Raw genomic sequence first — 57,950 nt, 5'->3', positions numbered from 1 at the left:
AGATTGATATCTGCAGCTCGGAATAAGCTGAGTTGAAAAGTGGCTGACTTGAAGCCTCATGATGAGTCTGTACAGGAGAACAGATTAAAGACATTACTGCTGCCTAAACCCATGATTAGCCCTTTAAGCTGTGCCTCCTGCTTGCAGGCATCCCGCGTGTGCAGCTCTTGAGCTGTCTGTGCCAGTGAACTGGGCAGGAACGGGGCCACAGCCTGAGCACCACTGGCCTCTGGTCGTGTCCCGGTCACGGCAGGTGCTCGGGGGTTAAGGCTGCTCCCATCAGGCAGCACTGACACAGCTACTTGGGTGGTTCGGGGCAGATTAACTGTGTCAGTCTCTTTGGTCTCTTGGTACTGATGAAGCTTAGTCCATATCCACGTAGCCTGCTTCACATGGGATGGAGCCTAGCAGCCTGAACCTTGAGACCCTAAGTCTATTACACATGGGGAATAGAAATAGGTGCATTTAGAGGTTGGTTCTTCCCACTGCTCTTAAACGTTTATTTTATGCCTTTATGATGGGAACATAGATATCAGCATGGATTTCACACCTACCATGCAGATAGCAGTGGTTGGTACATGGAGAATCATGTGGTGGATCATACACCGCGTGCATTGTGCTCAGAATTCAGCTTACTTCCATTGCCATCCAGACTTAGGATCTTTATGTGGAATCTATATTTTTCTTGCAAATGCAGCATGAACTCTGCTAGATCTCTCTGCTATTTCATTTGAGAAATCTGGCTCAAGATCTTCAGAAGTAGCTGATTTGCTGCTTCCCCACACTTGTACTTACTTGATCATAGCCTTTTTCTGAGAGGCATGCCCAGTAACCAAACTGCCAGAAACACTCATCCCCTGCAAGGCAAAAGAAAATGAAAATAGCAACACTGAAACAGTTCTGAAAGGATCTGAAATTCTCCCAGGCAAAGGAAGATTTACTGTGCAAGCCCATTTAAATGCAACAATGTGGACATATGACCAAAGCACTTCAAGTGCTTTGGCTAAGCTCCATAAACTGCTCCATAAAAGGCGGTTAGTCATTCACTGCACGACCTTCCAAGGTGTTCAAAGGGATTTTTTTCCTCCAGCAAAACAGGCCTTGACAGCAGAACTGCACATTCTGCTGTCGTGTGTATTGTTATACACCAGGGATAATCACAGTGATCATTAAAGTGTGTCCTGACCTGGAGGGTGAGCCAGAACACCTAGGAGGAAGATGGCACACCTTGGAGGAGATGAAATCTTTTAAGTATTCACTAGAAACCCTATTTAAGGCATATTTTGACATCAAAAGATTCAGGTGAGCCGCTAGCAGAGTTTTTACAAGTGCTGAAGTACCAAATTGCAACTGAAATCTGTGTATTTGCATGACTGACTACCAACTACAAGAAAGGTTTTAAATTCAAGGAATCAGACACAGCTTGGCTACAGAGGTCCAGGCTTCTCATTTTTGCTCTCTATTTATCCTGATTGGAGAGAAATGCGACAGGTTTCATCTTGGGCATCAGGGTCACCTCAAACGTTGGCAAAAAAAATGCACTAACTTACAAAAAAAAAAAAAAATTGTGCAGGTCATCTTCTGTGGGCTTTTCTGTTTCTTTCCTTCTGCTGGCATCTCAAGTTGCAGAACGTGCCTGTCCGGCTGCTCTGGATGCTTTTTGAAGGTGCTCTTTTGAAAGGGGTTTCTTTTGTGGAGAGTTGGGTAGCACAGACCGCATACTTCAACAAGAAGGATCCTGGTTCAGCCAAGATCTGTAAGTGCAACAACCTTTCTGCAACACTGCTACAAGCAGCCTGTGCTGCTCTTAATTTGGATCAGACGCAAGTGACACCATCAGTTAACATCAGCTGCTTCTGTGCTGCTGGCGATGAGAGCACCTCAATTGTCCCTCGCACATGTCCTGAGGCTGCATCAGGTGGAGTCCTTGTGCCAGCCCCTTCCCTTCATGAACCCAGCCGTCCAGGCAAGCAGCTGGTTACAGCCTCCACCTCTACCTGAAGACGTCCCACAGGAGTATCAGGATTTGGGGAGAAATGTGCTGATCGCGAGGTGTTTTGCTCACATGCTGTAGCGCCAGCCATGGAGAGAGAGGTGGCGTGACAGTCCTGGGCTGGATGTGGCTGGGAAGAAACGCAGCCTGGATAATCTCCTACTGTAAAGAGCAAGGGTAGGCTTTAATTCTCTTTTTCAAATCCTTTGGTTTTTATTATCTTTTTAGTGAACTGGGAGATTATGTGCTTGTTTTCCCAACTGCTCATCTAAGTAAGTGCTGCATGTTCCCCAACTTCTAACCCTATCAAATGCTTTCAGCCTAATTAAAAGCTGTTCTACTTGTTCAGAGCATTGATTCAGGTGATAAAACTCTCAGTAAGCCAGTCTCTTTTGTTCTGCCTTTTTTATTATTATTATTATTTTTCTTAAATTAAAAACAATATTGATCTGTCTCTGGTCTTTGCTCTTAAAAAACAAAACCTAAAGAAACCTTTATGATCTATTTTTCCTTATGGCTATTACCTCTCTGTCTCCCACAAGCAGATTATCCTCCCAATTAGGGTAACTTGCCCTTTTTCTGGTCCTTTTTCTTTACGCTCTTCTATTTTGGTGTATTATATGCATGTAATAATACACTGAGGTAGATCAGCTTGAGTCATCAAACCTACTGTTCTCTGAATACAATATAGCCTGTGCAACATGGCTACAGCATGTATACTTTTCGTATTCCAGATATACAGGATTTATTTTAGTCATCTTTGGCTGCTCAGCAGAAATATAACGAGCTGTTGCCCTGTGCCAGCAGTAACAACCAAACCAATGCTTGAGGCCTCCGTGTTGTAGTACCAAGAAGCATTTCACATGGGAGTCTTCAGCTGTCAAACACAGGATGAGCAAAAGGAGTCGTGTTTTCTGTTTGTTTGGTTTGCTTACATTTTGGCTTCTGGCCATGAACTGGATCTCTGGATACTGCAGGGACTGCTGGTCCCAGCTACTGCCACTACCTGTTGGGTACTTGCTGCAGTATGCGCAGGTGCAATGCTGCTGGGTTTTACCCATGCCAGCTCCAGAATTCTGGTGTTGCTGCATTTATTTCCCCAAGAGGTTCTTGGAAAAAGCTAGTCTGCATATGCCTCCATGGGCTATACTCTGAGCCCTATATCTAGGAAGGTTTAAAGCCTCTTGTTCCATAGGATATGCATTGAGTATTTTATCCGGGTGAAATAACGATTTTGTTAAATGATTCCTAACCTCCTTAAATGAGAATGTCAGGAGCTTCATTGGCTAGAAATCAAAGCCCCTGAAAATGAGATGATAAATTTTGTATGTGAACTGCTTGCTAATTTTACCAAAGAAGAGTGCTTTTGCCCATCTACCCAGGTAGCCCAGTGCTGCACAACGGAGTTGGGAATCAGAGAAGTTCAGCTACTGTTGCAGCCAGTGGGAAAATGAGAATTATGCTACCTCCTCAGGATGAGCAGAGCCCTTGGAACATGTAAAACAGAGATAAGGGTGTATATTTTGTCCCCAGCTTTATGAGCATAAGATGAAGAAATCTCCCTATTCCTATTTCTGCATTTGAATTTTCTTTCTTTTCTTTCTTTCTTTTATTTTATTTTATTTTTTTTTAACCAGACAAGCATCTGTAGCAAACAATTCCCTTTTTTACTGAGAACTGTTGCTGGTATATGAGACAGAGAGGAGGGGCTGTATGTCCAGAAGATATAACTGGGCAACAACTAGCTAAGGTTTCTGGGTCAGAGCATAGCTAAGACCCAGCTCTTCCCTTTCTACCTTCACTCACCTCACTGTCTTCACCACTTTCCAGGTGTTGCTCCAGGCTAATCGTCCCTTGCACAACATAAGTTTCTCCTCAAGACCTGCTGTCCAGTAGCAGCAGTAACAAGCTGTCAGCACCCCCGAATATTTGCTGTGTTGGCTGGGCTACAGAAATGCATGACAGGCACCAAATGATATACCAGAAGAGCTGTGTGATACCTGGTTGCCTTTAGGACAGAGCCTTCTCTGCCCTGGGACAATGATTCACATTGTAATCCCGGTGTTTAAAATGAATTGTCTACTACTACACCAGTGTGACTTTACAGCTAATGGAGAGAAACAGGCAACACCAAAGGATGATTCACCTCATCCTAAAATACGTCTAAGCTAGGTGAGAAATATTGCCTTGCAGACATGTTTATTGCTGTATGTTAATTATAAATCAGGCCTCAGTGAATTCAAGTTGCAAGGAAATGAGAGAACCAGAACCGGAGGGTGGACATTAGACTGATGTTCAGGAAGTTTGGGAACTGCAAACAAGGGCAAGTATGACCCATAAATACATGTAAATACATTACTTCCTAGCCACTGATTCTCAATTGTGAAATTCCCAAACCATAGCTCAGACACCTCTGTAAACCCAGCCTGGAGTGTGATGTGACAGTAAAACCTGAAGAGGAGCTAAACAAATTCAGCAGTGCTTAAAATCACCACATAGACAGAACGCGTGAGTCAGAACGATCTTATACGATCTTGGATATGATACTGTTGGCACAGTCACACAGCTCTCATTAATGTAAACAGAAGTCAGGCATCTCAGGGAGATATAATAGTCCACATAGGAGCAGAACAACAGGGATTCTGAAAGTAATTTCCCAGAGCTGTATTAGTTGTCTAGTTTCAGTGTCATCTTGAAATATACAGTATGTAAAGTAACACAAAATAGCAGGAAGATTAGTTCCTGATGCAGGAGAGATGAGTTATTTCTGGCAGGCTTTAATGGATCTCCTTGTATCACATGGAAACTTCTTCCAGCTAGCCAGGAACAGGACCGTGTACAGAAACCAACACTGCAGTAATGTAATTGATCCAAATGAGGGAATAGCAGGAAATTCACAATTTTGCTGAAGACACGTGTTGCAGTCACCAATTATTCTAAGACCCCTACAACACTGTATTATTGTGGCCCCAGAAAGCATGCTGGCCTCTCTCAGCAGAGATGAGACATGACCTCAGCTTGAAAACTAGCATTCCAGTTAAGCACTCCACTTAAGTAAGCGTGTAACATGAGTGGAGCCAATGATTTCAAGTGGTTACACTTATCCAGCAATGCAGGCAAGTGCTGTAGTGTATTAAGGACTAATTCAACACATAATGCAGTAAGACTTTTTGCAAACCAGAAGGCTTCAGAAGTAGGGCAATAGGACGAAACGGCTGAGAAGACACCCAGCCATGCTTAACCATCCTTACTGTGAAGCTGGAAGAACATACAGCTGCAATGGTCACACCACCACCAGAAGAAATGAGTCAGGTTCACTGTGGGTGAGGAGAAGGGAGAGGCTTTGCCCATCTGCCTGGAGTGTCCCCGAGGGCCAGGAGATGGGCTGCTGCTGAAGAACCAGCCTGACAGGACACTGGAGTGAGTGGAAAGAGGGGGAAAAAGAGAAAAGCTACAGAAGAACAATGTTTTAAGGAAGTGTTGCAGGAAAACTATACATTGTGATGGCTGTATGGAATATCTATGCACTAGTCATGGGATGTAAAGGTTTGGAAAACATGGTATCGGTGTTTGGGAGGTCTTGGTGGAAGCCTGGCTGGAGCTTGCAGTGGGATAATGAGGCATGGAGGGCTGCCTTCACCAGGAGCAGACCCATAAAGTAAAGGCTGGACGTGGTGCTTAGGGACATGGTTTAGTGGGTGACATTGGTAGTAAGGGGATGGTTGGACCAGATGATCATGGAGGTCTTTGCCAACCTGAATGATTCTGTGACTCTAAGTAACAATACAGCCAAGGAGGTGCTTGCTGTGGGGACACCTCTCCATGGAGGGGCCGAGGGAGCAGCCGGGGGGCTGCGGCCACGGAGCCCCCGGTTACCTCAGACCGCGCTGAGGCGAGGCCCCGGCGCCTCCCAGAGGGGAGCCTCCCCTCAGCGCTCCCCGTCGCCCGCCCGGCTCAGCAACAGGTCTGTGCCGGGGGAGGAGAAGGGGGCTGTGTGTGTGGGGGGGGACCCCGCTTCTCCCCGCGGCGTGCCAGGCCACCAAGCGGCGTGCCAGGCGAACAAAGGGGCCGAGCGCGGAGCGGGCTCCCGCGTTCAGCCATTTGCAGCGCCCCGCCGCTCCCCACCCCCTTCCTCCCCCTTCCCCGCTGGCGCAGGCTCCGGCTCGCCTCGGAGCCGCCACCACCACCACCGCCAGCACCGCCACCGCCACCACGCCGGGCCCGAGGTGGGGCCGGGCCGGCTGCGGGCTGTGCGCTGCGGGGCGGGGCGGGAGGCGGGCGGGCAGCCCTGCGGGAGCCCTGACGGGAGCGCCGCGCTGCTCGCCGCCCGTCTCCGCGCTGCCGCAAGGTAAGCCCGGGGCCGACGGGGAGACGGGAGGATGACGAGGAGAAGGAGGAGGAGGAGGGCTCGGAGCCCCGGAGAGGCGCTGGGGAAGGGGCCGGGGAGCAGAACCCCGGGGGTGCTGTGGTGGCGGAGGGCAGAGCCGCGGCTGCGGCACGGCGGCGTCCTGGCGCCCCGTCGGGTCCCATCGGCAGCGGCCCCCCTGCCGCCGGGGCTGCGAGCGTGCCCCCGGGCACCTTCCGACCCTCCTGCCTCTCACAGCCGAGCCAAATCACACCTACGCCTTTGCTTTTTATGTATATGATCTTTTCTTCCTCCTAACTCCCGCCGACCCATTGCAAATCCGAATGACCCAACCTCCCCGCACGGCTGTGCGGCAGCAGCACCACAGCTGCTCCCCAGTATATATATATTTTATGTCACTCTCCCCAGGCTTACCGAGAGCACACGGATGGGGCGAGCCCCAGGTGTGCACACACACAGGGCTTGGCAGCGTGGAAGGTGGCGATGCCCCAGGAAACGTCCTACAGCGTTTTGTTCTTCTGAAATCAGGAGGTTTTTATGCCTGGTCCTTCAAAAAGAGGCCGCCCCCCAAACCCAAACTTACACACAGCACAGCACATGACGATGTTAAATCCTACAGCTAATTTTTTTTCACTCATCAAGGAGAAAAGCCCTCTAGAAATAATGTTCTGTAAAGCTTTTTAAAGCAATTAAAGCGAACAATAGAAACTAGAACAAAAAGCTGGGAAATGTAGGACAATAAAAATTAGAAAAGCAATAAACTAGAACAATCCTTTTACAGGATCCGAGATGCTAAAGAGCTCCTCCATTTTTCACAGGTTTAACCGTCTGTCTCCCAAGAAGGTATTAGATGAAATGTTTATAGAAAATAATAATCTGTCAGTAGTATTGGTAAAACAATATGTTTCCAAAAAATATTGCTCCAGCTTATCGCCTCTCCTGCCTGTTCTGTACGTTCCTCTTCCCGGGGCCCATCACCCACCATCCATCCCCTCTTTAATTAGGACATCTGATGCATGCCAGTGGGATCCGCCAGCCATCCCATACTAATGGTGTTGTCTGATCAGGATCTGTCGAGGTGCCAAGGACCAGTCCCCGGTCTGCCCCAGCTCCTCTTGCTCCACAGGGTCTCACTCCTGGCAGAAGTGGCACTTTTAGGGGTCAACTTTTCAATTTAGAAAGTCTGAAATCTTTAATTGCTTCCTTTCTTTTACAAACTCTTTCCTCGCATCGCTTTTCCATGTAACAAATAGTCCAAATAGGTAGGCAAAATGATGGCTGGAAACATCAATAAATATTAGATCACCGTTGTTTGGCAGGCACATTCAATGAAAGCCATTAAGTGGCTTTACTGTAGTAAAGTGGGATTATAGTATTTAGGGCTGGCCTAGGTTACTTGAGAGACAGGGATGTGGTTAGATGACTGGATCCAGATCCTACTTACTGGGGGTTTCAGCATCCTGTAGTATCCTGTTGCAAGAGGATATTAGGGGCAGCTGGCTGCTGAAGATGGGTATAATAAAACATGAAAGGAAATTGTGCCATTTCTTTTAGAGGAGAATTAAACTTTAGGGGGGTTGTCTTGTTTTTGATCTTATAAGATCCTGTATGGATTTTGCAGGGATTTTGCTGTTGATGCTTGCTGAGATTCTGCAGCACTGCAGTTAGAAGGCCATTTCTTTCCCATCAGCAGAAGCTGATAAGTCATTTTCTACCACTTTAGGTCCTTGTAAATACCTATTTTTTAAAAAAGAGCACATTTTCATTGCGTTTGATCTGATTACTGTTCTGGGGACAGTAGTTAAGTCTGCTGTTTTACTTTTTAATGGATTGTCATAATCTATTCTTTCTGTTTTGTTTTTGGTCTTGGTGCTGTTTTGTCAGAGAAAAGCATGATTTACTACCTTTTATTGACAAAGAATTACTTTACAGCAGTTCAGGATTTGGCAACCAGTTTAACCTGATCCATGACTGAGCGTTCATTGAACGAGAAGAGACCTTGTTCCTTAAACTAGCCTGTATCAAATATTGCTGCCCTCTGCCTTGTGCCAGCGCCAGTAAGCACGTGATGATACAGTAAATGGGTAGAGATTTTGCCTTCCTCCTGCAATTACTTAAGCAAACAGTTTACGTGTACATTTTCATGTTAGTGTTATGAGTGGGGCTAGTCCTGCGACTAGCATTTAAATCTGCGTTTAAATCTCTGCAGGACTGGGACCATAAATGCTGCTGTGCTTTTTTTTTTTTTTCTTATTAAGCAGTGTTGGCAATCCTGTAGCCTATTCTCTGTCCTCCTTGGATGCTAAGTGGCAGTTTTAGCTTTGAAAGAATGACAAGATTGGGTCAGTATGGTATATGTTAATACAGCTGTGTGGTAATATAAAAAGTGTTGGCTGGATGCTTTGTTCTACAAAGCACATTTGGTATTTTCCAGTTTCTTATACCTCATCAGTGAGGACAGCAGGAATTCACCATCAGTTTAGTCAGTTTATTTTATGCAAAACAAGCTGAAAAAACTCCAGTAGTTCTACAGATCTTGCAGCGTGCGTCAGAAGGAGAAGAAAGATGTGTCACGTAAATGCTTATCAGGTGCAGTGTTTCACGAGCTGCCATTGCTGTGCCTCTGGCTAAAACAGCCCAGTTGACAGTCTTTCTTAATTCACTTGGAAACGGGCCAGAAACCACAACCTTTCCATACAACTCCACATAAGTTGGACAAGCAGCTTCCATGCTGTTATGTTGTCTGTCACAACACGATTTGCATTAATTAATAGCATTGAAATTCTTTTGCACGTACACCTTCACAGATTAGCAAAAGCTGTTTGCTGTTTCTCTGGACGCTGATTCCCCCAGGAGTATTTAAGGAGCAGGGCAAGCTTTGCCTGTGGATCCCTAACTGCTGAAAGGCTCCCGGACTCTTGAATCATTTCAGACTATCAATGTGTTAACAGATCTGCAATGTTTTTTGGTTTTTATTTTTATTTTTTCCCTTGGAAACAGTTCTGCTTTTCTCTCTCCCTCTCTTGTAAGTGGACTGCAAGAACAGAGCCTGAGCACTGGAGATAAGCTATGGTTTCTGCGACGCGTTTTTATTAAAAAGTGTTAGATGCTAAGAACCTAAACCCAGCCCTTTGCTATGGGAATGGCGTGCTAACAATAAATGTTCCGATTCAGTCAATCAAAGACAAATCTCGTCATGGGAGAGCTTTCCTCTTATCCTGTAGTTTTCTTTCATCTCCTTCACTGCAGCTCCCTCAGTGGCCTCAGTTCAAAAAAAAGCTACTGTACACATTAGTACGTACAGTGTGGGAAATCCTGATGCTTGTGAAGTTAATGTGTCTGTAGCAGGGATGGGATTTAAAGCAAAGTGAGACCCTGCCCTTACCAAAAAGCACCGTGAAACATAGATAAAGCGGGCAGTGCTGAGACAACATGTTTCTTGTTTAACAACAACTGATAATAGAGTGCTGAAGGCTTTTGGTTTCCACAGCAAATGCCGAAGCAGTAAAGTAAATGTCACTTGAGTGTGTTGTTTTGTCAGCTTTGGAGTTAGTTGCTTCAAAGTGTTGCAAGATGTTTTACACTGTGGTACAGGAAAAGGAAGGCAAAGACTGGTCGTGTGTGTTTAAATGTTGACATTCACTGGTGTTCCTTCTCCTTGCTCAGGATGAGGTAGGTTGTTCCTCTGCTCTTCTGCTTCTGTGGCAGAGAACCAGAAGGCCTTTAGGATGGGCAGCAGAGGTGCAAACATCTATTAGACTGTTGTGTCAGCACAAAGCCAAGACAACATCATTACAGCCCTACAGGGAAGGAAATAAGTACTTTTATTACACCCCCAATATCAGGCAGCTTTTCAGAGTACAGTGGCTGAATCTTAATATCTGCTTTGAGAAGATGTCAGTGGTATGTATCTAACATCTCTGCCTAGTCAGAGACAGCAAAACTTTAGACATAAGAGCCAATGATCGAAATCTCAAAATGGTCAAGCACCAGAAATCAGGCCCCCTGAATCTGTGCTTTTTCTCACGCCTCCCAAATCCTAGCCATAAAACCAAATACTTCTCATAACATCCTGATCTGATGGTCTTGGTTCTTACTTCACGTCCTGGCTGTCTTCAGCTCTGCCCAGATTGCTGCTTAGCAAATGCAAGAGTAACACCATGACTGCTGCTCCGTTGCAAGCCTAACCGCATCCATCAACGAGCCTTCATCCTGTAGCAGACGTAAGAGACACGCTTGTAATACAGGTTACTCAGCCATGCTACAGCCTTTACATTTCTTCTATGTAAGGAACTCAAAAAGCAGACGGGACAATCCTGAGATAGCTGTGATCATCATCGTCCTTCATCATGCTGCTGCCAGTCTGCGTGTCTGTTCAGAAAGAGCATGGATCATTTGGGAAAAACAGAGTGCTGGCAAGTCAGCAGGTACAAAAGTACAGAAGATGAAAAAGCACAGTCTAAAATAAAGCATGGCATGTGTATTTCTTATCCACAGCGATCCATTTGACACCTGATTTTCCAGCAAGGTCATTAGCTGAAACAGAGAAGCTGTATAGCCGTGAGACGGATGATTTGAACAGAAGAATGTTTTGACCTAATTCAACCAGAAGTTATTGGCTGGGTACAGGAGTAAAATTCTTTGGCCTGTACTTGCAGAAATAAAATTAGATAACCAGGCAGTCTTTTCAGACCTTTAAATTCAGGCGTCTTAAATGTTAGTGATTTGCCATGCTAAATGAAGAAAATGTATTTATCATGAGAAATACTGACTCGCACTAAATTGTAAATGTCAAAGTTGAGTATAGTCAGAGAAACCAGTGCAGCCAGAAAGCTTTTTCCTCAACACCCAGGCTCAGCTTATGGAGTTCACATTAAAAAGAAAGTTATGCATCAAATGCAGAAAGTGTCAGGCTGTGGAAATACAAATGTTTTAATGGAACCTATTTTATTTCTGTGTCAGACTGCCCTGCGACTGTTCCCTGCTAGTAACGTTAGCAGCATGCATTTCACTCACTTTTTGTTCTTCCTTTGTTCAGCTCTGATGACGACGTGGGGTCACCTCATACTTTGCTAAGCCCTCAGTTACATCACTGCAGCTAAAAACATCCCCAGTGCCTGGTGAAGTTGGTGCTGACAGCTTGCAGGTACTTCTGACAGGAGAGTCATGCCGCAGAAGTACCTCTGACTCTAGCATGTGTTTCTGCTTCCAGATCAGCAGAAGTCTGAAGCCTAGCAGGAGCCAGGAAGGACTGTACCCCAGGCAGCTGTTAAGTTAAGTGAGCCCTGCCCCGCAGGACGCAATAGGAAGAAATAGGGAAAGTTCCTGTTCATCAGGGAACAGAACCCCACATTCTTTTTTCTCTCCCTTGGTAACATTTTGATAGTTTCTGTGGAAGTACTGCAGCTTTAGACTGAGGAAGAGTAACCTTCCTCTCACAGTCCATAGCTTGATGTTTGGGCAGCCCTCAGTTGGCATTTGGGGGGTTTAAGCTTGTTAGAGAAAGGAACGAGCAGCAGCAAGATTCCTCTGGGGCTAGGATGGTGCTCTACTCACTGTAGAGAAAGGGGAAGTAGCAGCAAGTATCAGTATTGGTATCTTTTAAAACACTTTAGGTTTATTTTGGAAATGATTCTGGGCTAAGGCACCTAAAGCAAGAATTAACACCTCCTGGTCATCCGTATCAAGCATTTCATCACCATAATCTTCATTATTTCTCCACTGGCTAGCCCTTGGTAGCTCTCATATGCAGGTTCTTAAGGATCCCAATCAACTGGCATGCAGCTGTGCCTACACATGGCGTGCAAACGTGTCCGTATGCCCCAGATTCCAGCACAGGAGCTGGCTGCAGACAGATCAGCATGCAGTGCAGCTCAGACACACTAAATCCATTTGCCTCTGCCTCTGTGGGAGAACTGGGAGGTGCATCCCACCCACAGATCGGTTCTGTGTGGAAATATGGCCCCAGGCCTGCACCATCTCCCTCTACCTTGGCCTGGTTTCCATGAAACAATAAATGAAAAATGTCAGACTCCCATGAGTCACCTAAAAATTCACAGTTATAGGTCCAACAGCATATTCTACCAGCAGCACAGCGATGGCAGACGGGAGTCTCTGCAGGCTATTTCTTTGCTTCCTTTCTGATTAGGGAGTATGAGCTCTGTGCTGTCGTGCTGGGCTTTCTTTGCTATCTGATCTGGCTGTCCTAGGTATATCTCTGCTGCATTGTCTCCTGCCATCTGTAACTGCCCTCAAAGTCACCCTTTGCTGAGACAAAGACGTCTCTCCATCTTTGAATCCGGTCCAAAGTCTTTATTAGAGATAATGTCTAGAGAAATCTGAAACTATTTGGTAAATTTAACTAGATGTCCTGCAATTTTTGGCTGTGGCTAGAGTGATTGTAAGCCTTCAGTTGGAAAAAGTATCTGGGTAAAAATAGCAAAGAAACAATGTATGTTCTCCAAAAATGAGAAGGATGCCTTTCACTGCGTATCCGAAGGATGTCTGCTTTTCAAAGCATCACTTAGATAATTTGCCAAGAAATCAATGAGCCAGTTCAGTCTGGAAAAAGAAGTAGTTTTATTATTCCCTTCTCTAGAAGTTTTCCTTTTACTTTCTTTTTCTAGGCATAAGTCTCAGACAAATGGTATTTTGTTGGCTTTCCTTTGAAGTATATTGTTACTTCTCAAGCTCTTTCTTCCTCAAGCACACTGGTGACAGACTTTGACAGACTTCTGTCGCTTTCAGCTCTTTAATCTGTGTGTCCGTTCTGTAATTAAATTAAAAACAAAATCCAGTTTTATCTTAACCAAGGAATTTCATTTTGCCCATTTTCTGTAGACACACGTGCAATACATAGCAGGTGTGTTGCAAGCATGCAGTACGTTCTTTGAGATCAAATGTTCTTCTGTAATGCGCACCAAAATCTGAATCTTCTTTTATGTTACAAAATCTATTTGTAGAAATCTTCAGTCTTTACTTGACTTGGCTTTTTAGTGGATATTCTCCCCCTCCTTTGTATCATCATTACCAAAGTGACTTTGAACGTTTGCAATTATTTATTTGTTCACACCACTTTTTAATGGTGAAAAGTGTTTCTGCCACCAGCATTAGGGCAGTTAACCACACCAACACCCCAGCTGGGCCTTCAGTCATCACAAGCTGCTGCCTTGCTTGATGCCAGTACTCCTGGTGTGTGGCAACATCCAGAATTTAAAGTTGGAAAGGATCACGAGATCAGCTGACTGATCCTGTCGTATTTCATTCCCCCTGATCCCCAAAGAGCCTTCCAGCAAGGCTCTTGATTGGAGATCACCTAGAGATAAAGAAACTAGCTCTTCCCTTTGGCATTTGTGTCAGAGATTAATCTCATCAGAATAAGGGTCATATCAGATGTCCAGCATCCTGCCTCCCTCATGGACCACAATCCAGTATTAAAAGAAGTGTGCAGCAGGGTAAAAATGTGTGTTTCCTCCTGGGATACTGATTTATCTTTGCATATTAATACTCTGACCATTTCCCAGCTCAGTATCCTCCTAAACTGGGTAGATACAGTTTTAGTGTTCAGTGTGTTTTCAGCCAGCTTCAGTAGATTTCCCTTCTATGAGCTTGTTCTTCCCTCTCCCCATTGAAACATCTGAACTTTCAGCATTCACAATATGCTGTGGTAGTCTCTTGTTGTTGTTTTTTGTTTGTTTGTTTATTTTTCCCAGTGGTGGAAATATTTTGCTTCGTTTAAGCTTCCACCCACTGGCTTCTTTAGGCCCTTCTCCACGAGCTGCAGAAGGCCATCAGTATGCAGGCCGTTCATGTGTCTACACTTGTTCACAGTCACCCAGTCACAAAATAAACATACCAAGCCCTGGAGAAGTGTCTGCACGGCGTTTCTCGGGCTTGCACTACCAGTTCTCCAAGCTGCTAGCACAAGCCACCTTCTCCAAAGGCTCGGAAGCGTGGCTGCCAGCTGGTGCCGAAGCTTGTATCACCTTTTTGCTTGGGGGTTGGCTCGAGTCTGGCGTATGCTGTGGGGAGCCAGAGCAAGCCCCTGTCTGTCTGCAGAGCCTTAGTCTCTCCCTGAAGTGTTTTACTATAGCTCTTAAGGTGTTTTGTACTTTTTATCCTCACAGATTTTTCACTGCTGCTTCCAAAACGTAGAGCACGCACGTGTTTACCCATCCATGCATGCATACACGTGCCATGCATGTTCACACACCCCATAAGCCTACCGATGCTATAGATGAGGAGATACCTTTACCCTACTGCTGCTCCTTACTTCCCTGTTCAAGGACTGCCTTCATCCCTTTAGCTGTAGCACTCCGCTGGGTGTTACGTACAGCTTAACCCAGTCGTGGCCACATGCTCTCACCTCGTGTCTCAACAGTAATTCCAAGGCCATAGCTAGAAGGAGCAGCAATTCTCCATAAAAACTAACTAACTAAATAAATAAAAATAAAAGTATTGTTGCAGTCAGTGTGGTGCCCTGGAGTTTCCCCCACAGGTATTGCAGTCATTCAAAACCTTGTTTCTAACACTTCTATTTTTCTTAGAATTTCTTTCTTCTAGGCGATATTAGAGGTGGCTTGCACTTAACCTTTGCTAACTGTTGCTTTTGTGGGAGTGTTGTTTCCTTCTCAGTGTGAGAACTCCTGAGAGACACTGCTCCTTCTTAACTACTTCTGAAGAGTCCAACCTGGAAGGAACTCAAAAAGATATTTTCCTTTCTAGAGAATGTTATTCCCTACAGATAGCACTGATAGGAAGCCTTTTCTCTGGTTGTGATGACTCTTCAAAACTTCTGTTTATTTTTAGTTTTGATTTGCTAGCTAGAATATCTATTCCATCAAGATTTTGATAACGCTTTTATTATGACCGATTTCCTCTCCCCCCGACCCTGCCCGATATGCACATATCCTTTTATTCCTCTGAGCTCATGATGAGGAACTGCTACCCACATGTTTCTTGTGTGGTCTGTAATCATAAGCTGCGCTTCTTAAATGGTTGTTTTTCATCCTGGTTGTATGAAAATGTTGCATTTAAGAGATAAAAGAACTCATACCTCCGCTACATGTTGTGAGAAAATCACAGCACCTTACGAGGTCACAAGGAAGCTGTGCAGGCGGCTCGAGTGTGGGTACGATACAAAGCATACATCCAGGTAGGCACTGGCAGTGTATTGTAACCTCAGTTTTGAGCACTGCTAATTTTAACAGAGGAAAAGAAAAAGAATCTACAATTTTCTTGGGGTGGGCTATTGAAAGACAATCTTTTTTTTTTTTTTCTTAACAAGTAGGAGGTTACTCAAGTGGTTAAGATCTAGAGCTTACATCTGTAGCAGGGTGCAGGTTTTCAGGTGCTGCAAGCAGCTGCTTTCAGAGAATTGGCATCTCTATTTTCCAGATGCCTTCTCTGGTAAGGCAGAGAGCAATTTTGTCCTGAATTTCACAGATCTGCTCGCTGAGCAGGAGTGCAACAGACCATTTTTGTAAGTAAGCAAACCTCTTCACACTTGACTCAGCCCTCCAGAAGATTTTGCCTTCTCCCAGACTGAGATGGGTATCTTCAGTCTGCATGATAGTACTGGCCAGCTCTACTTTTAACAGCCTTCTTTACTTTTTTTTTTTTTGTTTGTTTGTTTAATAAATACAAGGGATGTTTCTCTCTTTTGATGATCCTGCCTCTTTGGACTCCTTAATCGTCTCCATCAGATGACTCCTCTCTCCTGAGGGAATTCTCCGCCGGAGTGAAATTTGGCAGAACAAGTTTTTGCAAAAGCATTTCCTGGACTAAGGTGGAGCAGCATGGCACTCTGTCAGTTCTATGGTCTCGCGGGAAGGATCGCCTGTTAATGTAAATTAGAGCTGCTTACGATAAGGAAAGCACAGCTTTAAATTAACCACGAGACTGAGTCAGAGCAGCTTCCACTTGTGAACTGGAGAGCAAGAATCCAATTCCTCCCACGTGTGCATATTCCCCAGAGAAAATGGGTCTTGCTAGAGGACAGGGTTTAGGTCAGAGGTTATTTGCACTGCACTCATAAAAAGAAATAAATAGAGAGAGAACAATGCAAAACAAGCATTTAATTGGATTTTATCAGAAGAACTGCCAAATGAATGCCGTGCCAGGAAACTTTACCTGCAGGTCTTCCTTACGGTTCCTCTGTCAGAAAAAGCTTTACCTCCTTATCTGTTCTCTTCCTAGGGCAACGTCTCACAGCATCTGAGGCTGGGGGCACATATCCAGGACATTGTGAGCGTGTCACTGCCAAGCCCGTAAATGCAGTTCGTGTTTGTTGGCAGTTCCTCTAGCCATTAACATTACATCATCCCCAGACCAAACCCATGATAATGAAAACAGCTCTGGCTCATGTAACTTAGCTTCTGGCTTAAAAGTCCCTGATATAAAAGGTGACATCAGTCCGTGGATGCTATGTACTCTTGCTTCGTTTTCCAGCACTTATCCTGTTTGTGAGTTTTGAAGAAAAGTAGTAAAGCCACGTTTGTGTTAAGCCAAGCTGTATCACTCAACTACAAGCTCTGATCTTTTCAAATCAGCCAAGTTACCAAGTGTCTTCTGTGGTTCCGTAACTTTTGAATGCTCTGTGTCAACAATACAACTCTGATTGCTGTAGATAGGGAAAAAAAATGAAGAAGGATTTCAGTATTGTATTTCCATCTGTCCCTTCCAGCTTCTTCCTGTTTTACAATAAATCCATGACCTTTTCACTGAGAATTGGTTGCGTTGCTCAATAATGGAAAAGTTCCACAGCTTCTGTGAATTGTTTTTTCAGTGTTATCTCTGTGTAATCCCTGCAGCTAGACAAAGGTGCTGAGACTAGAAGAGCAGTCATTGGTCTGTAATTTACAAAGTCCTCCAAACCCTCTTTTAGCTTTCCCAGCTCTTCGGCTTCCCCATAGGGTTCTTTGTTGACTAAATTGCATGTGATACTTTGATTCCAATCCTCTTTATGCTCAGCATGAATTTCAACATATTCGTGGTACTTAGCTATACATATAACAGGTGGTTTTTATTTCAGGAGTTTTTTTTCAGGATTCTGCTGCTTCCATTAGCAAGCCGTACTATCAGCCCTCCTTCCTCACTGTGACTGCTCAAGGGGATGGTAACGCAGCTGTTTGGTAGGACTGGAGGGGGTGGTTTCAGTGGCAGGTCAGAATTCTCGGCCCAGCAGATATCTGTGTATGGGAAAAGGGTTGATTGCTGTGCTTGACGAGGACCTCATCCTTTTTCTTTTCATCACTTGAAAAAGTTTAAAAGCTCGCTTTTCCTGGATGCCATTCTTAAAAACTTCAAATATTATAATTGGTGATTTTCCACGGAGACATGATGCCAGAAATACATTTCATTATACATAGATGATACTGGTGTTAGAGATAACTGGTTTTGACTTCTCACTTTTATTCACGCTTTGTTTTGGGGAGCATTCTCTTTCAGTCCTCCTTTATTGTTTCATTTGCAAAATCAAGTAGCAGACGGAGAGCTTGAAGCTGCCTAAAGCCACTCATTCCTTCCTGTAGAGGGGGAATGTGAAGCCCGAGGAGATTTTGGGAGAAGTGGCCAAAGAAATGAGCTGTCTGGATCTACAAAAGATCATAATGTTGACAGCACTGGGAGAAAGCATATTAGCACCCTTTAAATGTTAATGACTGAGGAGGTCAGGCTGTCCGTAACTGTAGCAAGGTACAGGCAGAATATCAGGGTGCTCAGCCCCTGGAGGAGCAGAGCAGACACAAAATGTTTCATGTACTTACTTATGTGACATTGATAGCAATGTGACTGGTAGCAATTTTCTTAATATAACAGTACATCACTCACCAAGCACATGTAGAGGGCACTGCATTTCTACTCATCCAAATAAAGCTGCAGAAAATAAGCCAGTAAAGCCTAGCATACAGAGTTAGGGGCTGGACCTTGGAAACTCGATGCTGAGGCTATATCAAAAGTTCATAAAACTTCATAGAAAGTTCCTAATTGCCAAATTGTAAAATAGCTAAATGAGAAATAAAAAGGTTGTGAAATCTGATCTCTTTAGTAAGGAGTTTTCAAATGCTGCTGAAGCCTTGTTATGGTCTCAAAGGCTCAAATATCCAGAAATCAGACCTCAGAATTGATTTGTCATCTAATTAAATGTACTCAAATGTAATAAAAAGTTCTTTGCAGGGCAAATGCACAGAACAGAAACCTGTAGAAGACCAATGCTACCATTGAAGTGAAGTTTGCTTGTGCAAGTTAAGTTTGGGTTTCTTACTTTTACATCCATATCAGGATGTAAATCAGGATGTCATCTACAAGTTAAGTTTGGGTTTCTTACTTTTACATCCATATCAGGATGTAAATCAGGATGTCATCTACCTATTATGTTTTCATGAAAAAAGCTTCAGAAGTTAGACTCTTCAAACAGTAAATCAATAAGGTAAATAACTCACCTCTACTGAAAGGAAATCACAAACTGTATCTTACACAGAATGGAGCGTTCCTTCAGGACTCTGAAAAATATGCCAACAGGGATTGTAATGGAAATTACTAACCTTAAAACTAGAGTCAGACCTGCAGGTCCTCATTATGTGAAGATAAGTACATTTGGGCCACTTTTATATATGATTCATCAAAACTTAAACCACATCTAGGAAATTTATAAAGAAGTAAGTCAAAAAGCATTTTGTTCTGAACAGTACATTTGTGAAATGAAGATAAAACTCGGTAGTGATTGTGCTGATAGGGACTAACCTGCTTACAGCTGTGTCCTGTAGCCTGACGTTTTCACAGAAAAAAACCTTTCATGTTTGAATTATCTGCTGTGATTTTTGCTCTCTTCTGCTTTATATTAGCAGAAATCTTAAACCTTGAATCAGTTCCTGTGACGTTTGATTTACATCGTCATTCTAGCTACATATGCTGTTACATACATGTCAGATTGCTTTGTCATAACAAAAAAAATCCTTTGCTAAGTTTTGTAAGCAATTAGAGTTCTATTAGCATAACTCTGGTAACATTAGCATACTACTGATGTGCTGTTAATGGAAACATAACGTTAGCGTTCCTGAACTTCTGAGTGAACTGAGAATATATCTATTTTAAAGCTGACTGATTTTTTACACTTTGTTTTTCAACAGGGGGAATGCATATAAGGAGCAGTGAGATGAAGAAACCTCTGTGACGTTCGTGCCAAGGAGACTTTGGCTAGTGGGGAATCTCCTTCCAGAACAGACTGCAACCACTCTCTTCCCCTGAAATAGCTGCACAGGGTGAACAAGCTATGATAGTATTCCTAACTCTCTGACTGAATTCGAAGGGCGTTTTTTCCTCATTGCCCAGCGCAGTGTGGGACTGGTTGTCACAAAATGATGCCGTGCATAAAAACTGCTTAGAATTTTCATACAATAACAGGAAAACCAGAACAGCTTTTCAGGCTGTCGAGGTGCGATATCCATACCAGGAAGAGGTTTAGGTTCTCACCGACAGCATCTGCCAGGGGAGAAGGAAGCAGGTGCAGGCTGGCCTGCGGAGGCTCAGTGCTCTGCGCTGCTCCCCGCAGGTGATGGGCGTAGTGGTGTGGCCGAGAGCCGTCCCCTGCGGCGCTGTGCAGGGCCGGAGCAGCTAGCCTGGCCGTGGCGGAGGGCGGCTCCATGGAGGGCAGCGGCGCAGTGGAGGAGGAGGAGAGCGGGGTTGGGCCCAGCACCCCACCTCTCACCCTGGCCTCCCCCTGCAGCTTCAGCTCCTCCCTGTGCTTCAGCGCTGCTGCCACCGAGTGCGGGGCCCCACCACCAGCCTCTACTGATGGCCGCGTGGTGGAGAGCCAGTGGGAGATCAACAGCGCGGCCTCTGAGTCGGAGGAGGAGGAGGCCACCAATGCACAGGGGACACCGTCGGGCACGCAGCCCATAGGGCGGCCGGTGGAGGAGCCCGACCTGGTGATCGAGGTGTCAGGGCAGCGCATCCGGGCTCACAAGTCGGTGCTGGCAGCCAAGAGCGACTATTTCCGTGCTCGCGCCTCGCGGGACATCCTGCGGGTGAAGGGGGTGAGCTACGGGGCGCTGCGGCTCCTCATTGACTATGTCTACACCGCCCGCATGGGCGAGGTGCGCCACGACAACCTGGCCGAGGTGGTGAGCGGGGCCCGCGTCCTCCAGATGCCCTGCGCCCTGCACTGCGCCGCCGAGGCCATGCGTGCCCAGCTCCGCCTCGACAACTGCTACCAGCTGCTGTGCCTGGCAAAGAAGCAGCGGCTGGCGGAGCTGCGGGAGGCTGCCTACCGCTTCATGAGCGACCACTACCTGGAGGTGCTGCGAGAGCCGGGTGTCTACGGCCGCCTCAGCGGTGCTGAGAGGGACCTCATTCTGCAGCGGCGGCTGGAGGCCGGCCGGCGCTGCCTCTTGGTGGCTGAGGTCAGCGATGCCTTCGAGCGGCCAGGTGGCAGCAGCCGGCCCCAGAGCCGCGAGAGCAGCCGCCCGCAGAGCCCCTCCTCTGTGGTGTCGCTGGAGGAGAGCGGCTCCCTCATCCACTGCTACCACGAGGCCAGCCGCGAGTGGAGGGTGCTGACGCACCTGCCCGAGGAGGCCAACGCCAAGGGCTGCGCCATGTGCGTCCTCCACAACTACCTCTTCCTGGCGGGGGGCATTGCGGCAGGGCCGGCGGGCAGCGAGCCCCGGGCCCGCCTCTCCGACAAGGTCTTCTGCTACAACCCCCTCACCAACACGTGGAGCCAGGTGCGCCCGCTGGCGCAGCCCCGCTCACAGCTCAAGCTGCTGGCTCTGGACGGCTACCTCTATGCTGTGGGGGGCGAGTGCCTCTTCACCGTGGAGAAGTACGACCCGCGGGCTGACCGCTGGAGCCCCGTGGCGCCTCTGCCCAAGGGTGCCTTCGCCGTGGCTCACGAGGCCACCACCTGCAATGGGGAGATCTACGTCTCGGGGGGGTCCCTCTTCTACCGCCTGCTCAAATACGACCCCAAGCGCGACGAGTGGCAGGAGTGCCCTTACAACAGCAGCCGCCGGCGCTCTGCTGACATGGTGGCCTTCAAGAACTTCATCTACCGCTTCGATGTCAGCAGTGGCCGCGGTGGAGAGCAGGGCCCAGGCGGTGGGACCAGCGGTGGCGTGGAAGTTTTTCGGTACAACACGGTGGCCAAACGCTGGAGCCAGTGTGCCAGCCTGCGGCCTAGTGGTGGCCCCGTCCAGCCCTTCCGCTGCGCTGCCTTGGGCAACACCATCTACTGCGTCAACCGGACCGGCACCCTCCGCTTCTGCTTAGCCCAGGATGGCGAGGTGGAGGCGGATGGCGGGCTCAAGGGCACCTTCGATGGGGAGCTTCTCAAAGCTCCATTTGATGCCAAGGGCGTCCTCCTACCCTTCGTGCTTACCCTGCCAGAGAAGCTGGAGAAAGCAGGGGACCAAGAGGGCTCTCTCCCACTGTGAGGTGGCCAGCCTATCTCTGGGCTGCTAAACAGGGCGCTGGATTGCAGCTTCTGCGGGACCCACAAACTCCCTCCCGCAGAGGGGACCCCCCTCCTGCATGTCTGCAGAGAGAAGGGGCTCCCCCTGTCCTCCTCTCCCCTCCCAAGGTGTTGGTCTGGAACCGTTTGGTTGTTACTTGGTCCTAACTCTTTAACGTTTGCTGTGCTTTGTGCGAAAAGCCGAGCAAACAAAAGGAAAAGCTGCTATAAAGGATAATCTCTGGATTACATTTGTGCCAATTCCTGACGTCAGAAAACTTCTGTACACCTGGATTTCTAAAAATTCCTGACAACAGTGTCATAACAAGATGTTAGTGTTGGCTATGTGTGTGCACATAGTTGTAATCGGGGCTGGAGCCTTTTCTGCCTTTTGTTTTCTTTTCTCCCCTGGATGATACCAAGGGACAAACACTGCTGGCAGCATAGCTTAGCTGTATTCATTTTTACGTTAAACCAACTATTTCCGGTGTTAGGGAAGTACAGGAAGATCGTCTCAATGGCAGCCTTTTGTTGGTGGTGCAATAGATTGTTTGAGGAAGACATGGCACTGTGTGGTCCCTGGAATTTCAACCACAGATATTTAACAGATACCAGACTGAAAGGTTTTAAGCAACACAAATGTGTGCCACATGTTCATATTTGGAATATACAAAGAAAAAAAAAAGTAAGGGGGCAAGCTACCTTTTTAAAATGTGGCATGTTATAGCAGATATGAAATGTCGATATGTTCTTTATTTGAAAAAGGCAATGGTTTCTATATAAAAATACATTGTTTTATTACTTTTTTATCAGAGATTTTAAATTATAGCAAAGATGGACTGAAGCTGTTCGGACTGTAACAGATTGACATGAGCATGTATACCACTAGAGCTGGGGGAAATATTTTGTACTTCAACTGCTCTTTAATTAACTGCAGGTCGAGGAAAATTAACCCAAACCAAATGTAAATGCTTTGAAACCATCTGTAGACAGCTTAAATGTTTTGCTCTATGTTCAGTACCTGGTGACAAGAGGCTTTTCCAACTTGGTGCAAGACCATCAAAGGGGGACACGGAAAACAGGAATGTCCTACACATGTTGATTTTATTGTGCACTGGCATGGTGTTATTTCCCTGTCTTTTGATTGAGAGACTGCTTTATTTATTCTGATTGATTGCTGTAATCAATAAGCCCTTGTCGACTGCAGAACATGCTGATGGCACATGCTGTCATGGGATTATGCTGTTTGTGGAGCAGCGTCCTAAGGAGACACAACCCAAGAGGGGTTCTTCCTGCCTGTGGAAAGTTGGAGCATACTTTTTTTGTCATGTAACTTGGAACTGGAAAAGTGTAAACTGTCTCCACAGACAAACTATATTGAAAGGGCACTTGCATTTATTTTATACACTTTATATATATAAAAAAAATCGATAGGAAGACAAAGCAAATGTTTTAGCTTTACAGTAAACCACTGAGAAACCTTTTCTGAAAAACAGAACCAATGTTTTTCCTATTAGTGATTCCGCCTGGAATTGGCATGGACTATGGAAGGGAATTGTTTATATTCAAAGTTCTAGTAGAGATGCATATTTTAGAGAGACATAGGGACCTTACATCAAAGAGCAGCAGATCTTTTTATGTTTTATTAAGATGTTTCCATTACCAGAACATTAACATTCTTATATGTTATTGCTAGTTCCAAAGGAAGGCAGCAGGCTCTGTCCTAAGAGACACTTTCACAGAGGACAATAGTGAAGCTTATACATACTTCTTTCTTCCCCTTCCCTTCTCTCCCCTTCCCTTTCTATTTTTTTTTTTTTTTCCCCATCTGTCCTGCACGGAGGTTTTAATACAGCTGATCCGATTAGCCATCCTTTAGCAAACAGTGATTCGGTCCTAAAAGTTCTTAGCCAAGCAAGCCTGTTCCCTAGTGAGCTAATTTAAGCATCGCCCAGGTGGGAGCTGCAGGCCTGCCGTGTGATGTTTATCCTGGCCTTAGTACAGGTTGGTGCAGTGGAATTCAATGCCACAGATGGCATATTCATCAGCAATTCACAAATAAACTTTTTTTTTTTTTTTTTTTCATTGAATGATGGACTTAATTCTCAGACAAGAATCCTTGGAACTATTGACTCAACGAAATTACAGCATTGTAGCTTGAGCAGGAGAGAAAAATGATGTATTTGCCTTCAGCATCATTTTTTATGTTAGCTGTAGAAAGTATTTCAAGCCATGTAGTGAAACACTTAGGTGGATTCTTAAAGGCATAAGCACTAGGCCAAATTTTGAATTAGTGGAGTCACCAGAAACACACATGGAAATGTCAGTTTTATCTTAGAGTACAATAAAATTTACTAGTCCAAAATAATTTGTAGTATAGTTTTTATACTACAGCATAGTAAGGAATCAAGCCAGCTTTTTCACTCCTATTAACTAATCATTAAGTGAGATTTTCATTCCTGTTAATGCATGAAGATGCTGCTAAATGAGTTTTGGGAAGTCTCCATGATTTGAGCTGCAAAATTATGCCACAAACTCTGAGGAAGGAATGAAACATGTCCTTTCTTCCAAAACTTATTGCTATATTCCATGAGGAAATACTTTGGGAAATGGTTTTTGCAGTACAAAGCATTCTACAAACCTGCCATGGTTTGTATTTTTGCTAGCTTACATCTTTAGCAGAGGTTGCATCAAGTGCCTACCCACTTGTGCTGTTTACATAGCGTGAGAGCAGAGCCTGGCCTCCATCAGCAGCTGTCCATTGAGGCTGTTTCCTCTGTGCCCTCTTTGCATGCTTGCAGCCTGCTGACCGACAGCAGCACCATGTTTCTGGCCACGTTTCCTACTTTCTGGCCTCTGTTTCCTCTCTGGTAAGCCTGAGGCAGGTTTGCTGTGAATTTGTTCGGTTTTTCCTGCCACTTGCATCTTCAATGCAGCCAAAAAAAGTAGTACTTGGGTACTAAAACCAGAATTTAGGCAGACTTCATGCACTGAAGACCAAAATTACCATCCCAGAGCTCTCCATTTTAACTTAAACTGAACAGCCCCTGTCCCTTTGGCTTACAGAGGTGCCCAGCACACCCCTCTCTGTGCATCCACCACTGCTCGTGTCCGAGCAGCTGCGCACCTACCTAGCTACTGCCCCAACTCCTCTGAAATTAGGTGACGTGATAGCCAGGAGCCACCATTGTAATATGTTTGCTTGTATGGTCAAAACTGAAGTGCCAGGCCACCCTCAAACTGTTTGCATATGTTTCGCTTTTAAACCAGTTATTTTATGTAATTGCCTGAAGGCTACCGCATTTGCATGGGAACACGGAGACAGTGTTTGCTTTCTTAGCCTGCAGTGATTTCATCCACGTCTCTAGAGGAGTGCAGGACCTCGTGGACTTCATCTCTGATCTTCAAATATTTACATATTTTGTATTATGCATTAATTGGCTAAAAATCTCACAAATTATCCAGGTTGGTGAATTCAACCCTCCATATTCACTTAATGATCTGAGACTAGGTGGAGAGACGTATTCCTCTCTGCTGTTCTCCATTAATCTCACAGTCCCCTTCTTTACCTTTATCAGGACACGTAGAAAATATTTTTTGTGCTTCCTCCTCCCTAGGGCACTCCTGTTTTCAGGATCATCTGCCAAAGGACTTAGGCTTGAATTTGCTTGAGGAAACTCAGCTCTGTCCAATGTCAAACCTGGATGACATTGTTCTTCTGATATTGAATATTGGACCACATTGTATAGCTCTTTTCCAGGGACGAACCTCATGTAAATCCTTCAGCAGCACGCACAGGCTCCTGCACCCTGAGCTGTGGGTATTTGGCTGTATTTTGGTTTGCCACTCTGAGGTGAGGGGCTGGATGCCCGGTACCAGCAGACCAAGCAGGTAATTAGGGTTTCTCTTGGGGGCGATGCTGTGGTAAAGAGGCATTGCGCTGCCTGACGTGGAAATTCCTAGGGCCTTCATCGCATCTAAAGCTAAATCCCTGCTTGAACAAAGAAACAAGCAGCCTTAGCAAATGCTAATAACAGATGGAAATGTATTATTTCCATCTATTAACTGGTTCTGTAAAAAGAATGTTAATTGCAGCAAAGCCATTTGTACAAATTCTGTTTACACTTGGAAAACAAGTCAAAGGAATAATTGGCAAAAGAATGGCCCTATTTGATCAAAACAGGCACTGTTCACCAACATGGGAAGGATGCTAATCATACCCTACTAAGGAATGAAATTGTGCAGTAGTGGATGTAAATTCTATCCAGAAAAAAAAAAAAATCTTTGTAAATAAGTAACTGGTAAAATTTAAAGAGATAAAAGAATAAATTATTCATATGAAAGCTGGAACTCTCCTGTGCTGTTTGGTTGGCTCTCAGAGCGTTGTATCCCAAGTATCGCTATTCATGAGTGGCCTGTTGCTGTTCTTGCTTTGTGGTAGCCATCCCATTGACTGCTCCACAGATGGGTTACCCTTTATTATCACAAAGCTTAACCGTGGTACCGGGGTGATTTGCTTTGTGTCCGGACTGACATGTAGTGCTTTCTACTTGAATGAACCCAGAAAACTTAGAATTATCTTTCCCTGGGCTTTTTTTTTTTTTTTTTTTTTTTTTTTTTCAGTGCCATTACTCTTGGGAAACCTAAGAAAGCACAAGGGAAATGGTAGTACCAATGAGCAGTTGTAGTAACAAGCATTTAATGATTTATTTTTGTGTGCGTCTGCCATTATTCGGCACCTCAGACTCACCCTAGGCTGAACAAGAGCGTCTCTGTGTAGCTGTTACCAGTTTGATCCTAAGCACCACTGCAACAAAGTGTGTTTTTATTTAAGTATATTTCTGGCTCAGCTCCTACCCTGAGATAATTTAATGGAAGTTTGTAATAGTTCCCTAAATTGGTAGATTAATGGAACTATTCTGAATTTACATTACAGCTCCTAAAAGCAGAGATTGACACCCAAATTCAGTAAAATTGTGCGCTCAGAATATATAATGGCAGACTTTTCATTTGTTTTGGCCTAATGAATGCTGTTTTAAGAGCTGCTGGAATGAACCCATCAGTACGAGGAAGCAGCAGGCCATTTTGGAGGCTCTCTGGGCTTCATAAATTACTCAGTGGGAGGAAATGGGAGTGTGGGGCAGAGGGAGAGAGAAGGAGAAACGATTTGGGAGACAAAACCACCTACTATATATTCAGTAGAAACAAATAAATAGCGGGGAAGGAAACCAGAGGCGTACTTGAGACAGTGATGACTACATGACCAATTTTTTTCAACTATTTGTTAAGCAGACTGGGTTTTTACCACATTTTTACTACATTATTATTAGTCTTATCATTTTGCACCTGCAGTACATCTCAAACAACCACAGTGTTTAATAAGCTACTTTTTTGCAGGAGTCTTGTGCTTTGCATTTAAGTCTTACTGGATAAACCTTTGACGAATTTGTGAAACTATAAAATAGCAATGTTGATACTGCCACTTAAAACGGATTAACTAATGCAAATGCTTTACTTTAGACACTGTTCACTATTCAGGTGACTTACATGTGTAACTGATGTATTAACAGTTCATTTTTGAAGTATATATAGGTAAGGTCACTGTAAAGCTTTTTATGTACTCCAACTTGTGCTGTAATGAAATAAATACATACGAAAAGCTTATGCTCCCCCGTAGGGATTTCTGGGTAACTGGTGTTTCTTTGTCATCCATCCGATCAGTAAACAATATTGTATTTGTTCTTACTGTAAACCCAACAAAATTACCTGGGTTATCACAAAGGAAAGAACTTCAGGAAATGTTTCTAGGTCTATAAAAAAAAAAAAAAAATTCATTTCGCCATATCCTGAATATTGTGAATGTGAAATATTCTGGGGTGAAAGCACTTTCTTAAGTCCAGATTTGCATAAGCTCCAGTTCTGTTAATTTCTATTTCCTTTTATGTTCTTTTTTCCCTGCCAGGACGTTAAAATGTATTATTTATTTATGAACATTGTATGTAGGCTTTCACAGTATGCTCTCCTGTGTTGCGTCACACATCAGTTTTTTTACTGGAGCAGTTTTACAGCAGCGTAAGTAAAAGCAGAAACAAACACAACTTGAATTCAGTATGTTGCTTCCTACATATTTTCTCATCAAATAGTTTGCTGAAATGAAAAATGAAGTCATACAACCTGTTTGAAAACTCCAGGATTCACAGAGAGCCTAGGTGGAGTTTGACCTGGTGTCATTCCCATCATTTCCTTAGCCACCCCAACATGCCAGCTCCACCTATTTCAGCTTTCTTCCATTTTTTTCATAACAGTCAAATTTTGCTGTGGCTAAACCAGGAATAACTCAACCAAATTTTCTTTCTTAGGTTGCCAGAAGACTTGTTTCAATCAGCCCCAAAGTTTAATCTGATGTAGTTTACTAGGGACCTGTATTGCAAAGGAGAAGGTGCTGGTAGATTACTACTCAGGCAATCACTAATTTGAAAATGTCTTTGTTTTAAAAACTTAATTACAACATAAATCCCTTCCCATTTTTCATTTTTTCTCTGTACTGTGAACTAGTCATTAGGAAGCGTGGTGCCAGTGAAATTATATCTGAAGTGCTACTCTTCATTAAACATTTGGCACCTACATTCCTTGGGGTGGTTAGCAGATGGACTCTATCTTTGGTTGTATCCACAGACTGGTAAATGATGCGGTGGGATCCAACAAGTTGTGTCATGTCACAGGATTAATTTTCCAGTTCAGAATCACTGAAACCACCAGTCGTGGCAAAAAGAATTTGGGGTTCAAAGCCATCCTGATGTGGGTGCAAAGCATCCCCCGCTACTGTCTGTGTCCAAGTATGGTGCACGTTTTCAGCATGACTGGTGTCCATCTATTGGGTTTCAAAAATCACAAAGGCTCCTGTATGATAATATCCAGAGACATGCAGTGTTGTCCTGTATTCACCTGAAGGCAGAGAGGTCTTGCTGGGAAGACAAATTGCTTCTGGTCCTAGGCTACGCAAGCAGTAGCGACACGTATACCTGGGAAGTCCCGTGACATACCAAGTAATAATCAGACATACAAAACAACATGATCAAACACGAGTATGGACACTGTGGGTGGGCGACTCAAATTAGTGCCCGTTCCTACGGGGAACATGCCTAGACATAACCCAGGGTCCTGGTTCGGGGTTGTGTTGTCCAGGCACCTGTAAAGAGAAGAGAAAGAAGCTACAGCCTGAATATAACTAAGTGGCTAAAAGTAGGTCAGGTGGCATTTATTACTCAGATATGACAGTACCTGCAGGTTTGTTTTCGAAATGAGCATAAAGAGCATCTGCACCTCATAAATATCACCAGGAGCAACTCGGTGAGCGAGCTCCACTGCTGAGGGAAGGGAGCGAGGCATGACACAACAGTGACACCTGCTTGACAGCCTACTCAGGCAGCAAAGAAGAACAGAAAGGAGCTGATTGAGAGCGAGTATCCTCTGGATGAAAGCTGTGCTGACAAGAAGCCCTTGGAAAGGAGGAGAAAGTGATACATGCCTGGCAGTCTTGTTGCTGGTCCCTCCACCGCTGTGCTCTCTGATGGTGCCAGTTCTCCATGAGCAAGGGAGCAGCTCACACATGACGAGCTTTAAGGGTGATGTCTTCCTCCCTTGTCTGCCTTTTTTTTTTTTTTTTTCTTTTTTTTTTCTCTATTCTTTCTGTTTCATGTTTCTCTCTTCCACCACTTTTTTCTAATTTTTTCCCCTCTATTTTTTTTTTCCCTCCTTTTTTTTTGCAGGTTGCCTGGATTTCTGTCTCTGTTTGCATATTCCAATAGGCCATATGGGAGTCTGTGACTGTGCAAAAATTATCTATTGGAAGCCAATGAAACTCTTTATCTCAGGAAGAACTTTCGTTCCTTAGCTTGCTATTTTCCCCCCTTATTAAAGCCCTACATTTCCTGTTCAGGTGGAGAAGGCTTAATCCACCTCCTCCTGGGCAGAACGGTACAATAAACTCAAGCTGCTTGCTTCTGAAGGAAAGCAAGTTGTAAGCAATTAAATTAGTCGTAGTTCAGTCTTAAGGCGGGAGTTCGACTCCTTTTGTTATGCTTGCCTATTCTTTATTCACTGCAGACTGCGGTTACCGTTGGTTTAGCAGAGAAAAAGTAACTGCAGGATTAAAGTATTGAGCAAGCAGGAGGTCTCTGAGGAGCACAAATTTGTGCAGAATTAAATTAGTTCCCACACCTTCTAGAAACCATTGTCTCAGTGGTCAGGGCCTGAAAACTTCTTAGTGCATTACAGGGTAAGGTTACCCCCTCCCTCCCCACTTTTTTTTTTTTTTTAATTATTATTATTATTATTTTTTTTTTTCCCTTTGCAGTTCTTTACACATGTTGTGAAAAATCATTGCAGAGTTTACAGGTAGAAAACGTGTAGTGATTTCTACCCATTTTGCTTGGGTAAGTGAATCTGTCATCTGCAGTGATGGATTATACTTCTCTCCCATATTTTTCTAATTAAATAATATGCTGGATCTTGATTACAATCAGAAATAAAAGCTGAGATTGAGAGTTTATTAACTTCAGGGAAACGAAATAAGACAATCAGTTTTTGCCAATGCTGCATGTCTCTTTTTAGATCACAATGAAATTGTAGGCAGGCAGAAAGTCTTCTTAAAAATATGATTTAAACCATTAGGAAAATATCAGAATTATGCATGTCTGAGAGAAGTCCTGGATGGGAGCAGGGCTATGCAGGAACTTCTACAGACTAATTAGAAAGGTTGCACTTCTTTCTTTTAACATTTTTTTCCTTTTCTAGTTCTGTGCTCCTTCCTGCATATCTTTTGAAAAACAAAACAAAAAACAACAACAACAAAAAACCACTGACTCCAACTTCACAGTCAATTTAAATATGCTTTGTGATTTGATAGCATGCCTTGGGGGCACACTACTCGATCACTCTCTACTAAAATAAAAATGAAGTGTCAAAATCCTAATGGAGAAAAATGAGAGAAGCACCTGAATTCATTCATATCTCTTTGTTAAGCACTACCTTAATTGACTGTTATTTTAATGCAGATTTTGGCTATGTCCAACGCTGGTTTGCAGAGTTGCAGCGTAAAGGTGTGATGGTTACGCGTGTTAATTATCATATGTAATGTCTGATGGAAAAGCCAGACAAGATTACGCTGTCTCTCATTCAGCTGGCGTTGACGTACTGAAGCCAGGGAGCACAGCCTGACATTCAGCTCAACCAATGTGCTGGCACTGCTGGGTTTGGCTTCTCCAGCAGGCTGTCAGTGTGTAGGCATGTATCAGTGTAGTTACCAGTATATATGCCTAGAACGTGCTTCTATCCCAGTCTAGAAAGAGGCATTGTGGGCAGGAAGGAGCAGAGGCTGCTCACCTGATACTCCCTGTTGTAAGCCATGACTGGAAGGGCACAGGGAACAGAAGCCCTTCTGGCTCCCTCTGCTTTCCTGACCAGACTGCCTGGCTTGATGCCAGCCGAAAGGACTGAAGCTGTGTATTCCCTCTCCCAAGAACAAGAGAGGGACAGCGGCTCAGTTGTTCCTTGTTTGCGGATCTCCGGGGAGAGCACAGTTCCAGGCTTCCTCTAACTCAAATTACAAGGTAGTCTCTGGTTCCTGAGAGCCAAAAGAAGAGCTCAGATTACATGTGGTAAAAGAGAACTTCTAAAGGAAGTTATTTTTGAAGGGGCAATTAAAAATCTGTATTTTCACTGGCTGCTTTTGATGTTGCTACTGTATGCGAACCAACTGGAATATCATGTAGGTTTCCTCATCAGTCTCAGGGCTTCTCCTGCACAGTTTAAATGTGAAGAGGTCAAGACGATGTGCTATTTATTTATTTAAGATATATATATTTTTAATTTGACCAGCTCTCTGAAGCCACTAAAAAGGCAAATAAGCTCAGCCATTTGGGACAGGGACTACCTGCATGGCTGTGCCATTGCTGATGGCAGTGGAGGAGTGCGAGGACTGAAAGGAGGCTTGAGAGAAGCACTTTCAGGAAGAAGAACTCATAGGTGCAGATTACCTGGGAAACAGTTCCTGATTTAAGATTTTTTTTTTTTTTTTTTTACTCCTACATCTTCAGTCTAAAAAAGAAAAAGGCAGAAATCTGTATGAGCAATGACAGAGCAGAGGAGTTATGGTTTATTTCTAAAGCTCTTACAATAGGAAATATCGGCAATGGGTTTTATTTCTGGTTCTGCCATAAACTTTCATTTATTACTGGGTACAAACTGATTAAGCTTCAGGTTTCTCTGAAAAGTGTGTGGGGGATGAAAAAGGTGATTCATCCCATCAGGTGTTGGGAATAAATTCATATTTTGCTTGAGTAAAGCACTATGGGAATATCGGGTGACACTGCAGAGAACATTACTTCATTGTAATGGTGGGGCATCCGTTTTTATTCTTTTCCAGATGAAGTCCTCTAATGGTAAAATGTTGTTAAAGCTTTGAAATGCTTCTTTTTATGGACTGTAGAAAATTTAGAATTTGGTCAGTAGAAATAAATAATAATTAAAAAAATAAATACCCTAATATTTGGGTGAAAGAAACAACCAAATGCATTTCCTGGAAAGGTCTGCATTTTTATTAGATTCCATAAGTCTTGTCAAGGGCTCCAAATCTGAATACAGAAAGTCAGCAGGACTATGCTGATTTGTGCTTCCCAAGAATCTGCTTGCTGGGTGACTTTTGCCAGCGTCTTTCCAGGTGCAGATGCAGGGATCTGATGGTGTAAGGATATCTAAAATGAACTAGCAATCCCCGTGCCTGGATTTTAAAAGCTTTTGTTGGGGTAGTTCACTGCACGGTCAGTTCCTGGTTCTGCTAGCCAGCTGCTAATTGCCACAGCACTTCTGGTTTAAAATTTCAAAACAAAATATGGGGCAACCCTGGCCAGTTCCCCTCAGCAAGGCGGGCAACTCTGTCCTCATCCAAGCTGGTTGGCAGGGTGCTTTGCTCCATTGCAAGGGCACAGCCTGGTAACCTAAAGTACTGCTTCCTGCAGTTCTGCTATATATAGCTTCCCCTTCCTTCCTAAATTGGAAACTTTGAGGTCTTTAAGCTGGAAATCCTCTGCAGATGCTGAATTTATCAAGCAGCAAGTAATTGTTACTTCTGGGTGCTAAAGCGCCCTGTGTAGCCTGTGATGTTCACTATTGCAAGCTGGCTGGGAGGAGCAGAAAACCCATGACAAGGTGTTACAGAAAGAATCCCTGTTATCAGTTTCCCCTTATGTCCACTTTCTAGTGTTCTCGTGGACTGCTGGCCCACATAAAAATTAAAGCCAAGTGTATTTAAGCTTAGCTGTGTTCTTTTCATTGTAAAAAAAAAAAAAAAAAAAAAAAAAAAGGTATTTTCCTGCAGGATGGGGCTACCAGAGACATGGAAAAGAGCCTGCTGATCCAAGCATGCAATTGTGGATATTACGTACTTCAGGCTGATTATGGTTTCAGTAGAAACTCCACTTATGAAAACACAGAGTGCAGGTAATTGGAAACAGCATCTGGCACAAGGATCTTCCAACGTTTTTCACTAGGCTTTGACTTTGTAAATAGAAAAGGCCTGTGGTTCTGCAGTAAAACTGTGGTTCTCCCAGTAAATTTCATAAAGGAAACAGAGAGGCTATTGTTTCCTCTCTCCCCATGTAGTTTTCCTTCCCTTTGTTTCTCTCTTTGATCTCAGAAAACTACAGGACAGCTCTTTTAATTAGGGGGCAGTAGGCAGAGATTGGTCTGCAGGGCAGTGTTTGTGTTGACAAACAGAGCTAAGCCTAAAGGTTCGGGTTTTCACCACATTTTAATTCTGTTTGGAAAAGCAGGACACTTTTCACATGACCTTTTTAAGTTTATAATTTACTTTAAAGGATGCCTGCTTGTTTTCTTGTTTCTCTCTCTCTCATCTATATATACTATACACAAAAGACACTTTTCTTTCTCTTGTATTCACTCATGTTTTTATGGGCACAGCACCAATGGCAATAGCTCACACTGTTATACGCAAGGGCCACAGATTTCACTTCTATGTCTGTTGTTAGATAACTGGGATCTCAATAATTTCCTCAGACTGTGTGTTGTTTCTCACTTTACACAGTTCTTCCCTTTTCTGCTTCTACCCAGCTCTTTTTACTACTATTTATAAAGTGCCAGATGTTAGCACAGTTGTAAGCAACCACATTTTCAGAAGAAATAATTTGTAATGTTTTATTTTACCATAGTCACATGGCCAACTTCCCAGCTAAAGACAGGATTATTTGATTCACCCTGCAAAACACAACTTGTCAAAATTTTCTGTGGCTAAACTCCTACTCGCTCAGCATCTCCTAGGTGACTGTGATTACACGTACTCCAACATATTTTAAAATAAAATATCCCATGGTTACAATTACTGGTTGCATTATGAGGATGATAGTGTGGTCTGATATCCAGCACAAAGAACTCCAAGAGACTGCTGGGACTATGAATGCTGTGCTTCCTAACCCAGCTCAAAAAGACACACGGGAGGCAGAATTTAAAGTGCTGATTGCAACAGTTTAATTTAGCTTGTGTGTCTGATCAGTGCAAATATCAATGGTGCTGGTTTGGAGATGAGAAAAAAAGAGGGGAAAAAATATTCAGAAATATCCCAGGACAAAGAAACACTATTTTGAGTCTTTTGATGAATATTCCTCTGACTGTTAAAAAATCAATTTCTTCCAGAAGTTATTTACTTATTATAGAAAGAACAAAACTGTTGCCTTACTACTAGTAGCTGGCATATAAATCTAAATGAAGTGAGCACCAGTAAAGCAAAAGGCAGCTGAGACGTGCATAAACACGTGAACCCGTGGGTTTGATGACAAATAGTGAAGTGACACTGTCAGTGCAGGAGTGCTGCACACGCAGGAGGGATAATGATCTGTCATGATAGATGAGATATGACTGCAGCATAAGCATCAAGGGAAGATAAGAAATGTGTTCAGACAGAAGGCCTGTTCTTACACCCAGCCTTCAGTTTCTTTTACCAGCAGTGCTAACTGCTACTCTGCTACCTAACTCCTAGCACAAACAAAGCAGAGGCTTGAGAGTGACAGATGAAAGGTTTGCAGAGTGTCTGGGAGCAGTGCTCAGCTCCTGCTCAGACGCCTCCCCTGAGTCACATATTTGCCGTTGCTTATTGCACTTCCCTAAAATCTTTTGTTGCATCGGAAGAAGAAGCACCATTTGTATTTTGTGCCTTCAGATCAGGATAAGGAGAAACGACTGAAATGCTTGCAATAGTATCTTGTGATGGGATGTGAAGGACTTCGGAAGTGAGGATTTTGAAGGGACTGAGAAAGAAAAGACAAGGTGGTGGGCTGCAAAAGTGGGGTGATGTGCACAAAATGGCTAAGAAATTAACTTCAAAGAAATGTGCTGAACAGTTGTGAGAAGAAAAAAAAGTGTGGTAGGGACCTGCTGACACAACATTCAAGGTGGAAACTGATCGTGTGGTGGTTTTATGGATGGTTTCACTAATGGTTTATTTTTAACCATTTCAAAATTTTGAGATATATATAAACATGTTTATTTGGATGCCCTGGAAAACAGAGTTGTGTTATTTGTTGCAAGCTTATTCTAAACTCAGAAGCACTGGTGGCATAAAGTACAGTCAGGTGGAAGTTGTGTGGGAGGAGTGTGTCAAACCTGTACTGTATGCCTCCAGTCTATCCAAAGTGCTTAAATCCAGAGCTGAAGTGAATTACCAGACACCCCTCTGCAGCCACTGGCTCTGCTGCCACCAGCGCAATCTCTCCAGCAGTCTGCGATGAGCCAGGGCAGGAGCTGCAGCCTGCTCTTGTGTCCCTTTTGTTCCTTATGGCTTCTTCTGAGTGCTTGGGGATACTGCTTCCATCAGCTCCCGTGGCAGCAGCAGAGGGCAGAGAGTGCTGAGGGGAGAGCGAATAGGTTGTGGTGATGGAGAGTTTGGCTGTGGGAGCTTGCTTGGGTGGTTGACAAAAGTGGTACTCATGGCCCTTCTCATGGTTCTGGTCATGCCAACTTACTATTTGCAGGATAGAGGAAACCTCTCATGCCAAGCCCACTGGCTCTCCACACTGTTTCCACTCTCTGGGCTGTATCCAAAGCAAATTAACACCCAGATTGGTATAAACTCATGCTAAAGTGCCAAGAGCACCCAGTTCTGCAGAGCCTCATGAAGGCTGTGGTTCCCTGCTGTGTGGGAAGCACTGACACAGTCCCTCCCAGCCACCTCCATTGTTCCCACCTGTCCTCACAACAAAGTCAGTGACCCTTATTAAGCACATCCTAGATGGTTGTGATGGTTTCGCTCGGGTGGGTGACCGAGCTCCACCACAACCGCTCTCTCACTCCCCCTCCTCAAAGAGGAACAGGGAGAAAATACGATGAAAGGGGCTCAAGGGTTGAGATAAGGACGAGGAGATTGCGCAGTAATTATTGTGATGGGCAAAACAGACTCAGCATAGGGAGATAGTAAGATTTATTGCCTATTACGAACGAGCTAGAGAAGTGAGAAACAAAGGAAAGAAACCAAAAGCACCTTCCCCCCCCATCCCCCCTCTTCCACCTCCTCCCCCCGAGCAGCGCAGGGGAACGGGGGAATGGGGGCTATGGTCAGTCTATAGAAATTCTTCTCTGCCGCTCCTTCTTGGTCACTCTCATCCCCTGTGCTGTGGGGTCCCACCCACGGGATGCAGTCCTTGCTGAACTGATCCAGCGTGGGCTTCCCACAGGCAGCAGCTCTTCAAGAACTGCTCCAGATATGGGTCCGTACCACGGGGTTCATCCCTCGGGAGCAAACTGCTCCAACCTGGGTCCCCCACGGGCAGCAGCTCCTGCCAGGTCACCTGCTCCTGCGTGGTCTCCTCTCCACGGGCTGCAGGTCCGGCCTGGAATCTGCTCCGGCAGGGGTCTTCCACAGGCCGCAGTCTCCGTCGGTGCAGGGCCACCTGCTCCACCGTGGTCTCCTCCACGGGCTGCAGCGTGGAACCCTGCTCCACCGTGGTACTCCATGGGCTGCAGGGGGACATCCTGCTTCACCATGGTCCTCACCACAGGCCGCAGGGGACTTCTGCTCCGGCGCCTGGAGCACCTCTCCCCCTCCTTCTTCACTGACCTTGGCGCCTGCAAGGCTGTTCCTCACTCCTCTCACTCTCCCAGCTGCTGTGTGGCGCAGCATTTTTTTCCCTGTCTTAAATATGCTCTCACAGAGGCACAAACAACATCACTTATTGGCTCAGTTCTGGTCAGCAGTGGGGCCCCTACCAAACATGGGGCAGCTTCTAGATCCTTCTCACAGAAGCCACCCCTATGGCCCCCTGCTACCAAAACCTTGTCACATAAACCCACTACAATGGTAGTGTCCTTCCTAGAAGAACTCTGATGCTACCTATCCATGTGGCAGAGGGGTATGAAAGTTGACTTTTACCTTGGGTGGTCTCGTGCTTCACGTAGATGGATGGTGGATGTGCTGTGGTAGATCTCAGGAGCTCTGTGGTCTTCAAACTCCAGACAGACAATTGCAGGAATGGCTTGCTGTGGATGGAGTAAATTAAACTGGCAGAAGGTCGTCCTGCGCATGTTATTGATTCCAGTCCATTCAATGTTATAATTAAGAAGACAATGTTTTCTGCCAGGAAAAGCTGTGTTTCACTCAGGGAAGCTTCATGGTAGAGCTAGCTGGTAAAGCAGGTATGGGCAAAACGTTACAGCTTAAGTCATCAAAAAGCTTGGAAATGTCAATACTCCAGATTATTTTTAAAAGATCCTGAAGGAGTCACTGCGCATTTGACAGGAATGCATGTCCCTTTTCTCCCAGTGACTACTCTCCAAACTAGTCTATATATATGGTTATTTCCCTGCTATGGCCTATTGGATATTTCATTATCCAAAGCCATGTGCTGCAGTTTGCAGAGAAAAGAGTGAGAAAGTCATCTAGAAAACCTTTGGGACTGCTGTCTGTACAAAGGTCTTGTGATGATAAGAGTCCACATTTCCCCAGGTAGAGAAAAGGGATTAAACTCTTATTCCCTCACTCGTATTACAGCTCTGACAACTTGCCTCTGACACACAAGGCTAACCTCCCTCCCAGCATGTTGTGCAAAACGTGATCCAAAAAGTAGGTTCTGGGTAAATGAGATCTTACAAGAGTGATAGGAGTATTTGGCGGACTTGGATGGCACATGATGATCATGTGCATTCAGATCTGTGCAATAGTGTTGCTAAATTTTTGATGGTGCTCAGTGGGGCAGTTAGGTTCTCAGGGCACTGATGAATTAGATTCACAGTGACAGGTGTGCTACAGAGGAGGCAGTATCTTCCAATGAACAGGAAACGTGGGGCTGCCTGCCATCTTGCCTCTCTCTGGAACAGAAGTGCTCCAGCTCACTGGGATTCACAGTGCAGACTCACCCCTTGTGTTAGCCACCTAAAATCACTATTTGCAAATGTGAGACTGGCTCTATTCCTTTAAAATCTGTGGCAGTTGTGCTGCCATACCCTTCTTTAGCAGTTTCATCACTGAGACCAATTCTAGCGCCTTCCTTTTGTATTCACCTAGACCCTGCAGGCTGAAGGCTGTCACACCCCTCTTCAGGACAGCACCATGATGCTGAGAGATTCAGGACGAGAGAGGCGACACAAGAAGGTGCTTGATGTTGCACCCTGCTGCAGACAGGTTTGGAGTTCTGCTCCCTGCTCTTGGTGTTGTTCAGTTGTTTAGGCAGCACAGTTTTAATGCAAAAGGCACGAGCGCCCTGGGGTCAGGGATGAAAAACAACTTCCTTTGCTTGGCTGTGGGCCATCAGTGCTGTGGGCAGGAATGTCTCTTGCTGTCTCTGATCTCCTGGCACTTGCATTCCGCCCAGCAAAAGAGCCGGGTTGCTGCTGTGCATCTGTCTTGCTTAACAAGTGAAGTCAAAAGGAACCAGCGCAGTGTGATGTACACACAGGAGAGCAGGATTAGACTTATATTTAACTTCGCTATGCTAGTTTTACTTTAGTTTTAATTCACCCCAACTTCTCCACTGGCTACCGTGGAGTTCCTCTGACATCTCATATGGGCTCAGCAGTGTGGAGAATCGAGCACATCATTGGGAGCTCAGCACAATCATGAAAGCAGCAGCTGTACTTATTATTTGTTCACACAGATCTCAGACCTCTCCTCTGCTGAGTCCTTTCACAGCACTTTCTCTTGCTGTGTCAGTTTTGTGGTAAATTATATTGCTAATCTTCAGGCTGGGCCTCTGTGTACCAAATGCTTCCTCTTTGCTGACAACTTGCCTGCGAGGGATTTTGTGCTGCAGACCTTGGAAAAAATAGAAAAAACAGAAGAGATAAGTGTTCACATCCCCCTTTTGTCTGTGTGTGAAAGTGAGTGTGTGGAGTTCTGCCTGGGCAGTCGCACAAAAGGGCTTTTCTCTTTGCTCGCCCTTGAAGCTGAGTTTCCTCACTGTTCCCACTGTTCTTCTTACTGGATGCCATTCAAGGGACAAATTGGGGTAACCAAAAGTCCTCTGCTGTTCGAAGGGGTCATTGCAACTTACATAAAATACACGGACTTCTTAAAACCATATCCAGTTCCTCAAAGGGGTTATTGTTCTGTCACATTATTTTATTTTATTTTTCTCCCTGCATCTGAATAGCTTTAATAACTTTAAAGAGTACTGAATAGTAACATGTACATTTTTTTTTTCCTTCCTAAATAGGTATAAAATATCATTAAACCTTGACTAGAATAACCTTTGTATCTGCAAGCTATTGTGCTTATGCTTAGGAGTACTAAAATAGTCATATTGGTGAAATGCTGTATGCAGCTGAGTCAATGGAAAGTGCAAATATTTATTTATATATATTCTTTAAAGTAAGGGGATCAGCTTTCACCCAGGGGTGGTTCAGAGGTGTTTTTTTTTTTTTTTTTTTTTTTTTTTTGTTTTGTTTTGTTTTTTGTGGAAAATAAGCATATGCTCTAGGTGTCCCTGCCTGAGACAGGGGGGTTGGACCAGGTGACCTCCAGAGCTTCCCTGCATCCTTAACCATTCCGTGGTTCTGCCAGGGACACATTGGTGTCATGGTTGGAAACAAGCACTGAAAGAGAAATACCCCAGGGAGAAAATCTCATTTCATGATCAGTAAACATACTTGAAATTCATCTTTTCTGGAGGACTTTGCTTTAACAGGCTAGGGCTAAATAAAATGACTTGGCTTTATCTTTCTTCTCTTCCAGAATGACTTTGAAAATGTGTAGGAAATTGCAGGATAGATTTGGTCAAGCTGACTGCAATTCTGTCAAGAGGAGGGAGCATAAAGAACATAAAGTAAATGTAAGAAGAATTCCAAGGTGTACAAAGAGAGGGCATAAAGTCTCTTAACCAGTGATCCATATTGAGTCTAGAATATTAAGAAAAATGATGTGAATATGTTGGTAGATGCAGATGGTGCTTTTGCTGTCCCACGTTATGACCAAAGTCATGCAGTTTTTGGGGAAACACATCTGCGGCTGCCTTGCCTCGTACATGAAGTTCCAGGTGAGCAGCAAATAACTCATATGCTCTGTGGTATATTTGTTTTTCTAAGTGCCCAGCATGAGCTCAGGCTGCTGATCTGACTATATCATTCCCCTGAAGATCTTCAGACTTTGAGTTTTCTTCCTGGAGTTCACAAGAGCAATGTTAATCTCCTGGACATAATAAAGGGACATTTTTCTTGCATCCCATTCCCAGACTGCTTAGGCAACGTAGGGTTTATATTTTTTAAGTTGTTGATGTAATATAATGTTTCATGTCAACTTCCTGGACAAGGTCCTGGACACCTTATGTCTGCCTGCTTTAACCATTTGGTCTGTCTCATATTTGTCCCTGTCTTGTAGTAACAAGCATACCAGTTTCCTCCTGTTTCCTTTTCAGATTTTACCTTCTGCATCATCCACACAGAGGGTGTCTGTGGCTTTTTTCCATATGTCGTTGCTGGCAATAAAAATGAGCTTCATGACAGCAAGGAGGAGTCTGCTCTTCACAGCTGTTTTATCACAGAGAATGTAACAGAATGTGTTTTCTTTCTGATCTTTTTTCTGGAGATGGAATCGTGCAGTGAAAAGATACTGTAAAAAGCAAGAGGTCTGAAAGCAGATCTGAAAACCTGTAGACTGTCCCTAAATGGAGACAAAGTGAGGTATTTCCCTCAAAGCTTAAGCAAAAGTAATGAATGGCACAAAATGCCATGCTCTTGCAGATGAGAAATTGAATGTGAAATGGAGGTGGGGAACAGCTGGCAAGGTGGCAGAATCCCACCTCATCCTTCAGGGTGATGTTGGAATGCAAAAGAAATTGGATTACAAACTGTGTGTCATGAACAGTGTACCAAAGAAAAAGAAAATGCCTTAAGAAAAAAGTGTACAGCAGCATTATTCATGACATGGAGATTAATTTAACTTCTCTGCCAGCTGGCCAGCTGAAATACTGCACCTACTTTCAGGCATTGTCATTAGCTGGAAATGTGGACCCACCAGAGAGAATTTAGAGGGCAGCAAAATGAATAAGAGGATTAGGAAATAAGGGAATTTTCAGAGCACAGGGTATGTTTAGTCTAGAAAATGAAACATTTAGTCAGGAAGACAAAAGGTTTTCCATTATGTACAAGGTTCCTATTGAAGAAGATAAAGATCACTTGTTCTCATTGTTTCTTTCGTAGGTGCAAAAAGAAATCAGATTTATTTCTGCTTACTCTGCACCTAAAAAGACTCAGGCTGGATACTGTGGAAAGTATATTGAAGTAGTAATATTCCTATCATGCTACCTAAGGATGCATAAGATCCTTATTACTTTATTACTTTGTTACTGTAAATCTCAGAGGCTAAAAGGTGTTTTGGATCCACTAACTCTGCATGTTTTAAGTTTTTGAAGTATCTTCAGGCCACACAGGTCTGCTGAGCAGTTCCTGGATAAATTGAACGGAGAAGCCATATTCTTAATGATATGTGCTTCTAATTACCTGGAGAGCATTGTGGCTCACCCTTTCATAGTTAGTTCTGATGCTGAGATTTGGAGATAGCTAGGCACGCTATAATCTAATCAAGAGCAAAAGAAAAGTAACTTGGAAAATCAAAAACTCCTAAGGAAGTTAATAATGAAAACATGGGAAATAATTAATTGATTAAATGGTTAGTGAAAATGTTTGAAGATGCGGTGGGGAGAAGAAACAGTTGCCGGCATGTGGCAAAGTGACCTCAGCAAAGCTAGGCATGCAGGTGATGAAGAAAAACCTTCCTGACAGAGATGGATGAAAATGGGAGAGTGGGCAGATCAAAGTAGTGGCAGATGAAGTGTAGGAGGCAGCAAAGAAAAGCTGCAAAATACATGAGGATGAAGTAATAGTTTTCCTTCCCACTTCCTTAAATTACTGGATAGGAGGTGGGGTCTGGTTTGAAAGAAAACAAAACATTCTTCAGCCTGGAGGTGTCCTACACAGCTTCTGAGGAAGACTTAGTGTCATCAGAAACCACTGCCTCCTTCCATGCATGCCTATTTAGGTGCAGTTTCCGATTTTTGACACCACAAATAACGATATCTGGAGCTCATGTGCCTTCTCCTGTACCAACCTCTGTGGACATAGAAAAGAGGAAAGTCTTGTCTGTTTTGGTTTCTTTGCTCCTGTTGAATCCCAAATTTGCATTTTAAGGATGCCATTCCTTCATTTTAATTTTGTCAGTTCTGGTACTGAATATGTTTCTCCCTTGCTTGCAAGCTTCCAAGTTTATTGGTGACCTTGCCTAAATGTGCACAAACTACTTGACCATGGTACTACTTCTGAGGTACATCTATCTCATCCTGGCCTGACTTGAAATGCCAATATTGCTTAAAAGTTTTTCATTCTCAGCAAGTGCTCCATTTTTTAAATCCACCAGTGTCTGGGCTTACCAGGTATATATACTCACTAGCTGTATACACACACACACAAATAAAATAAATAGGGTTATGGCTGTCATGGCTGTTCCCTAAAACAGTTAGCATGGCCATGTCTGCACTATAAAGCTCTCTATGCTACCAGAAAATGAGGACCACATCCAAACCTGCATGGGAAACGCTCCCTTGCTCATGCTGAAACCCACCTGTACCCAGGAATTGTTTGGGAAAGTAACATGTCCTGGTCCAAAAGGCTGCCAAGGAGCACTCTAACACTATAAGAGTACTGACGACTGAATTACTATGCCTGGGAATCTCCTGTTTGCTTCATGAGTAGCCACTGAGTTCTGCCTTCAGAAGTTGCCCTTGGGGAAGGCTGGCTCTCCAGGGTCTGATCCAGACAGCCATAAACAGGATAGCAACTCAGCCAGCCTTGGCCTGGCTGCTGTCCATTTTGGCACAAGGAAGTAGAAGATGTCTGGCCTGCCCAGGTTGTCTTCACCTAAATGGCTGGTGGCCCCTACCACACATGTTGCTGTGCAGAGCTGATATAAAAAAATCATTTTCTTGAAAGCTAATTAATGTCAGAAGTTTGATTTTTCATCAGAACAGAAACAGACCATAGAGTATACAGAATTTTGTGTGGGGCAGTTTACCGTATTGTCAAATCATCATGTGACAACCCTTTACTGGAAATATTAGCTTAAGGCTCAATATTTATGTTCTCTCCTGCAGGAGGTTTACCATGTTAATAATCTCATGCCCCACATTTTCCTAACTTCAAAAAAATCATTTGAACATTTTGTAGTTAACACTTTCTGACTTTGTAACCATTGGCTTAGAAGTTTAAGTTAAAAGCTGAAATTCTGTCACTTCAGTGGAAGACTCCCAGAAGAGAATCAGATGTTTTCAGATAGACTGTTGTAAAGTTGGCTGACAAATCTGATGAACCTGAGAAGAGAAAACCTCATAATTTTAATTAGAAAAAAAAGGCTACTACTGCATGTGCTCTTAAATAAAAAGTTAAGAAAATGTGTCTCCTCTGAGAAGTATGTACAAGGGCCCTTTTGCCCAACTCTAAGACCTCTGCAACTTTGACATCTAGGTCTGAACTACTTGCCCTAGACCAACCAATTTTAGACATTTATGTCAAAAGGGGATGAATTACATTTGTGAAGTGCCTTTCTGCACTGGCAGTAAAGGTACTGCCATGGTAATGACTTCAGGTATAACTGTAGGGATAACCTATATAGTAATAGTAGGCTACATTTGTATTGTAGGAAAATGACCTAGCAAGGTGGCAAATCATCACCTGGGAATCACCTGTGAATGGACAAAATGAACAACACTTGTGGGTCAAAGTGAATATGAATCCAAATAATGTCCTGGATCAGTGGTAATGGCACTGGATGTGAAGAACTGATTTTTTCTTCTTGTCCCCTTCTCTTGTTTTATAATGTTGAGATCAACATTTTCTGCAGGGGTTGATCTATGAAGAAAAGGCCAGGCAGGGAAGCTGACACATTTCTGCAAGAGGCTGGCTGCCCGTAGCTGAAAGGTTTCCAAGGACTATTGTTTGTGGGGAACATATTCTCCTAAGGAAAGCTGGCATTGCTGTTGTCGGGACTAACAGGGAGGTATTACATGGTGCTCTTTGTATCATGTAATTTTGTTGATTTCCATGTAGGTAGGTAAAACCTTTGTCTTATGTTGTCAGAAACAGATATATAAACTTTTCTAAAATTTATTGGTAAAATACAGGGACATTTTTATTTATTTTATTTTATTTTATTTTATTTTATTTTATTTTATTTTATTTTATTTTATTTTATTTATTTTATTTTATTTTATTTTATTTTATTTTATTTTATTTTATTTTATTTTATTTTATTTTATTTTATTTTATTTTATTTTATTTTATTTTATTTTAATTATTTTTAAGGACATTGATTTTTGTAGGTGCTAGTCCCCTTATGAATCGAGTTCCCGAACTCAGCTCGAGCTCAGTTTGCAGTTCTGCTTTTTCAAACCGCTTTTTGCCTTTATTTCTCTGGAAATGCAGCTGCTCTGTGTGGACCCGGCCGTGTGAGCTCAGTTCTTCTTGCCTTGGGGCTCCATCTAGTGGGCAACAGCTTGCACTGAGCAGCACCAAAACCGACCTTACTTGTGTTGCTTTGGGAAACAGAAAACATTAAAAGGAGCTGATATGAAGATCCCTACGGAGCTTAATAATCGCAAGCAAAATCAGTCTGTTCATTCATCTCCTGCTGATGTTTTGTCATTTAGTTTCTGCCCCTCTTTATATAGACAATGCTATTTTGCATTTTGTTCCAAAGCATTTTCATGACATAGTGGAAGAATATCTCAATCCTATAAAGCCAAACCAAAATTACAACAACAAAAAAACAAACTGAAACAAACAAAAATGTCCATTCATTCTGTACTCCTGCATTTCTTGGGTTGTTTTAAAGGAATGGCTGCAGTATTTCACTGAGTACTCCACAATCCTTGGTAAACGATTCCAGGATGTCAGTATTACTCCGTAAAGTAATCCATACATTAAGAGGCTTATTAGGTAACCTTGAAAATCAGAAGCATTCCAGCACTATTAAAAGGTCTGTCAGAGCCAAAGATTTTAAACCTGTATTTTATCTTGAGAGAACTGCTTATATGCCTGATTGCTAAGATAGTAACCATGTTCAAATAGGCACTGTTATGAACCGTTAACTGCACATGTATATTAGGAAAAGAAAATAAAGTGGCTTGAGAAATGGAAAAGATTTTAGGACTATTCCAAAGTTATTTTTACAAATGACATTTTTTTTTTTTTTTTTTTTTTCTAGTACATCTGTCAAATGAGTTCAGATGGCCAAATTTGGGTTTCTATTGCACTTTAGTTCAGTGTAACCCTAGGGAGTAAGATGGATAGCTAGACAGAACATATGGCCCTAGCTCTCTAAAAATTTTCTTTTTTAAAAAAATAAAAAGGAAAAGAAAGAAGGAAATAGCTAAACTATCTGGTAAGGATAAAGTTGTTTTCTCTGGCAAATGTGTTTTACAGAACTAGCTATTTTCAAGAGAGTGTCTGTAAGTGTCTGTGGCTCCCAGTCTTTCAATTTAAAATAAACCCCACTGAAAGCAATTTCTGAAGCATTTCTGTGCTTTCTATACATTCAGAGAGGATCACAAGGGGTGGAGACTGAGTGTTTCTGAATTTGTTTAACAGGGTGATTTCACAAAAGGTTATTTTGCAAAGGGTGGTTTGATTATTTTCATTAAACTGTATAGCAGGGTTAGTTAAACAGACTGCATGAAATCCCCAAGGAAGAGATATTGTAAGACAAATGAGTGTCTGACTTAAACAAAAAGAGCATTGTTGGGAAAGAAACAAAAAACAAAACAAAACAAAACAAAAAAACTTTGACTGTTGAACCATGATCTTGCTATTCTCTTCACTTTTTCCTTTGTGCATTTTTTTTCTAATTTAGTGGGAGGAAAAAAAGGAAAAGTGATTTAATGTCTGGAAGTCTTTCCATGCATTGAAAATCTGACTCTTCAGTTTACTGCTTATAAAAGAGAAAAAGTTTATAAAGGAGAAACATGTCAGTGTGTGTGTGTGAAAGAGTGATTGACAGATGACCTATCCTTTTTTCTTATTGACACCATATGCATTTATCCATCACTTTTCAGCCTCTTTTTGTTTATTTATTTATTTATTATTTTTTCCTTCTATAACAGACATCCCTTTTGCAGAATACTTACATTTGTCTCTTTTGAAAGACTGGTTTCATTTTACACTGTCTCAGGAGTCATGTAGAGAGTGGGCCAGAACTTTAGTTGTGCAAATCCTATGCTCATTGGTGTGAAGAAGTTCTCTCTCTCTCTCTCTCTCTCTCTCTCTCATATTCTGTGTTTCTCAGTCTGTAAGGGCTAAAAAAGTTTCTGAAATAAATGATCCTGGAAAAAATGACTTTCAGAATAAATGATCTGAAACACAGTGCTGGAGTTACAGCAGCTGGAATGGTCCCGTAAGAGCTATTACACTGTCCAACAATTGTCCTAGTTCAGCTCCCGAGGAAAGGCGTGAAGGGCTGACAGAGGTGAATGATGATAATGTTTTCAGGGAATAGATCTTACTTGAGAGACAGCCTTTGTACTGCAGATATATTCCATCCTTAGACTAAACAGAAAATATTTTTTTCACCGTAGGGTAATTTCTGAGTTTCAGAAGAAGTATTCAAATTGAGACAGTACTGATAATCATGATAAGCAGAATTCCTTCCAATGCCCATACTGAGGCTCAAGTCCTGGCCTTAATATTCTCTGTATTCTCTCTCTTATTTGATTGCTATTTGAATATTCAAATTTTAGAGCAGCTGGGCATGGTGTCAAAAACAGCCATTTGGAGAAGGGAGATTTAGTCTCTTTTTTTTAAATCCATGCAGCAGTTAATGTCAAAGAGGAGGAGCAGCAGCAGAGGGGACAGAGATGCTCCCAAACAGCATGAGGCTGAGGGGCAGATGTAGGGCAGGGTGCTAAGCCTTGAGACTCGTGGCCAAGTGCCATGGATTTCTCCTCTCACAGCTCAGTGGGCAGGCTGTCTCAGAAGATACCTTTGCTTAAAGGTCTTCTGCTTCCATCATCCTGACCTTGAGCTCAGGCCTGGTGAGCCAGTAGCAATAACAGCTACAAGGCTGCTGGGAGCAGCTTCACAACCAGCCACCTGGCTGGTACGTGCCTGGCCTCTCACCTCATCCTCCAGCTAGACAGTACAGGTGGGGCCATACATCCAGAGCTAATCTGCTGCCTTGTGCTTTCTCAGCACGAAAGGGATGACAGTAAAGAGTGTAACCCAGGAATTCATAAACAATGGGAATATATCTTCAGTGTGGGCTGAAACTCTTCCTCGGACTGGAGAAGCTTTTTCTAATAATTCCATATCCCTGGAGGTAAAGGTAAGTCAATTTGGTACAGATGTTTTACAATAGAAACAAAATTTTATCTGAAAATTCCTAAGCCAGGTCCACCAGCAGGCTCATATCCTGTCTGACCCAGCCTCGGCCTGTCCCTGTCCTCAGGGAGATAGATGCCCAGTGCCCAGGGCTGGAGCTGCACTGGTGCTCCCAGCTGCCATGGAGATGGGGCCTGGTGCCAGGCCCTGCCTGGCTGCCCTGGGGAGCCACATTTCCTGGCAGAAAATCATAAAATGACAGAATGGTTGAGATGGAAAAGGATCTCTGGACCACCCTTATAACAAATAAACTTTTCCTTATGTATAAACAGTCTGTCATTCGTTTCAGTTTGTGCTCATTATCTCTTGTTCTCTCACCAGACACCCCAGAAAAGAGCCTGGCACCATCTTCTTTACACCTTCCCTTCAGGTATTTATACATATTCATATGATCGCCTTGAGATTTCTTTTGTGCAGGCTGAACAGTCCCAGCTCTCTCAGCCTCCCCTCATTTGTCAATCCTTTAATCATCTTCATGGCATTTCACTGGAAATGTTTATGTATGCAAACTTTAATAATGTACATAACAATTAATCCAAGGATGGCAAATGACATATTAATTGGTAGTCTTGTAAATGGAGGGAAAGATTATCAAGTCATTAAACTACCTTGAGTGTTTAAAGAAATCTGAGATGATTCTGAATATTATGAAATTTAAACACCTTATATAAGACAGCTACTATTAAAATTATTTCCTGGAGGGAGTTGTTGATCTTTGGTGTTGATCTTTAACTGTAATGTATCTACCTAGAAAGACGTCATTGTACTTGGCTCCTCTTCTGATATCTTTTATATGCACTCTGATTCATCTTACTCCTTACTTGGTTGTTGTTTCCTAGTTGTTTCTTTCAACAGATTACATTCAACAAAAAAGTTTATTAGCTTCTGGAATACAAACCAATTCTTTGATATTTTCCTCTTTAAGATTCCTCGGTGCACATTTTACAAGTGTTATCTTAACATAAGAATGACCAAAATTAGACCAGGCCTACAGGTACATCTAGTGTCCTCTCCCTGTCTGTGGCAAATAGCAGGTGCTTAGGAAGAATTTGAAGACCAGGACAAACAGATGTGTTGTGCTGCTTGCCAGAGAAGTTTTCTTCCTCTTTCTTCCAATTGCAGGTTAAGGGATCCTTGAGAGGATCATGGTACCTCTGCAGCTGTGAGTTCAGGAGGGCTGGATGTGGAGGGCTATTTCCAGGGCCAGTATCAGCCTGCTGTGTTCCAGGCACCACTGAGGTCCCTCAACAGGACTTGTGACTGCCTGTAGATTGAGGGATGGCACAACCAGTTATGCTGGTAAGCTCTATATAACCCTGATGATTCTGTGTCTTGGTGAGTGGTGAGAGATGGTAGCATTTTCCTGGTCCTCGTTTCATCTCCTTGGCTGGCACCAATAGTAGAACACCTCCTTTCTCTCTTTCTTCTTGAAGATTATTGTGGGGGGGAGCGATTGGAGGGGGGGGGAAGGGGGGGGGGGGGAGAACAGCAAGAAGTGATAATGAGCAAAGCACACTGTGAGGCAGAAGTCTAAATATTGAAACAGCTGCTCTATATTACTTGAGACTGGGGCTTTAATGGACTATCTCCATGTGTTTCTCATTATTCATAATTATTTTCCAGGTCATGTGACCCACTAGGAAATTTCTGCCATACTTCCATTGGAAAAGGTGTAACACTTCACGTGTCCTTTCTACTAGAAAAGATATATATGTGCAATGACTTGCTCTCTTTTCAGTGCCATATTTTTTAAAAAAACAGGAATGGAGGCATTATTTCTGTACCAGATGTATTATGTGTAAACTTAAAACACAATAGATCAGAGATCCACAAAAAAATTGGCCTCACTTGTTGCCCATTTAAACTCACCAAGTCCAGAAGAGAGTTCTTACTTTCCCTTCAACATACCTTTGTTTGCTGGCTCTTTTCATGATTCCTCTGTAGAAATGACCTTCCAAGCTGTCAGCCAGACTTTCAACCAGAAGCTATCACAATCGTTACACTCTTTACACATTTATACTCACTGCATTAAGATTAAACAGGAAAAAATAAAAAACATCTACAAAGCACAGTATGCTGTCTTTTTGTGTGCACACAGTTAAAGTTCAAGTTTGGGCTTTTGTATCGCAGTACAGGAATGCAATGCAGTCTTCCTTAGTTAGTATCCCCCGGAAACCTTCTGAAAAGATCATAACCCTAAGGTGTACTTTTGACATGGTTCCTCTTTCTACAAGCTTCTTTTTTCAAGTTTTATTATTATTATTATTATTATTATTATTTGTAATGTACCACTGCAAACTATTTTTTCCATTGCTTACAATTTATCATGACCTATGTCTCTCCCTCATCTCCGATTGATTTTCCAAAGGTCAACATATAATGCAAACTTCCTTGTTATTTCATTGCCTACTTCTAATATTGTCTAATCAATCACTCTATTTTCTCCCTTGTCTGGACAATGACAATTACAAACATCCTAAAGCAAACCTTTTTCTTATTCAGTCCTTTCTAACATTTCACAGAACACCTGACTTCTGTGTGCTAGTGGGCTGCACCAGCATCATAGTCTGAAACAGATATTCTGTCCAGCAGCTGCAGTAGGAAGGTGAAGTAGTGTTCACACCCTCAGAAAATACCTAGCTGCTGATCAGTACTATGTCTGGTACTCCTTTATCTGCCTATATCCCTATATTTTCTGTTTCACAGAATCACAGAATGATTGAGGCTGGAAGGAACCTCTGCAGGTCATCTGGTTCAACTAAAGGCCCTGCTTAAACAGGGACATCCAGAGCAGTTTGCCCAGGCACATATCCAGGAGGCTTTTAAAGATCTCTGAGGAAGATACACCACAACTTCTCTGGGTAACCTGTGCCAGTGCTCCTTTACCTGCACAGCACAGAAATGCTGCCTGATGTCCAGATGGAACCTCCTGTGTACCAGTTTGTGCCCATTGCCTCTTGTCCTAGCACTGGGCACCACTGAAAAGAGCCTGGCTCTGTCTTCATTGTATCCTCCCTTCAGGTATTTATGGGTATTGATGAGATGTCCCTGAGCCTCCTCTTCTCTAGGCTAAAAAGTCCCATCTCTCTCAGCTTTTCCTCGTAGGATAGGTGCTCCGGTCTCTCGATCATCTCTGTGGCTCTATGTTGGACTCTTTTCAGTATATCCATGTCTGTATTGTACTTGGGGGCCCAGAACAGGAAACAGTACTCCAGGTGTGGCCTCACCAATGCTAATCGAGTGGGTTTTATTCTGTAAACATTTTGGTGAATACCTTCTATTACATACCTTCTATTATGTCCTACATATGTAGGACATTCCCAACCTACTATAAGTGGCCCTAGAATTAGTGCATGAGCACCTTCAGAGGAAAAAAATACTGTTTTTGTTTTCTTTTTCTCTTTTTATTATTTATTTTAAATTGAGAAGCCAAGTACTACTGGATGGAAGGCATTATTAGATAAAATTCCAATTCAAGAAAAAAGTACAACTTTTTGACAGCAAGTGTGATTAAATATTGGAGCAAAGTACAAGGAACAGGGAAGAATTAATCTCTGTACATATCCAGATTAAGACAGATTTCCTTTTATAGAAAATGTACAGCACATTTTATTAATTTCATGATGTCAGTGTACCAAAGTAGAAAACATAACTGAATATATCGTGAGGTATAAATAGGATGGCCATGATGATTCTCTGGCCTCAAACTTTATTTTTCCACTCAAGAGGACCCATGCAGTGGAAACTGAACAGCTAATATGGGTCCCTTTCTCAGGGAGAGGGCAAGTATCTGTCACTCCCTGAGGTGTCCTAAGCAATCCCAATGGTTGCTGCCATGTTATGATGTTGCTGTTGTTGTTGTCTTCTTGTAAATGCCTAGATATCTTGACGACTGCACTCAGCTCAAGATATTTTCCTCTCCTCCTCTGCTGTAGTATTTGTGTCACTTGGGGAATGCTGCCAGTGGATTGGATCAGGTACAAGCATAACCAAGCAGGCCACTGAGGCAGGGAGGGAGAACAGCTGTCCTAAGCATTCAAAGCTTTATATTCTGTGCAGCTCTGGTGTGTTCTGGGCCTCAAGATATTTGTTAAGCTGGAAGAAGGCCCTTTTTGGTCTTGCAGCTCACTGAATCTGCCTACCTATTATTTAGATACTTTACAGTAGAATCCAGAGTGGAACCTAATGCTGCCTTATTGCAATAGAAATTCAAGAAAGAAATAAGTTTTATGCTGCATGTGGAGAATAAAATATACTGCCATCTCTGCAATACTATTAAGCTATTTGTTTATCTGAAGACTACAATAATGCACAACTGATTTGATTCAGATATCAGTAAGGTAGGAGCCAAAATATATTTACATCTATCTGTAAAATTTCTTTAGTCAGCAATGTAAATACTGCCTTGTGATAAAAATATTGTTGAAGAAGAATACTCAGCAAGCCTAGGACAAAAAACAAGACACAAGTTAGAAGACTTATGGAGAAAACTAAAAAGAACAACATATGAACAACTGTATAAATTGCATTTGAAAGTGAGGAGCGTTAGTGTGGGAAAACTGACTTACCTTTACTTGGGTAAAAACACTCTTTGAAGTCAAATAATTCTTTAATTTGAGGATGAAGGATGCTGGTGTCAACTACAATGGGTGACTGATTTAGTGACAACTGAATGCTAGAGCATGAAAAGAGTAAATTAACAGCTAAATGGCATGGGCAAAGAATCCAGCAAAACCTCCCATCACGAACACTTGCAGTTGTGTAATGACTGAGGAGTGGTAATAATAATGGTGAGAGCTGGTAACTGCCAAATGTAACTTAATTTGAAGCACTAGCAGGACTGCAGCACTGCTCTTGAAGACACAGAGAAGAAACTGCAGGGCAGTTGGAGAAGGATCAATGTGACTCATTGGCATTTCTTCAAAACAGGGGTTTCTTCCCTTGTTGTCACTAAAAATGCCTAATTCTCTCTTTTAAAAGAGTATAAATTGGCCTTACTGGGACCAACAATCTCAGCGTACTTATTGTTGTACCTATTTGTGTTGAACTTAATCCTTTCATTTATAACTTCCAGAACTTACATAACTTACAAATTCCTTCAAAGAATTTTAGTGAGGAATGGGAATTAGAGGGTAAAACTGCTATCATTCCTAAAGAAAATTGTTCCCAGACTGCATTTCTAATAGCTCTTGCCTGTTTACAGTGAAATCCTGGTCAGATTTCCACTGTACCATTCCTTTAAGCAGCTGTGCATGTGAGCAATTTAGTCCTGGAACCAAATAATATCATGTTTTCTAATAAGAATTACCTGCTGTCAGGAATATATTGAAGGCTTACAGCTCTAGAAGAAATTTACATTCATATGTAAGTCAGATAGTGTTTCATGTGTGGCACAGGCCATACGCTGCATAGCTACATGCTTTCAGTGACACGAACTGATGGACATGTCACACAAAGTTCAGTAACCCTAAATAGCAGGATATGCCTAAACGTGATACCATTAGATGTGTTCACACATGCTCTCACATTGGACTTGTCGTGCAGGTGATCTGCCGTGTGATCTGTTACGTACTTGTTTCCTTCTCCTGTTTTCCCTGTGAAACAGGAGCAGGTAATTTCCATGTTATCTGTGGGAGGGTATGTGGAATGAGAAAATGTTTTTTCTCAGCAAGATGATGTGACCTTGTCAAATGGGATGAGGAGGAAAAGAGGAGAGCCAAACACACAGAGACAAAAAAAACCTGTCTGACTAACAATGACAAAGTCAACCAGTACCAAACCTAGTTTGTTGCACTACTTAGAGGAGGGTAATGGAGTGGAAAACATTTATTCCAGCAACATGAGCTGATTGAGGAACTCCTAAAATCAGGATGATGAGAAAAGGTGGTCAATAAACAAACAGACAGAGACACAGACCTGATAAACAGTGATGGAGACTGTGAGAAGAAACAAAACTTGCCAGTCACACTGACTGATGGGCTATCCCAGAAAGACTAACCTGGACTTTGCAACTGAGAAGATTGTAAACTGTGGAGATATGAGGAGCTGTGGGAGGGGATCCTGAGTGCTGGATGGGAGGGTAGGATCTGGTAGAACTGTGCAGCTTGATGAAGGAGTTTAGGGGAAGAAATGGGGGAGCAACAAAAGAGGAAAGAGACAGATATGGGTGTTAAAGGGGCCTGTGGTGTGTAAGTACTCTTGTCTGACTGTGCCCTGTGCCTGATCACAGCTCTGTCCTATTTTCTTTATATTCTTTCTTAACTTTCTCTCCATCCTGTGTATGCGAGTGCTGGAGTGCCAGCTACTGGGCGGACCAGTGTGAGTGAATTTGATGTGAGCTGCTGGAGCCAGCGAGGCCCCAGAGCCAGTGACTGGACACAGTGGGGACTTTAACCTCCAGCCACTAGGCCAGGAAGGTGTGTGTCCCCAAACCAGCTACTGGAAGAACCCACTGGGTGCCTAGAGCAGGGCTGTGGGTGACAGACTGTGTGTCTGGTGCCAAGTGTCTGTATTTTCCCCAGCCTGAGTGTGTGTGGGATGTGCATGTGTGTAATTTGCTGGCAAACTCTGAGATGGACTCAACGGGCCCTGCGTCCAGGCATGGGTATCAGGTGGGTGGAGGATGCTCAGATTAGTTGATAAAGGTTAGGGTTGCTACAGCAGATACCTGGGGAACATTTCACTAGGTATCGTGTGATACTTGAATAAAGGTACCAGGGTAAGACGTAATCATTATCTTACCTTTGTACATGTTTGAAAAATAGCTTGTAATGGTAAATGAAGAAAGAGGTGCTTATAAACTGCTAGTGGGGTCTCCAATGGTATGGCTTGACTAACCACAGTTAGTTAATTGTAGTCAGTGCTGCTGTTTTCATTAAGCTTTATCATAAATTTTGCAAAAGATTTGAATAAGTAAATAAATAAATATATAAATTGCAATTTGTGAGGTAACTTCAAGTCACTGGCAAGAGACTTTCTTGTCTTACCCTAACATTTAGCAAAATGTATTTAGTTAAGCAATCCTACTGTGTGAAACCCTGATTTTGATTAAAATATCCCTGTCAGCCCGTTACCAGCTTTAGAGTATTTCATGCTGTTCAAAGCAGTGGAAAATATATTTTTGTTGCCACTTCCAGTAACTCACAAAATAAGAAGTTGAAACATTTTGCTGCATGAGGCAACCCTATATTTTCAGTTTGTGTTTGACCTAACCCTCTGTCAACTCTTTAAAGAAGCATTAAATCAAGTAGGATATGATTCAGAGCTTTCCTGAGTCAGTAAAACCTTACCGCTGACTCTGATGTGCTCCAGAGTAGGTCCTTGGACAGCAGAGTGACACATTACAGCTTAAATATCTTTCAAAAGGTTGACTCACTGTAACTCATGGGCATGGTTGCCTTAAATATAAATAAGGATACTTGCTGAGAGGCTCACTTTATCTTACATTGCAGGGGAAAAAAATGCAATATTTTGTATATTCAGGTATTTTGTCATTTGTTTGAGGGCTCATACTGGCAGTGTTCTGGATGCAGTTCAGCCTAGCTCTTTAGAATTGCCTATAGAAAATCCTCTTCTGGCTCCTTAAAACTGCCTCTAGCAAGTACTTTTTGCAGCTGTTGTTGTCCTCTCTCCCAGGAGCTGCACAGCCTTCCCTTGGTTGCAAGTGTCTCCTTCTGCTAACATCCTCACTCTCCCATGGGCTCAGCTTGATGCAGTCTGTCCTCGTTTCTGGGAGGGCTAGTTTGAGCTTTCAGCAGTGTGCAGCTGCATGTAGCCAGCCTCAAAATACTTGGGAATTGGGCATTCAACAAGAAAACAAAAAGGCTCTTCTAAAGGAAAAGGAATTGCATCAAGAAAAATGAAAAGAAGCAGAAGGAAGGAGGTAGAGAAAGAATTGTGCAAACTTCTTAGGAGCTGGGATGGGGTTGTCCTCTGTGAGAGGCAGTCAGGTGTGTTTTCCCCTGGGGATCTGTGCTGAGCTGTAGGAACACATTTACAGGGCTGTCAGCAGTCATGTGCATCTATTACTGCTCTCTTGTTAGATAATCTTGACAAACAAGAGCATTGACCCCCAACATTTTGTGAATTAAATCATTTAGATTCACAAGACAATTTTAGGACACTTCATATATTCTGCCCTTTTGAATAAAGGACATTATATTTGCCATATACCTGGACCCCATACTTGATAATCTCGAGCTTCTGACTGAAGGTGGTAACTGAGGAAAGAGCCTGATTTCTTTTTTATATGGTTGGATTTTTATCTATTTTTTTTTTTTGTCTTTCATTTGTAACACCAAGGGAGATGCTACGACTTGGGTAGCTGTGAAGAAAAATCCAAGAAATGATTGCCAGTGTACAAGACCCGTTCTTATGGTGTGGCTTTAAAAACCTCACCACAGGTCTTTGTAAATAATTAGGACTGCTGCTGAAATGAGGAGTTTCATTTCTAGTTTCCAAACTCTTAGTTCATATGAAACTATAAATATACTAAAAGCATTTAAAGAAATCACGAGCTAAAATATTAACAAAGCCAGACTTCAGAAGCTGCCTTACAAAGATGAATAAGGTTTTCTTGGAAATGGAGAAAGGCGAAAGCACAAGGCCACCATTAAGGCACTCTTGAAGGAAAAAAACATACATCTTTTAATACCATTTCATTTCATTTCAATACTGTTTTGATGTTTCCTCGAGTAGCTACAAAGCTAATGCATCTTTTTTTATTTTATTTTATTTTATTTTTTTTCCTGAGTTCCATTTCAGGTCTTGGTCTCCCCCTTAATGGGAATAGCTAAGCCATTACTTAAGCTTGTATGCATTTAAACATCCCACATCAAGGGACTGGTATAAGGTTGAGGGGTAAATCCAAAAGATCACATTCACTAAAGGATTTTAGCACATGCTCAGTTTTAAGTCCTTGAATAATCCTTTTGATACCCTGCTTAATCTTGGCTTTAAAAAAGTACCTTTTGGGGAAGAATTTCTGTCTGGGAAGTGCAGGGATCAGGGGAAGATGCCTTCAGCATCAGGGAGGAAGTTTGTGTGAGGCCATAATGTAAATTGTTTTATGATTGAAATGCTGGATAATTTTTGGATGGTAGGTGCTTTGCCACCTAAATTTCATTACCACCGAATAACACAATATTGCAGTTTCCCTTTCAATGCTGTTTTGTGAATGTCTATAATGAAAAGGATAATATATTTTTTGACTTACCTGGAAACAACCTGGGGCCAGCCCCCTGCATGACTGGGTCCTGCCCCTGGTCTCTTGGCACAGCCCTCAGGTTGCACTTTCATATTTTTGACATCCAACCACACCCTGAGGAAACTACTTAAAATAGAAGAGCTCAAGTACAAAGGCAGACAGAGCAGGCTGTACATTCCTCCATTTCTTTATAGATAATAAATATAGTACAAGAAATTAAAAACAGGGAGCTAATGAGAACTTTAAAGTTTTCCTGCAAACCAACCTCTTACCTCCCAAAGGAAAATGGGAGACAGGGAGCTGTGTAAGTAAAGTGGGTTTGCTCTGGTTTATTACACACTAATCACTTTGACAGCTGCTTCTGAAGTAACATCTATGCTCAGTGCATATGTGCTCATTCCACTGCGTCTGTCTATGCAGTTCTAATTCTGTCAGACTGAGTTATTATTTAAGATCGATGGGAGGAAGTCAGAAGTCTGTGTCAAGCAAATGGTAGTCCTTGATTATAAGAAAATGGGAAAGATCCTTAACCAGACCTATTTAGGCACCTCAGATGAATATTGCAGATGTGATTAGAATCAGCTGGTTAAAGGATTTTCCACATCTTTTTCTGCTTCCCTGACATGTATGCATTAGAAAAAAAGTGTGACTTAGAAGCGCATCGTTCATATACCAAAGTTTCTTATAGCAAGCACTGAAAGATCTTAATTGCCACTTAGTGACTTTGGTCTTGACCCACTTCTTGTATAAGTGAATTGAAAATGGATCTTGTTTTCAATATTTTGGACATCAGTTAATTGCTTACTTATTGTATGTTGCTGACTCACTGACTATTTGTGTCATTATGGGCCCAATCATGAGGTGTGATTAGGTGTGCCATATATTCCCAGACATGTTATCCTTATTTCCAGACAGAATAAGAGGATGTGACTGTTTCTTTATGTTAGTCACATAGCCTTGTCAGAGTTTCTTTCCCTTCCCTTCCCTTCCCTTCCCTTCCCTTCCCTTCCCTTCCCTTCCCTTC

The 57,950-nt window shown here is 43.1% G+C and overlaps 1 protein-coding gene across 2 annotated transcripts; it reads left to right on the top strand.

Moving 5' to 3' along the window:
- Nucleotides 1-6,120: 6,120 nt before the first annotated feature.
- KBTBD11 (kelch repeat and BTB domain containing 11) lies at nt 6,121-27,484 on the top strand. 2 transcript variants are annotated; one of them, XM_035322798.1, is made up of 3 exons: nt 6,121-6,341; nt 17,406-17,522; nt 19,487-27,484. In XM_035322798.1, the coding sequence occupies exon 3, from the start codon at nt 20,000-20,002 to the stop codon at nt 21,785-21,787; it is 1,788 nt and encodes a 595-aa protein (XP_035178689.1). In that variant the 5' UTR covers nt 6,121-6,341; nt 17,406-17,522; nt 19,487-19,999; the 3' UTR covers nt 21,788-27,484. The 2 variants fall into 2 exon arrangements, with proteins under 2 accessions (XP_035178689.1, XP_035178688.1); XM_035322797.1 differs by lacking the exon at nt 17,406-17,522.
- Nucleotides 27,485-57,950: the final 30,466 nt, after the last annotated feature.

Source organism: Oxyura jamaicensis, chromosome 3, assembly GCF_011077185.1.
Source record: "Oxyura jamaicensis isolate SHBP4307 breed ruddy duck chromosome 3, BPBGC_Ojam_1.0, whole genome shotgun sequence".
NCBI lineage: Eukaryota > Metazoa > Chordata > Aves > Anseriformes > Anatidae > Oxyura > Oxyura jamaicensis.
The sequence above is the reverse complement of the archived record's forward strand: the minus strand, read 5'-3'. Positions and strand labels throughout refer to the sequence as shown.

Excerpts from the sequence above, each read along its gene's own strand:
- KBTBD11 (XM_035322797.1), top strand. The coding sequence starts at position 20,000 with ATGGAGGGCAGCGGCGCAGTGGAGGAGGAGGAGAGCGGGGTTGGGCCC.